This window comes from Typopeltis vanoorti, chromosome 22 (genome assembly GCF_054136105.1).
Source record: "Typopeltis vanoorti isolate ZY-2024b chromosome 22, IOZ_Tvanoo_1.0, whole genome shotgun sequence".
NCBI lineage: Eukaryota > Metazoa > Arthropoda > Arachnida > Uropygi > Thelyphonidae > Typopeltis > Typopeltis vanoorti.
Window position 1 is genome coordinate 81810862 of NC_143570.1, and position 72089 is coordinate 81882950.

The following is a 72089-nucleotide window of genomic DNA, read 5'->3' on the forward strand; positions in this document are numbered from 1 at the left end:
CTTGTAACTCGGTGTGTCTTTTAAGCATAATGCCTCCCCACACCATGATCCCAGCACCGCCGTATCTCTCGCTTTCAATAACCTTCTCGCGATGGTGAGCAGTATCACTTGCACTCCAGATCAAGTGTTGCGTATAATCGGAGGAAAGACTAAATGACTCTCATCTGTAAAGAATGCATTGGTGGCTTTTCCTGTTTTTATGTATACAAGAAAATATGCTCCGTGATGAGCTGTGAAACGCATACTACAGGCCTTCAGGCGTATATAAGCCTACTTGTCGCAGTCGTCTTGTTGTGCTACAGTTTGTCGAGACATCCGCGTACCTGTGCTTGAATGGAGCTGACTGGCAAGCTGACCTGCCATGATGCGTCGATTACGTTCTGCTGTTATAACCAAAAATCTGGCGTCCTGTTCCGTGGACGACCTGTTAGCAAACGTCTGGGCACATCCCATTGGTTTGAACCGTTGCCCAGAGCCTGGATACAACGCTATGAGAGATTCCAAATTCTCTGCCAGTATTAATTCTGCAGCCTTTCTTCAAGCTTTGCAATAATTTTTCTCCGCGTGAAATCATCCAGATAACTTCTTTGAGAGATTACATGACCTCCAAGTTCGTAACTTAATTGTTACAGGAAAAGAGCTTCCTTCAAACGCAATTAGCTTGGCTCAGCTTTTTGCCTTTTATCCTGTTAAGTGCTACCACATGACTCCTCTGGGTGCGATTGGAAATTTTAAACGTATATCCGCTTTCTATTCAAATCGTTAGTTATACAAATTGCTACAAGCTGATTACTCCAGTGTACAAGCTACATTTACTTCACCATAACTCCTATCTGTATACAATTATCCTGGTTGAGCTCACTAATCGAATTGTATGCAACATTCCTTCGTGAATGTTGCTTGCAATGGCTGTTGTTAACGAAGAATGTGCTGCAACAAGCATTGAAAATGTGGAGAGAAGTGGCAGAAAGCAACAGTCCAAATTCCCTTTTACGGTTGAAAAGACGATGAAAAGGTAGAAACAATGTCACTGGACAGGTAATATTAAATATCGGACACCATGTCTTCAGAAAATGGTCCCTGTTGTTTAAAATTACGAAGGTAATTTGTAATAGACATATTTCCCTTTTGAATATGACGCATTGTCGACGCATGATTCAAAGGTAAATTCAATAAAACAATTGGTTTTACAGATGGAAGTGGTGGACGATTTCTGGTTCTCTTGCATTTTAATACAGGAGAAAGAGAAATATCAGTGGGGATGAGGAAGCGTATAGGATTACATTTCTGTTTCGATTAACTCGAGGAGAACCGATTAAGCTTGTAAGGACATATCATAACAAGAGTAACGAACTATCTAATCCTTAAAATGGGAACAATTTGGGAAAGAAGGGAGAAGAAATGTAGTCGCAGTGAACAAAAACACACGATAGTGTAAAGGAAAGAACCTTTTGATTTGAGTACGATGATTTCGTTTGTTTGACAACACAGTCGCAGAAACTAAAGCTGTAAGGCGATTGTATAATGTCTCTTAATTGTTGTGTGTTCTTCGGCCGGTTTGTCCGTTCTGTGGGATGAACAACCCGAATTTCAAAGAGGGAAAAGTTTCTGTTTCGGTATGAGACACTCGGTTGCTCATGATGATGTCCTTTGAATGGACAGAGCTGCGTTCGAACTTCATTTATTACACAGCACTTTTATACGGTCATGACATCTCGCACACCAGGAAAGTAAAGCAGACAAACATGCAGTTGAAGAGACATAATAGTCTGGCTTTAGTATCTTTAGCCGCTTCAGCCAATCCAGCTTCCCTGCCTACTAGACAAAATTTGAAATCCAGATCTTTAAAGGGCAAATGTCGTGATGTCCTTGCGACTAAGCTGAGGTATGAGAGAATATCGACCTTAGTTAATTAAAAGGTGAAGACGTAAAACCTGCAGGTATTAAGCTTAATTCTTCATCGTGTACCTTTTTTTTAAATTTTTTTTACGAATGCAACAATCGATGACAGCGACACCTATTGCGATAGCTTTAGAATAATAAAACCAAAATGTTCCAAAGGGTACTGTCGTTAAGCAATTTGTGGACAGCCATTTAAAATCTTTAACAGGAGCATTTCGGTATGAAAATAAGCAGGGATTGGACAGGATTAAAACGACAAGCAGGTAGTTAAATTCGTTTGGAATATGATCCCTCCCTCTAAAACAACCATACAGCATGGGAAACGATGTTCAAATCAATTTTTTTTTGTGCCTCGGAGAGTCTGTTGATGTCTACAGAGTCGGAGGTGAATGCTGTGAGAGTCGTGAGGAAGTTTTGAAGAGTGGACCAATGGTATTAATAGCGGTTCTGGACTTTTTAAAGATATTGTAACCAAATGTAAAATGAATCTACCGACAGTAATACCCTAGAACTTTTCTGAGGTCGTTTAAACGGAAAAGTGATGAAAAATGGGTGTTACAAGTAAAATAATAGAACAAAAAGCTCAGAAGGAAACCACTGTCTTGATGATGATAGGAAAATTGGTAATGAAATCTTTTAATTCGGGCCTTTCATCACGTCTCTCATACGAAATACTTAGGAACTGATAACCAAGAAATGAAAATAAAGCTTTTTCTTTTCTTTGTTTTATTTTTTGAAAGAAAACGATGCATTATATGCATCATACAGCAGCAAGCATTTCGAGATGCGGACAATATGTGCGTGACAAGCAAGCATCATTCCATATGTCTTAACACAATCCCGAAACTCGGCACTGTAACGAAACACTCGATTTGTATGGATGAAGAGAAAAGATCCATCCATAAAAGTAAATTTAGAATTCAGTTAATTAGCGCTTCTAATTAGTTGAGAACTCCCCATTCAGGGCTGGAGCTAATTAGTTTTTACAACAAGAAGACCATCGAAGGTGTTTTTGACTCGCTTGACGTTGATCTTCCTGTAACGAAGATTGTTTTTTAAGTTAATATTATCAAATGCAACTCGGAGATGCAAGGCTTGATTCTTCAGCTCAGATAAATGCGTAGTGGCATTTTCGAAGTCGATCTGCTTTTAATCTGAGCATTATTTTACAATATAAGTTGATTTAGCATTCAGTTTCTGGTTTGTTTTTGCTTTTACTCAGTTTTATTGTTGATATTAAATTAATCTTTTTCAAGAAAGAAACACATCATCATGCGTATCAAGGATTTAGGCCTAGCGTGGCCTGGTCCGACCTTAGAAGTCATCGTTGAATCGTTCAAGAGGACGTCCTGGTTTTCTTTTCCCTAATGGCTTGTAATTTAAGGCTTGTTTTGGTAATCTTTCTGTTTTCATTCTTTGAACGTGTTCCATCCATTTATGTTTATAGTTTTTAATTTTTTCTATTACTGGTTCTTGGTTTAATTCATTCATAATATCTTCGTTTCTTTTGTGATCAAAAATAGGGTATACTTTGCAGTTTTTCTCATAAACTTCATTTCTTTTTGTTTTATTGTCCAGATTTCGCTTCCATACAGTAAGACCGGTAGGGCTAATGTATTGTATACTTTTAGTTTGGTTTAAATATAGAGTTAATTACACCTGTTATTTTTAAATGTCTTGCAATTTTTACGTTTATATCTTTTTCATTTTCATACGTAATCATACATCCTAGGTAGTTAAATGAATTCACCTGTTCTAAGATCTTGTTATCTATTACTATCTTAGTTCTTGCTGGATCTCGTCCTTTAACCACGCTACCGGCCAAACGTCTATAGACGTTCAAGTTATCATGGATGCGAAGTGCATATTAAAATTGTAATACCATTGATATTACATTGAAATATATGAAGCGTATGAGGATGCGTATTTAATCCATGCCATAGTTTTTGATTTTTCTGTTGATATTATCATACCATAATCTCTGGTTATCTCATTTAGATCTAAAATAGCTTTCTGTAAGTTATCTTCAGAATTTGTAATTATTATTTGGTCATCGGCAAATAGAAACACATACATTCTCTAAAACGATGCGTTGTTTTTAAGTTGGCGGACAATTTGAGAAGTTAACAATTTTCTCTTGGTCCTTATATAAAAATATGGCATAGGAACATCGCAATGTATGTACCCAAAAGTTCTATTTAAATGCAGCATTAAAGCCTATCTTTTTGCTAGTCAACGAAATATATACTCATCACAGTGTGTAACAGTGGATCTTTTCAGTAGTCGCAAACATATTGTTGATTTGAGGCTTTCTTTTTCAGTTGTTCCAGTGAAAGAATGCATGATTTGGTATGTCAAACTTCACGAACCTTCTCGTAGGGATGTTCAGTGTCTGGATCACCTTCTTTCCAGTAACAGGTGCAGCATTGTCAGGGTTTAGAATACCTCATTGTATGTGTGCCTTTGCACACCCTGTAATTAGAGGGTGCACGCAATGAGGTTGAGGTCCGTTATTAAAATAATTGGGATGGCAGGTGGTCTTGGGAAGTTGTCCCGGTCATATGTTCATTTCAGTTCTCACCAAAAAATTATTTCTTACCTCATACGTGAGATTTTGTGTTTGCTTCGAAACGTGTTGCTCAAGATCGTGTAAGTCTCAAAAGTACTGGAAATAATAATAAAAAAAAAACAATGAAATTAATGAAAAACGATGCGTGCGTGCGTGCTTTGTACCATGTGTCAGGACTGCATCTTCTTTTGATGAGAGCAAAAGTGTAGGGAAAAATTGCGATGTAAATTGCCATTTTGATGTTAAATATTTTGGAGTTTTCAAGCTTGAATTCTTCTATGATTTGATAAAAAGAAAAAACGAAATCATCCCATAAATAGAACATGCTGATCGAATGAAAAAGTATCTTCAGTCCTCTTGATAATGGCCCACCCAAAACACAACAATTTCTTCGTTCGATGAAACTAAACAATTTCTTTAGTCATATTTGAATGCATTTTGGTTTCGAGGCACTCAGGCATCAACTTTCGTTACATTGAGTAGGACACTTGCCCGATGAACATTGTTAGGTGGAAATTCTGTTGAAAATATTTCAGGCATTTTTAAGAGCAGAACTTGAAGCAAAAGATAAGCAGAATGATATTTTTTTCTGCAGTGTATGTAAGTGCACCATGCCAAGCAGAACAAATACATCTAGAATGCTCAGACAGTACAGAGACAGTATACATGTAAAGTGTGCTGATCAAGCAATATGAAAAACGTCGCTTCAAAATCTAAGATTTCCAGTAGCACCAGCAAATGCGTGATATGCGGATGCAGTGTCGTAGATATAGGCAACTGATGATAAAAGCTGCTTAGATGTTCATTTTTTTAGTTTATAATTTAAGATGCTTATTATGATTATAATAATTGGATCAGTACGAATTTGTAGTAAATTCTATCATGTCGTGAATTTAAATGATGTACACATATTATAATTGTGGGTGAGAGGGAAGGGCTAATTGAATTAGTTCCAATAGTCCCCAAAAGCATAAAGCCAGCTCGGTCAAGAGGATTCACTTTTAATGCCGGACAGTATAGGGTTCTTCTTGAGTCACTAACAGTTTCCAGGCTTCTTTCCAGATCAAAAATGCGCGCATCGTACACCTCCCTTGAAAGAATTAAAACCATTAACTTGCTTTCTGCACAAGTTAAATGCCCATTTGGGTCTCTTCTATGACTGTAAATACTTCTGTTCCCTTCTTCATCTTCAACGAAGAAGAAGATGAAGATCTTCCTCGTTATAATAAATTAACTGCCAGTTAAAAAAAAAAATACTATTTGGAAGACCTACATTATTTGTTCTGGAGAGAATAGAGAAGGGGTGTCTTTTAATTATACAACTGTGGTATTCTTACGATATGCTCCCTGCTGAGGGAAATATAAAATTCCCCACTCCACAATCATCCTCTCTTCCCCACAAGATTTATTGTTTTATAAGTGGAATTTAACCAAAAGGTTTCTAACGTATTGCAAACAAATAAGACAGAATTTTTTTTTCATCTCCAAGAATTTGTAATTACAAATTGCTCGCACACCACGCGAATGATCCATAATCTCAATCCTTCAGCTGTGACCGGTGTAGCGTACAGCGTTCTAGATGAATGAGCCGGATGTAATCGGCCACCCACATTTTTCCAGAAAGTTGTGACAGATGAATCTCTTATCTATCATGCCAGGAATTTATTACCCCTATGACTTCGCCTGCAGTTTTGGCGTATAAAGAATATGAAACCCGTGGAAAATAAGCCATACTTGAAGGATTTGCAATTTATTTATATACCGGCTGCTTGGAGACGTTTGCGATATATCATACCATAACGCAGAATTTAAATAATTTGCAAACACTGATTAGAAGCATTTAAAAGTTGTCTCTTGTATGCTTCATATTTAGAAATATAAAAGGTGTCTCAGTTAGTAAACATAAATATTTGAAGTTATTGTAAATTGGAAAAGAAAAGTTTCTCTTTTCATCTTTATTTTTTTATTTCTGTTTGTACCGTTTTATGTGACATTTTTTTTTTTTTTTCAAAATGTGTTCTGGTACGCGAAAATCTTCTTGTGTTAGAGAAGAAGTTTTCCGATAGATGGCGCCGAAAGGCACTCTTATTTAATGAAAATGGTAACTTAGACATGCACGAAAAATTATTACTAAAGGCTTAGCAACAATAATCTGTGGCATTATTTTGCTATAAATCATTGTATTTCAATAGATTAGCCAACGTCTGCTATGAAAGTACAACATTTGTAATTATGGCGAGAATTAGCAGAAGGCTAAGAAGCTAAATTAATGGAAGCAAAAATTCTTTTGCGCCAGAGGCGGATCATCCAGAATGACTTATTTTCTTTTGTCCATTTTCATTGCGTATAGGGTTCATTTCGTTTTTTATTTATGCTGTTAAGGTTAAGCGTAATATTCACTACTCGCAGTCCAATTTTGTGGGGAACCCGCATATCTTTAGTCTTACAGCTACTGATGGTTTCGATGGTTTCCTGCAGTTGACGTAAGTTGGAAATCAGCATGAGATACGTAAGTAACCTTCTCAATAATAATGCCAAATTGACGTCAATCCCCCCCCACCCCACCTCCAAGTAATAATGTAAGCCATTTTTATAACTGCTTCTTATTTTGTTTTTATTATTTGGAGCCTTTCCCGAACTGTACATTACCTCATGGAGAGATGTCAGCTTTCGTTTCATGCTCCAGTTACCAGACACGTATTCTGGCTAATCCTTAATGATGTCGCGCCTTATCGAGACCTTTTGGATCCTTCTCCTCCCGTTAAGTGTTAGATCTTCAAAGTCCGCATAACGAACAAAACAATGCGAAAATACGAAGATATATTTTGCCGCTTGAAATTTCATCGTAAATTTATTTCCGATTTAAAAACTTTGGGAAATGTCTTTATTGAAATGGATAAAGTTGTTCGTGTTCAGCAATTTTATTTCATTTAAATGTTTTAAGTTTTTCAAGTTGGACAAAAAACGGTTTGATTTGTGACATGACATTCCAGATATGTCCTCTTGTTTCATGTCCGTGCAACTACTGTGTAATATGCACCTACCATGCGCATATGTAAGGAATAAGACTTTACCGTGTGTTCCGTGTAGATTTTTTTTTTTTTTTTAGGTAAGTCTAGAGACACAACCAGTGCTGCCACAAAATCCTCGATATTTGCATCCAAAAACAGTTCAAGAGCTCCTCTTTTCGAACGCCGATTTGGGATAAGTCCGTCCACATTCTCCGTGAAATCTGTATTTGGATTGGGGGCGTCAAAATAGTTACGAAGAGACAGTCCACCCTACAGATAACCTCCATTTTTAAGGAGCTTGCTATCCATTTAGACTTTGAGAACAGCGACGGCATGCGTTTCTACCCCATACCGGAGAACACGGTGATGATTGGGTTTTCAAGGCTCCTCCCATGGCCTTGACTATCACCAGACCTGAACCCGACAGAACGTGGCGTATCCTTGATCGTGTCTTCAAATTTCTCGAAGGAGCTATTTCTTCTAAATTTCGCTGTATACATGCGCCGAGATTGCGGTCTTGTTTTCATGGCTGCTTAATATTCGGAATGTCTTATGCACGTAGGCTAATTATAGGTTACAATTTTTTTTTTTACTTGATAATTTCACAAATATTGCAACAGAATACTGTTAGGTGGTCTAGTATTGTGACGTCATTAAAGATAAACTCTGAAAGCTCAATGCATGGACTATCTATTACGTTTAGTACTCGGTGTGGTGACAATTAACTCAGGGCACTTGGGTTTGTTGCCTGTTATCAGCTGCCTATAGCAGTTTCTGTTGTTGCCAACAATTAGACTGTAAATTCGAGACAGACGAGGAAAAAAGTGACCGTCTCATTACACAAATTGCTATTTATGTTACGCATGGTTTGAGAAATTGGGCATTTTTCAATAATGAGGAGTTATTTGGACACATAAAGCTGGTCTCTTGTTTTTATGTATTAGAAAAGTCGTTTGTTGAAACGGATGCTGAATACAATGAGTGATGTACCTGACAGGTACGGAGTTTCTGAATTAGAACCGACGAATCCATCGTTCCTCCCCCCTCTGTTCCATTCCCGCTTGTCGTCAGCGGAACTGTTAAAACTTCTAATGAAACTGACAAAGCCATAAACAGTAGACAAAGGGCTGGCGAACTCTTCCATCTCCTCCATTCTGCCGGAGACTGTTTAGCCATAACGATCCCCCTAAGCGGAAAAGCAAAACTATAAATCCAGCCATCAATTTTCTCATTCAGGGCTTCACTGACAGTTTGATTCTCTCATTATCTCGCTTTATATTGTTCATCAAGACTACAAACTAGGCTCGAAGTTTGGAGGCAAAAGAAGGGGGAAAAAAATCCGCATTTTCCTACCTCTGTGAAGTCATAACGCGAGAGAAGATAGTGCAGAGAGGCAACGAAACTATTTAATTAAAGCCAAGCTATCTAATTAAACATTTTATCAGGTTTAAAGCCGATTATTACTATGCTGTCAGATTGAGGTGGACTGTTTATTGTTAGGGGACACTGCAGCGCGCGCGCACGCACACACCGAGCCGAGAGTGACATTTTCTTTGGCGACTGACTGCTAACAATACGAGGAATCGAAGAGAACGCAGATAAAGGGAAGAGAAAAAATAAAAAAATAAAAAATACTCGAAAAATGGGAAATTCACTTTATTCGGTGCTGGGAATTCTTTAATAATGTTGGTTGTGGCTTGCAAATTATTTCTTCTTTCTGTTTTGCATTATATTTGACGGAATATTTCCTCCATCTTGCAAGGGCTAGATTAAATATAATCTACTTAATCCAATGGTTTCTGGATTATAAACTCCATTATGGCGTTAAATATATAATCGAAACAATAACGGACTTCAGAGGCATTTTAAAAAGGATAAAAAAACACATTTTAATATTAAATTGCCAGGCTATGAGGCCACTGTATTATAGAAACTATATTCTGCAGCGGACACTACGAAAACTAGTGTAGTTCATAGCCCCCCCCCCCCCCTCGAATTACGTGTTTACATTATCCGTAAGCATACCATGTTGGTAACAAGCCCTCCTGTCTACATCATTCATGTTTCTTCACACACCATGCAGATCGCGAAATGCAAGACACGGAGGCTGGGCTACTATTAAAATTGCCCGACATGCGACGAACATCATCGTTCTCAGAATACCACTACGAAGTGTCGTAGCTAAAACGACCCAGCAAGTATAGTTGATCGTAAAATTATTATTAGCATATGGAGCAGTTAACGTCGCGTATATGTTAACTGATGACGTCATCGTTACTAACTGTTACTAATCCCTAATTTCCATAGTCATCGCTTAAAAGTAGACACCATGTTATCAGACTACAAGAACTGTATTTGGTCATATATTAGCCAACTGGAATATATTGGTTTTATTTTCTTTTGTTTTTCCTATTTTTTATTAGTCCCAGATCCATGATTAATTAAACAAACGATCCAATCAGATTTGATTTTCCGTATGGGGATGAACGCATGCTCTGTATGCTAATTGTAGTGAATCCATAGCAACTTCATTGTTGAGACAATAACACAATAGATCAGGACGCTGAGATCGTCGTTTGGCTGTAATACTTTAGCACGTGAAGAACTATTTGTATTTTTCGTGTATTGTTATTTGCGTCACTTTACACTCTATTTTTTTATAGAGTGTAAAGAGCATCACTGTGGGCCCCTCGAGTCAACGCCTACTAATCAGTAAAAGTTAGGCCTAACCTCCATTGCCTCTGTATTATGACTCACTTTTTTTTTTCCGCTAAAATTCCCCTGATCATTTTTTAGTATCTAACTAAATAGCACTTTTACGAAAATGGAGAATAATTGAACAGTCATAGAATGGCATAAAATACCCGTAAACGCATTGAACGAGGGCCCGCATTGTTCTTGCGTAACATCTTTGCGATCATTAGTTTTTAACGCAAATCAACTCCGTCCCCTCGACCGTCACTAGATGCCCATTTTCATGTAGTTATTATCACCGGAGGTGACTACTTGAGTGTTCGCAACCCTTTTAATCGGAAAAAAACTTTAACGAGTCATTAAAAAAGTAATTCCTACCTGCCGTACCACTTCTAATTAATTAAATGTTACTGGAAAGATTTTTAGACGAGGTCAAGAGTTCCTTGCATTGACACAACTCGGTTTTCTCTCGGGAACACTTAAGTGTTGAGCAGCCAGAGGCCTTAATTGAATAAAAACTTGAAGCCTTCAAGGAACAAACAAGATAATCTAATCTTATACCATGTCTTTGTTTGTACGGGGAAGAGAATTTTTTTTTTTTTTTTTTTTTTTTTTGTATAGCGAGTTAACGTGTAAAATTATGTTCACGTTAGCACTGTATTCAGAACGGCAAAGACACGTATAAGAGCAATTAAATAGGTGTCCCTAATTTTTTTTATTCATTTTTAACTAATCCGTGCCGTTTCCTGCCATTTGAATCATTTTAGCGCCACTTTTCGTCGGGCGCGAAAAGCACCGCACGAGGCTTCGCTCTATTAAAAAATTCATATGAATAATAACAAAAGGTGTCTGTTTTTAAACTTTTATTTTTTTAAACTTTTAATATTATCAAAAAGCTTCCGTATACACTAACCTAACAAAACGTATGGAACACGTGGATATATATACAAATAATGTGTTTATTACTATTCTTTCGGGATCTAAGATGCCGAAACGCTATAGGCCTGTTTCGGCATCCAAAGGACTATACTTTCATTCTCTTATTCTTTAGGTTTATATTTAATTACCAATTCTTTTGGTGTTCTATTATTTTAGAGTTAACTACTCTTGTTGTAACTAACAAAAATCTCCAAGTTCCGTATTTCATTATTACAAAAATTATAATAAAAATAATTAATAAATAACAAGTTATTAACTGATTTGTTTTGGTGTATATACATTATTAGTGAAACTACGATCTTTCCTATGTCCAGCTTGTTCCCAATAACACAGTATCTGCAACATTGGCAAGCAGGGCGGACTCGTGCATAGGCACTGCGGAACTGCAGCACCCCCCAGTTTTTCTCGATATGTAAATATATTTATTAATTTGTTTATGTTTGCTTGTAATATTTCATTTTATCATCAACAATCCCTCTTATAAAAAATAATAAAAATCCATCTTGTAGCACTTAGGAGGGCGAAGGATGCTAGCAGCACAACTGTGCTTTTCCACAGTGTCGTATTGCTACGCGCGCAAGCATGTGCACGTCATAGTGAAATGCGAGCTATTAGCGTAATGCGGCACTGTCCGTCGCGCAGTTCCACTGTTGTTTGTGTGCAGTTTGCGCCCGTAGTAGAGTGTTCGTAGTGCTTATCGTGTTTACTCCGTCTCTTTAAATATTTGGACATTACAATTAAAGACATAACATTTGTTGTAGTTTTTATTTTAGAACATTACTGGGGTTATGATAATGGATTTTATTTTTAAGTAATTTTAAATTATATTAAACTGTACAATTTTATCGATAATAATCAATAATTTTTCATGTTTAATTTTTACCATAATTTTGATATTTTATCCAAACGCGTATGCACTGTACTTACAGTGTGTATGTATATTTCGAAAGTTGCAGCACCCCCACGATTTCAAGCCACGAGCCACCACTGTTGGCAAGTCTTATTTACAATCGTACTTTATATGTTGTATTTAATAAACTAACGCCATAATAATTTTCACATAAACTTCTATCGCCCTTCTTATAAACAGACATTATTTCATAAAATCAAGTCGATATTAGATCCGGTATTATTTCAAAGCCGAATGTAGAAACTATGAAAGTTTCCTAAAAATAAGTTGACCAGAGAGATTACTGGAATACACTCACCGGCATTTACGGGTCGCCCTAGCGCGGACCACTTTAGAAAACATGCACGCTGCCCAGGTGTCCACATATTCGCCTCCTATTGGTCCCTTTTTTTTTTAAGGTTTCACTAGCCTCACAGGGCGACTCGTTAATGCCGGTGAGTGAAATCCCTAAGCTCTCTGGTCAACTTATTTTTACGAAACTTTCACAGTTTCTACATCTAATATCCACTTGATTTTTAGCCAGCAAAGGTTGGTCGATTGGTGGAGCCTCTGCTACTAATGCCTCACGCAAAAAGTTAAGCAAGTTTCATCGCGGTTAGTAGTTGGAAGGGATACAATCGTTTGATGCTGTTGTCACACTCTCCCTCGATGAGTCTTTGGACTCCCTGGAGGTGTCACATAATAATAATAGTTTAGGATATTATTTTAGCTTCTCTTTCCCCCCATTCTTCGGGTACATTTGCAACATAATCTACCACAGTTTAACATTTCAGGAATCTTGCTTTAAAAGGGGATGTCGTTATATTTAATTAACTCGGAGTCATTCCATCTGTTCCTGATGGTTTAAAGCGTCTTTCAGTTTTTGTAGGACACAGAAAAGCGTTCTGAACTTCAACGCAGGACTCAGCAGTTTGGATTCTTTGTATTGCATCTAGTAAACGTACTTCCCTCCCATCAGAAGCAAACCCACCCCATTACACTGTGGTCTCCAAACTCCTTCCCTGAGCATCCTCTCTCGAGGAACATTCTCCAAAGAAGCCGGCCACATTCCATGTTTGCTCCCTCATAACATGGAAGCCAATCATATGTTCGCTTGCTTTGTCGTAATCTAAATAACCAATCGAGTGGTACAGCGCGAAGCATCGCTGTTCAGACCTCAAATGATGTTTGCCAACTTTAATTTGGTTGTTTCTTTGCAAACATACGTAAGGAATTCTGTGGGTTTGTTTACAAACGTTTGCTAGAAACATCGCGATGTCTCGAGAACCCCTCCTAATTTGCTTTAAAGAATTTAGTGTGTCTGTGCACTTGCATCCCTGTGGTGTACAAAAATAAACTAAAACAAGTAATTCATGCTTTACTGAATCATTCGTTCTCTCACCACAAAGCGAACACCCTCAGACGCTCTTGTGTGCAATGCCACCATATCTCATATCGCGCCTTAGTGTACGTATATTAATAGGGAGGGGGGGGTGACAACGATAACATATGAATGGGAGAGGTCTCAACCACCCTCGACGGATCGTTGAACCTTCGTAGTTGAATTCACCCGTCAGGCTAAGATATTTGACTTTGTTTGATTTGGAATTCAATCCGAACTTTCACATCCGTCAAGCCGGTTTTTAAAAGTCCGAATTTGTTTTTAAACCACTCCTTTTGCAGTGTCGAGGTGTGGTCTGCAGATACGGCGGTAAAAGAGTGGATGTTTTTCTTTTTTTTTACTCTGCAATGTGACATTCCGTAGTTATCCACAAAGTATTTATTAATCTCGGAGGATGCAGTTATGAAAACGCGTTTTATTTCGTTCTTGTGAGCAGTCAATCAATGGTTCAAGCTCCTCGCCAACCAATACAGTCTCGTACGTGTTACACTTCAGATAATTTCACGCCCACTTTTAGCTCTTCCAAGTGATATTTAAGAAACCTTCTCGTCGGCAGTTTCTTTTCAAGATTTTAATGTAATTGTATTTATGGATTACTGTGATTGGTTTTAGCAAGTTAAGCGACTTAAACATATACATTCATCCACCTCAGTACGTTATTCTGATGATTTCCTTGGTGTGCACAAACTGTGTCATATTTCGTCTGTCAACAGGTTTTCCCTGATGAATATGAACATCATCTTTTAATCATCATCATCACTTCAATTGCGTCTAGCTTTCCAAACAGAGGTCATATGGTCACAGTTACCAACTTCGTGATAGGATGGATGCAACTGTTGTACTCGTTGCAAGTGACCTCCCCAAGATAAAGCATTCTTATGTACGAGGGTGGTCTGAAAAGTTCTCGGCCTCGACCACAGATGGCAACACTATCGGCAAGATTTTTTTTTCTAAGTTGGTACATCTGTCATAAGCATCCATGTGAAATTGCAAGTAGTTTGTTTTCTACAGCTGTCTGAAGCAAAAGTGTTGTCTGTATCCCTTGAAATGGATACAATTGAGATTATAAATCTCAATTTTATAAAATATAAAGATTATGGTCACTCTTCTTCTTCGTTTTCGACAATTAAGAAATGGGCTGCGAGTATAAACGTGGCCGTATCAGCCTTGAAGATGATCCCTTGAAGATGAAGTACGTCCAAAAAGTGTAACAACACCAGAAATCATTGATCCAGTGCACGATATGGTATTGGATGACGTCAAAGTGTGTGAAATTGCTGAGACTATAGGCATTTCAAAAGAACGTGCAGGATATATTTTGCGTTCATTCATTCATTTCGTATGCTGATTCAAAGGCTGTTCGCCCCTTTTACGGGGAGGTACGGCACTACCTCTATCTCCCCTATTTTTATCCGGGCTTGGGACAGGAATAGCTGACAATTCAGATCCAGGGCTGGAGGGAATGTCTTAAGGATTTCTGACTGTATCCGTGTGTGTGTTCACGGGACCGGTTTGCCTGCTTGAGGATGAAAAACCCAGTTTAACTGGGGGGGGGGGGGACCCTTCTGTCCACGCCCAAGACCGGCTAACTTGGCTATGACTGAGGAGGATCCTTAAGCTCCTTACATCGTCGACGAGAATCGAACCTAGGATACTCCTTCCCAAGGCATATGGTTGCGAAGTGCAAAGCAACTAGGCTAACCGCGCGGACATATTTTGCATGAAGAATTGCAAATGAAAAAGCTTTCCTCGAGATGGGTGCCACACTTGCTCACAGCAGATCAAAAACGCACTCGCATGAAAATCTGTGAACAGTGCTCGGAGCGTTTTAACAAAAATAAAAGTGATTTTGTGCATAGATTTATTACTATGGATGAGACTTGGATTCCCCATTACACACCAGAATCCAAACAGCAGTCAAAACAGTGGACAGAAGACGGTTGTTCAGCGCCAATGAAGACAAAGTCATGGCACCGGTGTTTGGGATACTAAAGGCATTTTGTTTATTAATTACCTTGAAAGGGTAAAATAATAACCGGGAAATATTATGCCGATCTTTTAACCAGACTAGACGAAAAAATTCGCGAGTAAAGACCCAGTTTGCAGAAGAAAAAATCATCTTTCATCAGGACAATGCACCTGCTCACAAAAGTGTTTTGGCAATGGGAAAATTAAGGGATTTGCACTGTGAATTGTTGGAACATCCACCCTATTCCCCAGATTTGCCTCCCTCTGACTTCTATCTCTTTCCAACACTAAAAATCTTCCTCGCTGGTCAGCGGTTTTCTTCGAATCAAGAGGTGATTGCAGCTGTAGAAGGGTATTCTGCAGATCTTACCGAGAACCACTACAGGGACGGGATAATGGCAGGGGAGCATTGCTGGAATAAATGTATTAGTCTTAAGGGAGATTATGCTGAAAAATAAAAATAATTTTGAAAATATAAATTCGTTTTTTCATTCTTAGGCCGAGAACCTTTCAGACCACCTTCACATGATGTCTCATTACTACCATTTCTTATTATAATAATTTGACAAAGAAGCATATATCTCAATAATTTGGGTTCTTCAATATGAGATGATTCAAACTGAATTGCGATCAGTATAAATGGGAAGGCTTCCCCATATGGAGAAGTGTTAGTCCGCGTGCAAATATGATCACAAAAGCATAAACGAAACGAAACTGTTTATAAGTTGAATTTAAACAATGATGGAAGCATTTGATTCCTTCTAATAATGGAATGTAACGTGACAAGTCGGTCAACAATTAAAATGCTAAAATCAGTAGTTAACAATTACTGCTTATCACAACAATAGACAACAGTTATCAGATACAAATTTCGTTTTTATAAATGCTTGGAAATGATTTTCCTTGAAGAAGTAGTTGAAATAGCAACGAAACGTCGCATCGCTGTTTCACGGCATTCCAAAATTTCATGTTCACTTTTGTAAAACCGACTTAGTCAATATTATTTTTCGACTTATCCTGTTTTTCTGCTGTTGCTTCCCCTTTTAATATAAAAACATTTTTATAATCAACAAACAAATCCTGGTTAGAACTTGTACACGCGATACCATCAATTCTACTCCTGTTTCCAGTCATTTCAATTTAAAAACGAGAGTTCTTTACTTACCTAAGTATTTGTAAGGGATCGTGTTTTTTAGCAGTAAAAGTTTGATTAGTTTCAGCTACCAAAATTGCACACCTGTGTTGCAGTTAGTTCAACATTGCTCGGCTCTGTTGTAATGATAACTACAGTCATACGAACGTGTCACCTTGCTTGTTCGGTAAGTAGATTCGCGCACGCACACACACACACTGTCCATTATAAAGCAATAATGGGAGATTTAGATGAATTTTTCTTGAAGCCCAGGACAATGGGGAATTTTTCTTACACTTCTCAGTGATTGCAACCAATCCCTCGTCAGCATTAGATATATTTATTATAATCAAGTGGATGTCCATGGAAAACCGGTATGTTTTGATTACCATAGCGAGGAGAAACTTCTCCATCTTGAAGCAAAGTTTTATGTAAACTCCTCTGGTCTGAAGTGTCATTGATCCACCTACGTGCCCAGAGAGACGACATGCTTGATGAGACTGTTTTCTACGCGGGAGGTCTATTCTTTGAGATGGCAGCCTTCCCTCCAGGGATAAGACTATTTGGACTCCGTGTTATGGTCTGATTTTTTTTTCTCCCCCTTTTGCTGGCCAACACATAAATGCTCGAAAAAAAAAAGTTCCAAATGGGAAGACAAGACGTTTAGAACCAGTGGCCCAAGGAGATAAGGAAACGTTGTACACTTGAAATATTTCGTATCCAACTTACAAGGAGCAGTTGTAAAATTGTAATACGGAGGTAAAAATATTGCATTTTTCTGTACAGTCTCTCTCTCTCTCTCTTTTACTCTTCCACCGTAACAGCACATTACGGTGGAAGAGCAAAAGACGTAAACAGCAAGAGCAAAACTAATGTTCTCATGACCATTTTGTAATTAAATACTTGGTTATCTTTAATGACCAGGTTTAAAAGATTTCAGGATTTTTGGTTGAGTTTGGCACGTCTCAAGAATGTGTGAAGTTCTTTCCTGATGTCTGAAGCTATTCTAATGAGATACGAATTATTATTTAATTTTAGTGGCATACTGTATTTGAAATTGAATGAAACACAACGCACAAATGGCTTTTACTTCCCACGAGTGAATATTGGATTCCACTGTTGGTTCTTGCTCGTCATTTTCTTTGAGGACAGGGAAAAGTTCAGATAGGCGTTCTCTTGTGTATTACAACAGTAAAAATGGCCAGCAGAAAACCTCACTCATTTTCTTTGATTACAAGCAAATTTCCTGTAATTGACTTTTCTTCGCCACCCCTGTCTTGTAGATTCGAGAAATAAAAAAAAAAATTCGTCAGACTTGCATTTCTTTCTATAGCAGCAAACTCCCATCTCCACCCTTTTCTTGAATTTCCTTCAAGGAGCGTCATTTGCGTGCGATATTGTTTTCAGAATTTTCGGAATTTTACGACGCCTGCAGCTTCTTAAATGTCTCCGCTGTCGAAATAAGACTCCGCCAGCTTATGATGTTTGTTAAGAAGGGAAAATGACGTTTTTCTTGTTTGATGGGAATTAGACTTCATTTCTTTTGGGTTTTTATTAAGTTAAAAGAAGTGCGAAGTTCTTTTCTTTAAATGAAGAGAGGTTGAAAGTGTTGCACGTGGTCGCCTCGTTGTAAGAAATTCGCTGCGCTAAACGACAAGATTCTCGTGTGTGGCTTTCTGATGTTACGCGGTGGGTTAGGTAGGGAAGGGAACAACCCAGGTCCTTCGCTTGAAAAGACCCTGGGTTCGAATCCATCTTTCTTATGTAACTTCCACCTATAAAAAAAGTTGCGCACCTAATTACGTTGTACGTCAGTTTCGTGAATGGACGAAGGAGTTTGTTTTAAAATTTTTATTAATATTTATTTTATTTTTTGTATTTTTTATTCGTTTTCATCTGATCAGGAAACTACTCTAGAAACCAAACATAAACATTTTTCAAGCCACTTCAGGCCTCCAGTAAGAGAGTTGTTGTTGGTGGTGGTTTCACAAGAGGGAATGAAATTCATCTACGAACGAAGATCTTTATGAGAACTTTTTTTAGTTGAGGATGGCAAGAGTTTTAATCTTGCAAACTAGTATACTAGGAGAATTGTTTGCCATACTATTTTTGCTTTTTTTTTTGCTTTTTTAGCAATATTTTCAACAAAAGGTAATGATAGCTATGACGGTAATGATAATAACAAAGGATATCCTAACTACACAATGACAAAGGCTGTGATAACTAAAGGATAAACAAAGGATAACGATGACCAAAGGATAAACGAAGAATAATGATGACTAAAGGACATGATAACTAAAGGATAACGATGCCTAAAGGATCTGAAGATAAACAAAGGATGAAGGATAAGCAAATGATAATGATGAGTAAAAGGACACGATAACCAAAGGATAATGATGAGTAAAAGGACACGATAACCAAAGGATAACGATGCCTAAAGGATATAACTGAAGAATAAACAAAGGATAATGACGAATAAAGGATAATGACGAATAAAGGATAATGACGAATAAAGGATAACGATGCCTAAAGGATATAACTGAAGGATAAACAAAGGATATAACTGAAGGATAAACAAAGGATATAACTGAAGGATAAACAAAGGATAATGATGACTAAATGACATATAACTGAAGGATAAACAAAGGATAACGATGAGTAAAGGATAATAATGACTAAAGGAGATAACTAAAAGGATAACGATGGCTAAAGGATATAACTGAAGAATAAACAAAGGATAATGATGAATAAAGGACTTGATAACTATGTTGATGACTAAAGGTTATAACGGAAGGATAACAAGGCATGATTACTAAAGGATAACGAAAAACTCTTGTTGCTTGGTAATATATTATGGCCTTTCAATGTTATTCTAACAAAGGTACTAAGTAGCGCTTTGTTTTTTCTTAATACGTATCCTTAGAAGAAAGAGACATGAGTTAAGAAATTAATACCTCTTTTTACATCGATTTTTGACGAAAATGTAATGAATTGATTGAGTTTAATTTTTATCCGCTGTAACGGCGATTTTTCGATTAGAAGTACACACAAAAAAATTTTAATTATTTTCATACGTTCCCAGTTTCATAAATAAATACCACTTCGAAAATTCAATTATTGTCGACGAATAAATAATTTGTTTGGAAAGTAGAATGATTTAATCTGTCGGTGGTATTTTGGAGAATTTAGAATCTAAAAGCTCAAACTGCACAGAACACGTACATTTTAATTTCAGCTGTCCTTATGAACGAGTGGCCTTCCTATCAAAAAATAAAAGACTCAAAGCATGAATGTAATTACGTTGTACATCACAATGGCGTATATTTTACGGAAATGACGAGCTTTCAAGAAGAGTATAATACGCACTTTAATCTTAAAGCAGAAATTGCTTTTTCAAGACTTCGATTCGTATAATTTCTGTATGGCATCCCGCTAAGGATCATTTCTTTGGGTGTAACAGCCCTCCACTAATCTCGAGTTATTACAGAGGCCGTTGCAAAGCGTACATGCCGAACGACAGTCGGTTGAGTTCATGAACCCAGGGGGAAAACCCTTAATGCACTGCTATAACAATATGGGCGTAAGTCAGTGTGGGAATCCGCCATATAACGCTAACGAGCATGCGCAGAATGCCAGCGGAAAATCACGACTTTTTCTACGGTATCTTACGGCAATCTTTTAGGCCTAGCAGCAATCGTGTTTCTCTAAGGTGATATACTATCTGACGACGTATCAAAAATGCCGGATACGGTTAAGAAGCCCAAGAAAGAGCGAATAAGAAATCTATGCATTCTTATGCATAAGTAAACCTTAGACTACCAGCGGCCTCTGAGATCAATTAAGTTGTATTCAACCAGCTTTTTCTTTAACTAACAAGAGAAAATGATTCTTGGATGGCAAATATAGATTTCACATCTCCCCAATTATGGTAATTGCTTTATTATCATCAAAATCACAGTAAACAAAATTAACTGCCTGTCATTAAAGAACGAAGTATGTGAAACTGCAAAAATTAACCTTTTTTTTAAGTGGTTAAAAATTCAGGAAAAAAATTAAAGTTTGATAAATTGTCGTCTATGTTTTCGGAAGGGTTACTTTTTTTGGCTTGCTCAGGTTTTGATCTCTTGTTTACTTTTTTTTTAGCCAACAAAGTTTAAGTGAAGGTTACTGATTATCTTGCATCTGCGCATATTATGATGATGATGTAAAACTGGTTTGAAAAACTGTCTTAGTATTTTGGTAGTTGCTTTTTAATAAACTAGAAAACCGGGCAATTGGGCCAATATATTGGGTGTAACATTGCAGTAATTCGAATTCCTAGTTCGAGTTTCTGTTTTAGTTGTTCCCCACTTAATGAGTATTAGCCACGGACCATCTTTGGGGCTTTTGGTAGGTCCATCGCACCTTCAAAGAAAATAATCTTCAACATTTTCATAAAAACGGTTTTCTGTCGAATTGCTTCGAGTTTTGTGCACTTTTTCCTTTTAAAAATTTAACTACCAGATTCGAGAAAACTTGCATGCCTCCCCCTTTTCAGCTATTTAAATTGTGGACTGTAACTTAAAAATAATAATAAAAAAAGCACAGTTATGATCAAATACAAATTCTGTTCATGTAGCGATTAGTTTGAAAAAAAAATCAACTTTTTGTAGTACGAAGTCATTATGAAATAAACATTCAATATTTTTTTCACATTAAGCCATAAATACCAAACAACCCGGTTTTGCGTATAAATTATATTCCAAGTAGTTTTATTAATTACCTGGTAGAATATGCCCAGTTTTATTGCACAGTATAATACGTCTAAGAAGAGAACTTTTATTTTTTTAAGCGTGATTTTAGGTTATAGTTAGTGGCAAGGACTGGCACAGATAACTCATTTTACAAGAGAAGTTGATTTGTTTTAAAAGAGATGGGAGAAACAAAATTACCCTTAGAGTATCCTTGCACGCAAAATTACTGAATCCAATAAGAAAGAAAATTCACAGCCTTTCTCGTATAGAAACTGGACTACTGTGGAATCTTCAACTATGAAAATATCCCGAATATCAATACGATTGCTGTTATCGGAGCTAATTTTGAAGATATGCATTTCACTAACTAATAGAAGCCTTATTTTTTTTTAAATCTCAACAACTTTTATTCCCAATTATAAATTAATTATAATATTTAACATATGCATTGCATATGCAAGATGATTGCCTCATAAGGGGCAATCATCTTGATTGTAAGGGAAGTGGCACTCCCATTGACCCCTAGCTGGATCTATCCTCTCCTTCTTCTACTTTGAGGAAGATCCACTTACTTTAATCTTTCCTATAAGCCCTTCTTATTTCTTCCAACTCTTCTTATTTTATGACCCTTATGCTTTCGAGTACTCGAGGGCCATGGGGTCTTTTCATTTCTGGCCTTACAACTATGCCCTCTCTATAAACCTTACTATAATTCTTCTATAATCTACTCTTTCCCCTTCAATATACCCTATTCCTCCTATGGGTTTAAATTCGGAAGAAGGCGAGTTCAGAAGCCTTAAGGTAGCAGCCCTGCCACTGAACTATTCCATCGTCAGGCTAGTCCTCTGACATGGAGAACATAATCCTACTTGTAAGCTGACAGAAAAAGATAATCGGATTGAATCTATGGGAAACGACCCTGGAATGGAAAAGGGAAAACGAAAATGGAAACGACAAAATATAATACACATAGCAAACTGGAATGTAAGAGGAATAGCATATAAAGAAATAGAATTAGACCAGTTATTAATTGAAAGAAATTTTCAAATAGCAGTAATCACTGAAATAAAAGAAATTAAAAGGAACCAGGAGAACCGGAAATTTTAATGTGATATACAGTGGAGTTGACAGAGACCAAAGAGCACAAGCGGGAATCATGATTTGGATTCATAACTCCCTTTCAAAACAGTTAAAACATTATAAATTATGGAATGAAAGAATAATAGAAGCTAGAATAAAAAATAGATAGAGGCTATTTAACAATAATTGGTTTTTATGCCCCAGAAGAAGGAAGAGAACAGGATAATATTGATTTTTATAATCAGCTACAAAACATATATAATAAAATAAATAAAAATGATTACGTAATTTTAGCAGGAGACTTAAATGCAAGAATTGGAAACACGAAAATTAATAATAATATAGGAATACATGGAGAACACACTCTAAACAGAAATGGTAAAAAATTGATTGACTTTGTAGTTTATAATAACCTAAAAATAATGAATTCTTTCTATAAATATAAAGCCATACATAAATATACTTGGGCAGCAAGAGGATGGAAATCAATATTAAATTACTTCATATTAAATGAAAAGACATCAAAATTTTCACTAGATTTTAGAGTTCACAGAGGATATGAAATAAGCAGTGACCACTTCTTTATTAAAATAAAATTAAGATTACCACCTAAATGGCTACAAGTAACAAGAACAGAAAGAAAAATCGAAACATTTGTTTATAAAACTAGACTATTGAATGACACAAATGTACAATGGCTATATGAACAAAGAATTAACCAATATCTAGATAAAACAAAATGAAGAAATGGAAATAGAATGGCTTAATATAAAAACGATACTAAATGCAGCAGCAAATGAAAGCTTAGGAAAGACCAAAAAATTCAATAAAAGAAAAAAACTGAAGATCTGGGATGATACAATCAAAGAAATAATCAAAAAGGAAAAAGGAGCCTATCAGAAATGGTTAAGAAGTAAAAGATTAGAAGATGAAATAGAATATAAAAGAATAAGAGCCATAGCTAAAAGAGAAGTCAGAAAAAGACATAGAGAATCATGGAATAAATTAGTTTCTAATTTAGAACATGATTTATATAAAATAAGACCCAATGTATATAAGATTTTGAAACACTTAAATGTGCAGATGCCAAAGAAAACATAAAATTAAACACTGAATTGAAATTAGAAGAATTTCAAAATTACTACACAGAACTGTGGACAGACAAATATTTTAAAAAAGACAACTGGCAAACAATTAACGAAAATGAAAAGGAAATAACTGAAGAAGAATTAGAAATCATCCTGAAAGAAACAAGAAACGAAAAATCACCTGGAGAAGATAAGCTAGGTCCAGAACTATATAAATACGCAGGAACATGATTCGAAGAAAAACTCTTATTATTTTTAAATAAAATTTACTCAACTGGTATCACCCCAAATGAATGGAAAAAAGCAATTGTGATTCCTATCTTTTAAAAAAGGTAATAGAGATGACACTAAAAACTATAGAGGTATCAGTATACTAAATTCCTGTTACAAAATATATAGCAGAATCTTAAATAACAAACTAATGAAATATTCCGAAAACTTTATTCTAGAGGTACAAAATGGATTTAGAAAATGACAATCATGTATAGACCAGGCCTTTTGCCTAAAAATAATAATAGAGAAAAGAAGAGAATACAATTTAGAAACACATAATGCATTTATTGACTTTGAAAAAGCATTTGACAAAGTTAAAAGAAACATATTAAAAGAAAAACAAATACCAAATAATATCCTAAAAGCTATCACAAGTATATAGGAAAATAATCAAATACAAATAAGATTAAATCACGAGCTATCATATACGAGAGAGATAAACCAAGAGGTCCGACAGGGATGTCCCCTCTCAGAAACTCTTTTTTAATATCTACTTAAATGAAATAATAATAAAATGGAATAAAAATTTCCATCAAGGTATTAAACTTTCTCCTACAGTAAACTTAAACACTCTCCTCTTTGCCGACAACCAAATAATAATTACAAATTCTGAAGATAACTTACAGAAAGCTATTTTAGATCTAAATGAGATAGCCAAAGATTATGGTATGATAATATCAATAGAAAAATCAAAAACTATGGCCTTTAAAGGACAAGATCCAGCAAGAACTAAAATAGTAATAGATAACAAGATCTTAGAACAGGTGAATTCATTTAACTACCTAAGATGTATGATCACATATGAAAATGAAAAAGATATAAACGTAAAAATTGCAAAATATTTAAAAATAACAGGTGTAATTAACTCTATATTTAAACCAACCTAGTTCAAAAACAAACCAGGCTAAAAGTATACAATACATTAGCCCTACCAGTCCTAATGTATGGAAGCGAAATCTGGACAATAAAACAAAAAGACAAACAAAGATTAACAACAGCAGAAATGAAGTTTATGAGAAAAACTGCAAAGTATACCCTATTTGATCACAAAAGAAACGAAGATATTATGAAAGAATTAAACCAAGAATCAGTAATAGAAAAAATTAAAAAATATAAACATAAATGGATGGAACACGTTCAAAGAATGAAAACAGAAAGATTACCAAAACAAGCCTTAAAGTACAAGCCATTAGGAAAAAGAAAAGCAGGACGTCCTCTTTAAAGATTCAACGATGACTTCTAAGGCCGGAACAGGCCATGCTAGGCCTAAATCCTTGATATGCATGATGATGATGATGATAATATTTAATCCCTTTCTCCAGTTTTTTTTTTTTTCTAGAAAACAAAAATCTTCAACATTAATTACCGACTATCGTTTTTTTTTTTTTTACAATATTTATGAACAAATTCTTAAAATTACAGTCGACGTAGCGCAAACTGAGTTCAAACGCAGGATATTCTGAAATAGCGGTGAGCAGCTTACCGCTAACTTACTAACAATCGCCTATTTCGTTCTTGACGACGTAAATGATCACCCGCCATGACAGGTGGTGTGTGATTATTAAGGATACATGGAAAGAAACTACAACGATCTTAGGAAAATGAACAAACAAAGACAGAAAGCTATCTTATTATTCAGAGATGTATGTAGTTATAATATAACGTATATTGTTTCATCATTTTCTGTTCTGCAGTACCCGTTATCGCGGTGGTTTCGAATGAAGTATAAATTTTTATTTGTCATCGTGTGTAGTACTAAAAAAAGAAGACAAAATTTGCGCATTAGAGTACAGCACGAAATTAACGTGACTTCAGAAGCCGATGCATCCTTTTCATTACAGAAATGCGCGCACACGGATTTCATTACTTATATTTTAAGCAAAATGAAAAACCACGCGAGGGGGGGAGGGAGAGGTTTGGCTTCTTTGTTTGATTGCAGAACTCTTTTACGATAGTTTGTGCATCTCGAGTCAAGATATCGTGATGAAATGAAATTTTGGAAGTGAATAATTGCATTATTTTTCCCAAAGCGACTCGGTTATTGGATTAACAAAAAAGGTCATTTTCACATAAACGCGAACGGCTGCATGCCGATAATTTGTATTGCGATCATGTTTAATCATACATATGAGAAGGCGATCGGTCTTCTCCGAATAACCTCCACTGGAGAACGATTAATTGGATAACGATCTTCGACCATAAATAGAATACAAGCAATAATGTTGGACTCCTAAGTCGAGATGAAAGAATTGCATTCTCCTGCTCCCCCCCCCCCCCCTCTCCTCTCGTTTGGACAAAGAGCATCGCTATTTCCTTATCATCAGGAAAATATAAAAGACTTCAGAGATAAGATGCGAGAGATGACAAAAGATCTTATTAGTTTTTTTTTTTTTTTTTCGATGTCGCCGCCTCGCTTTGCGGGAAGATAATGCCTTCTGTCCCTTCGGGATGCTGCAATGATTGATTCACGGCTTTCTCTGATACTCTATTTTATATTGTAAAGGTTTATAGAGATGTTTCGTTTTTTATGTTTTGTAGGTGGATCTGATGAATTTCACCCCCCCTTTTCCATCTCTTCCCAACTGTCATGTTGTTTATCAATAAAATACGGAGATTTATGAGAAATATTCTGTTGCCGTTTCTACCTTATGACTGTGTTCGCTCTTCCGTAACTTGGGGTTCTTTGGGAGTACAAAAGGCAAAGATACCTAAACAATAGCTTCCGTGTTCGTTTTGTGTTTAGAAGAATTTAAGAATTTACATTTTTGCCGTATTCGGATCCGAGGAGTAGTGATCTTTGTTTTTTAATCTCCCGTACTACATCTTTCTTTCTTTTTTTGCGTTGTCTTTAACTTTGATCTCGTGCTAAAACCAGACTATAGTCTCTGACGCTTCAATTAAAGAAATGCGATGTGAATAATGTGGTCAATGAAATGCAAGACTTTCACTTATTCGTTTCAAATGGACTATTCAACATGAACGCATCTTTTACAAAATAGAATTTATTTTACATTTGTTACCGTGTAAAGATTACAAAGGAATAAAACCAAGAAAACTGTCAAAAGGTGTCACTTGTCATTAGCGAAACGTGCAGCTTGACATCGACGCCCAAAGGGTGGTATGGAGACCTTGTAATTGGACACCCCGAATTCGCATATCGCTTTAGTTAAAACGATCTCTTCGGGCTACAGTCGAAAACCACCGGATTCGATTTCGTCTGGTTAATAACGTTTTGTTCCAGAAAAATAATATGATTAATTTTATTTCCCCTCAGTGTAGACCTGAGAAGCCCCGTTGAATTTGATTAAAACGAAGAGGGGGGGGGGGGCTCGTGTTTCCAATGCGATCTCGGTAACGGTGACCTCAGAATGTTCGAGAGAAAATAGTGACATTAACAAACAGGCAATTGCCATTTTCAATTAGTTGGATCTTGAAGTAATTTAGCTGCGGATTTAAGGAATCTTGTTTCTAATTAGAACCAGAGCTAAATAAATGTCACTTCGGGATTAGAAGAACACCAAGTAACTGTGTAATGCAGAAATTTCTGCCTATCAGTAACAGCACTGGGGAGAAATTAAATATCTTATAACTCAGCAATGAGTTAAGGATCGCGTTGAATTAGTTTGGGACGCCTCTGGAAGGCTTAAGCTGCAAATAAAAAAAAATTGTAAATTCGAACAATTCCTGGCACTCGCCATATATTTTTGTTCGTCTGATTACTCTAAGATGAAGACCAGATTTTTTTGCTTCAATATTTTTTTTTCCTGCGGAAGAAGAACTAGGATTTCTCTTAGGAGACTAGGATTAGTTTCTACTGATAAAAAAGGAGCACAAATATTAATGCACACCGGTGTAATTAATTAAAAGGCTAATTTTCATAACTGATTAAGTTAATTAGATTTCATTTGAACTTTTTTTTTTTTCTTCCATCGGGCATTATTCAAGTGAGCGAGAAGGACAATTTGTATTGGGTTTAATACATTGAAAGATACCTATTGTTTGTGCCTTGCAGACAGCACTGAACGAAATAATACAGATGGTTGTGTGTTTGTGTGTGCGCGCACCTTTTTTTTTTTGTTTAGGCATGGAAGAGATTCCATTCCCTTCTCTCTCTCTCACACAAGCCTCGCGCTTCCCATCTAATTAAACCCCACCACCCCATTTACCATTAATATATCATTTAACTCATTAATACGCCATTTATTGCGTGGACCAAATCTCCGCTCTCCCCCCAAATGATGTATTAATTCTACGTGCGAATCGCAAGCCGTAATGGTACCTATTATCACGGGGACGACAGTTAATGGGGTTGAGGTTCCCCAGGCCACTAATACACATTTCTTTCCACCTACTCATCTTTTGCAACGTAGTCATTTTGGCGATTTTTTTTTTTTTTCTCGGTCAAATTACAGTGCGAAGTATTTTAAAGTTTGTTGATGGTTCGGTTGATAAATTATTTACTTAAGGCAAAGGCAATGAACAACATATTTTATCTATTGATGAATCGGAAATCTTTTTTTGTTTTCTTTTTAGATGATATCAATCTGCTTGTCCATTTGCTAACAGGAAAGTGAATATTACGTTCAAAATTCGGCATTAAACTGAAGAGAAACACGTGGAATAAACTCTACCCTTTGTTTCCGAGTGTTCACTCTATTAATCAAAGAGGCGAAGAATAAATTAACAATTGGGTTGCTGTTTTGACTGCGCTTTTTTTTTTTTTTTTTTTGCTTCGAACTTATTAAATTGAAGTGGGATGAGTCGAGAGAAACCGGAACAGTTTAGGCATGCATTTCGCTGGATTGCAACTAAAGGATAAACGTCCGCATGTGATGGTATTAATTAAATAGTAATTTGTGCTACTAAAATTCGTTTCCCCCCACTCTAACCAGCGAAACTTATTTATTTTTTTTCCTGATTTTATTTTCTTTTTAATTGTGCTAATAATAATAACTCTCTTGCTGTGAACCAGATTCTAAGGGGATTAAACAAAAATACTAAACCATATTTTCCGAATTTTATACCCCCACCCCCACCCCATCCGTGTTTATTCGGAAACTAGCACGCGCATTACAGTAACTCCTTCCTAAAAAAAAAAAAAAAAAAAACTAAACAAACAAATCATTCCATGAATCCCAAATTTCCTGAACTAAACATTATTTAAATATATTGGTTTTGTAGTTCAATAACAGCAGCACCAAAATATTAACAATTTATTTTTAATTACATCTTATTGATCTCTCCATCGAATGCTTGTATGGTCGTCCAGTGAACTACTGGAAAGATAATTCGCTGCATAGCCTATCAAAGCTGTCTTTTTATGTTATCTTGATAAGGTTATTCAAGATCCTCGTGAACATCAGTTGTCGTTGTTGTTTTTTTGTTTCTTTTTGAAGTAATTCACATGGATGTTGCTGGAAAGATTGATTTTACGAACACTACATATGAGAAGGATCTAGAGGTGTCTTACGTACTCCTAACGTTTACTGAATTTCAAGGATTGTTGGTAAATGATTTTTATTGCACGGTGCAAGACTCCACCCTGCTTAATGGAGTTCCGAAGTGGCTTAAAAGTTCTATCGTGTTGTTTATTTCAAATTTATATTTTAATTTTTTATTGAAAGTTTAATTTAGCGTTTGATGTACATAGTTTGGGTTAAAGAAGATCAATTTAGTGTGTGTGTGTGTGGGGGGGGGGTGCGTGCGTGCGCTTTTAGGACATCGCTGGTTTTAGATGCGATGATCCACTGATTTTTGTAAGTTTTATGTTCGTGATTTTATTAGAACGAATGTGAGATTTTTTTTTTTTTTAATTTTGAGACAAAAGAACTTTTCTCTGTTAGGTAAAACAATTAACCCCTCCCTCAAACTAGTCTCTCCTACCCCGTTAAATAATTTATGGACGAGCCCTTCTCAACCACTTCAAAGTAAATTCGTCTTTCTTTGCGATAATTAAATCTTTAATGTATGCAAGCATTTAAAAAAAAAAAAAACGTGCATGCAGATCGGTTTACAAGACACGCGGATATCCGTCATTCACCTCCCACGACAATCTCCCTCCACCCCCAAATTCCCGTTCGCTGTTGCCAATTTTGTAGCTCCCCCCCCCACCCAATAACAAATGTTAATCGTAGGTTTGGATGCTCGCGCTGTCCTCCATATTCATCTCAGCCTATAAGCAAATGTAAGCAATACCTGTTAGGCACCGTGCACTTTCTCGTGTTCGCGAGATATCTTGATGCGGGCGGACAAGCGGAATGCCGGCGACAGCAACACCTGCCAACTCGAGTCGACAGTAGGGAGAGAGAGGGGGTAGGGAGGGAGAGAATTGGGTCACTGACCGCTCGAATTCCAGCTACGCCCTTCTTTGTGATGTAGCTGTTATTGTCTGATCTGGAGGGATCTGAAATGATTGCACGTTGTTGCTCGTGCATTTTTTACCCTTTCATCAGCCCACAAAACATATATACCGTTGTGATTCATACAATTCCAGACAAAGGTTTTTTTTTCCCTCTTTCTCTCTTTGTTATCCTCTTCATATAGACTGAAACACAAGAAAACAATTCAAACTATAAAAGAGAGAGAGAGAAAAGGATTGAATGAAAGAAAAAAAAAGCCAGACGAAAACACAATAAAGGCTACAAATATTAAGAGAATAAAGCTAACGTGTAAACAGTGCAAAGAAGAAAAGAAGATAGATGTAAGAAGGAGATAGAGAAGCAGAATCTTCATCTTTTGTTTTGTTCGTTAAGTGATTTTAATTGCGATACCAATCACAAAGTTACTTTATCTCAACCCCTAAATAAGTCGGATTTAAATCTTAATTTCTACAAGTTCCCGGATATTGGTGAGCATATCTATTAGATCCACAACGAGGACGTGTAAGGAGAAATATGTTAATAAAACTCCTGCTCGAAATAAAACGATCCAACACGGCAAATACACGTTTGTTAAAATATGAGATGGATCTTTTATTTCGTAAATTGCTTACGATACTTTGAGACATGCAACCTAGCATTTCGCAGCATCAGCGACTGGGTCAAATAAAAACAGATAACTATTCCTCGTGGACACGAGTCAAATCTAAGAATAGTAATACTTAGCTCTTGACCACGTTCAGAAACCCATCTATCCCTAGTGAGGATCCGCGCTAAAAATATCCCGACTTTACTTGGCAGGCGTTACGTAAAAAGGCTTATTTTGGGAGTGACGCAAATTAGGTCAGTGGATGAGGGTCAATCGAAAAGGTCTTCTTTGCCAGCACTTTTTTTTTTTATTTTCTGAAAGTGTTATCTGTGAGAGTAATGTGGTACCTTATTAACGATTCATCGTTCAGTAACAGTACATATTTAATAATAATAATAAATGTTGGCTTTTCAAGTTTTTCTTGCATCTTTAGTCTACATTATCTTAACTAATGTGGTTAACTCTCGTTGTGTAATGGCAAAGACAAATTGTAATTAGTTTTTGCGCCAAGTACCACAGTAGGTGATTCTTAGCGCATGCGTACTACCAACTGGAATAAAGTGCACGCCATTGTTATTATGATGAATTTATTTTTTTAAGAATCTGAAATTTGACCCCATCTTTTTTTTACGATCATATTAATTGTTTGAGAACCTCCGTAGCTGAGTCTGTATAGACGCCCTTTGGTCTGAACCTGGGTTCGATTCCCGCCCAAGACGTGATCTTTATCTGATCGTTTTCGACGAAAGGTGAGTTAGACGGTCTCATAAGGAGGTTTTTTTCACCCGGAAACTCGGGTTTTTCGTCCCCTAGAACAGGCACTTGAACACACGCATTCTACAGACATAGGATACACCGGGAGGCATAAGGCTAACCACCTTATCTTCGATACGGTAGCGGTTAAGTGAATAGAAATCTTCGACACTGCAAGGCAAAAGAGGAAAAATAATAAGAATTAATTGTTTGAACAAGTTTTGCCTCGTTTCAGATACGAAATGTGTTTTTAATTGACCGGTCATTTATTCTTCAAGTCATAAATATTCTCTTCTACCAAACCTAATTTCGCATGGACTTTCAAGTCATTCCCGATAACTCAGTCGAAATATTAAAACGCTTCAACGAAGAATAATAGTAAAACAATACTAATGGAATTTTATCGATAACAGAAACTAGAAAGAAAACCCAACAAAATATATTCGATTGTCATTTTAATCTACGAATGTTTTTTTCATTTGAAAACTCTAATTTTTTTAGTCTGCATTTGGTTTGCTGTTATGTTGATGGTCATTCTCCTCTGGTCAAGAATAAGTGCATGTTTTTCAATGCGCTAATCACACCTTGATGCGGATCCACGCTCGGACTGTTTTTCTGTGTTCGACCAGGTCTTGAATCCATTCTTGGCTGTACATAAACACGTGTCTACCTCTTCATAATTTGCGGAGGCGGAAACTACATGGTGAAGATTCAATGAATTGATACTTCACTTTCGATCCACAAACCCTGAATCGCCGCACGCTGTTCTTCTTTGGCACAAGAGTAGTCATTGTTCATGTGGATAATTCAGCAGGACAACAAATCAGTCGAAGTAAGACATCTCACTTAAATAACAGTGAAGTTTAGTGTTTACGTGGATGGTCTGAAGAGGTCCCGACCTAACAATGGAAAAACGAATTTATAATTTCAAAATAATTTTTATTTTTCAACATAATCTTCCTTAAGACTAATACATTTATTCCAGCGATGCTCCATCGCCATTATCCCGTCCCTGTATTGGTTCTCAGTAAGATCTGTAAAATACCCCTCTACAGCTGCAATCACCTCTTGATTCGAAGAAAAAACGCTGATCAGCGAAGAAAAGTTTTAGTTTTGGGAAAAGATAGAAGTCAGAGGGAGGCAAAGCTGGGGAATAAGGTGGATGTTCCAACAATTCATAGTGCAGATCCCTTAATTTTCCCATTGCCAAAACACCTTTGTGGGCAGGTGCATTGTCCTGATGAAAGATGATTTTTTTCTTCTGTAAACCGGGTCTTTTCTCACGAATTTTTTCGTCTAGTCTGGTTAAAAGATCGAAATAATATTTCCCGGTTATTTTTATTTTATTTTATTTTATTATTTTTTTTTTACCATTTCAGGATAATTAATAAACGAAATGCCTTTAGCACCCAAAACACCGATGCCATGACCTTTCTTGCTGATGGAACCGACTTTGTCTTCTTTGACGCTGAACAACCGGCTTCTGTCCACTGTTTTGATTGCTGTTTGGATTCGGTGTGCAATGATGAATCCAAGTCTCATCTATAGTAATAAATCGACGCACAAAATCAGATTTATTTCTGTTAAAACGCTCCAAGCACTGTTCAGAGATTTTCATGCTGGTGCGTTTTTGATCAGCTGTGAGCAAGCGCGGCACCCATCTTGCGCAAAGCTTTTTCATATGCAATTCTTCATGCAAAATATATCCTACACGTTCTTTTGAAATATCTATAGTCTCAGGAATTTCATGCACTTTGACTCGTCGGTCACCGATACTATATCGTGCACTTGATCAATGATTTCTGGTGTTGTTATTACACTTTTTGGACGTCCTTCACGTGGATCATCTTCAAAGCTGGTACGTCCACGTTTAAACTCAGCAGCCGATTTCTTAATTGTCAAAAACGAAGGAGAAGAGTGCCCATAAACTTTTATGAACTTCGAATGAATTTCTTTTGGCGTTAAACCTTCTTTTACAAAGAATTTTATAACCGCACGATACTGAATTTTATCGATTTCAAGGGATACAGACACAACACGTTTGCTTCAGACAGCTGTAGAAAACAAACTACTTGATAGAATGACTTGCAATTTCACATGGATGCTTATGACAGTTGTACCAAATTAAAAAAAAATCTTGCCATTTATGGTCGAGGCCGTGAACTTTTCCGACCACCCACGTACATTGGAGAGCATTGGACAAGAGTCAAATTCTTTTGGTGGGGAAAGGGTGCTATCCGACTTACTCATTACTTCCGCTGGCCTGTTTTTGTTGCCTTTTTGTTTGACACGTTTACTGTTTATCTCTAAAACTTAGCAGGAGAAGTATATCAGCAAGAGATGAATAGCTTATTCGAAATACAAACAATTTTTAACTTTTCCATCACGCGATGGAACTACTAGCTCATACGAATCTCGGAATCACTTTTCTTGTATCTTCTCATATCACGCGGTTGCCACCCCCGACAAATTATTCATCCTGGCGCCATCTCGCCTACTCTCCTCTCCCCCCCCCCCCCTGCCAAGATATGCAGCCGATGTGTAACACTTCTTACATTCTGTCGTAAGGTGAATTGCCTTTTCCTGGTTATAAAGAAAAACCGAGCCATTTGTTCCTGGCTCAAAATACCATTCCTGTACCACTTTGTATCTTTCAGTCAGGGAAAGTTCTCGGCAACCCCACTTGACTTCATAACACGCAGAAAAAGGCTAATAGAATATCCTGTGCCTTAGAAACTAGCTGAGAAACACTGAAGCAACTCAAGCGGAAAATAATAAAGCAGAAGCTATCGGCGGCCAACGGGGAAAAAATTCATCTGTTCATTTTGTTGTATATTGTGAAGAATGAAAGAAGAAAAAAAAAACGCGTTTTCGTCACTGAAATCGTTTTTTTTTTTTTTTCCCATGGCTCAGGACCGCCTGAACAATATCACTTTTATAGAAGTCAGTTCAAGCGTTTTGATTGTTTGAACATGTTAATGTCGATATCACGAAGTGACTTTTATTTTATTCCATTTATTCGTTATTTTTATAGCGAACTCCGCTATTAAACGAAGGTCATTGATCTTGCGGTAAATTTAATACTGTAGAAGAATTGAAGAAAGAAAAATAATTTGTTAATTTCGGCTTGGATGTCTTTTTTTAAATATCCACTGTGAGATGATCCAAAGGAAACAGTAAATGAGATGATGAATAAAACAAATGTTAAACATAATGCTAATTATCAGGACAAAATACGAGACAGAATAATCAAATTATAATTAATATGTTCAACTCTTTTGTTTCTTTTTCCTCTTTTTTTTTTTGAACTTTGGTTTTGCATTCTTTTTTCTTATTCTTATCCCGTTGATTTGTAATTAATATCTGCTTATACGTGTAACATACACGATGTTCGCCTTTTCATTTCTAAATTTTAATACATTTCAACAATTTTTGTGAATATTTAAAAGAAGCCTTTGTAAGAAAGTATACGCTGATGTGGGAAAAGTCACTCATTAACTAAATTGTCGTCTTCGGAACAGCCGAGGAAGATCGCGTCAGATGCCACCTGGATAGCTCAGTGGATAGAATTTCACTTGGGAATGGATGTTTGGGAAAAATCCTTAAGGTAACAGGTGATTTTCATTATGATAATATGAAGCCATCAACTTATTAACTGAAGGCCTAAAATGACTTGGAAAAATAGTTTGGTTTATAAGGCAAACCTTCTGGATTAAGCCACAACTTACCACAGTGCTAAAGGTGTATGATTATAACGTTTCGTGGAAAGTTTTCTAAAGAATACAGTAACAGCACATCTCAAGTGAAGATGCATCATCCGAGTGGAGATGTTGAGTATTTTTTCCCTCCTGTTTTTCATACAAACTACGGTAACGCAGATGCATAAACATTGGCAACTATATGGAGAGGTCATGTATACCAAAGTTAACTCGTATAGAATTAAAACAATAGCAGAAATGACACATGATTTCTCTCACCCAGATACTGTCTCACACTATATGGTGTTATTTCAGTCGACCCTGGTCTAGTATTAGGACATTATAAACGTAAGGTTGCTGATCTTACACCATCCCGCCCCCCCCCCCCCCACAATCTCGTTTTTTCTTCCTCCTGACATACAAAAGTGTCCAGCGAACACACGCATTTAATAGACATAACCCACTGGTATCATAGCCTCAGATGCTACGGCGTGATTTGAATGAGGTATTAAGTATTGTGCCTCTCTTCGTTTTTTGCTTGTCCACCTCTCTTGAAAAAAAAAAGTCACTCGTTGAACACTGTTATTATTTATTGATAATATTCATGCAGGTTTAGCAAATTTTGAGTCTGTAGATTCTACGCTGAGTAAGGTCCAGTGTCAAAAGTAAAATGCTGTGCACGGAAATTTCTCCTTGACTTAGAAATACATTTTCCCTGCTACCCCAAGAAAAAAATATGACCCAATTTTCATAAAAACATACTTATTTTATTCATAGGTTTATGACGAGCCAGCGAACAATCTTCAGTATACAATTTGTCTGGACACTTTTTTTTGAAAACCCCACTTGGGTTAAACTATTTACAATCCTATCGATTAGTTGTCAGAAGAGATTGGTATTCTTGGAAAAGAAAATTTTAGCACTCTATGAATATTATAGTGAAGAAAATTCTAACTCGAGACTTTTATTTAAAAGATGCATAATGTGAAAACTGATGTTGGTCAGTTCAGCGTATTTGCACCTGCCGGATTGATTTTCAATTTTCTCGGCATCTCTGATGGACAGAGGTGTACCTCGAGTTAGTGTTAAGTTGTATCTACTTAAAGGTTTTCAATATGGAAAACGTTTGTCACGTGGACAACATGAGAGTAGTATTCAACTTCATTTCATGTATGATTTGTCCATTCCCAGGAGTCACTCTTCAACACAAGTCTATAATCACTGGATAAATTTATTTGATTGCCCAGTAGAAGACCATCCTCTTGTCGAAAGATCTTATTAAAGTAATAACCGAACATCCAAATGTGTGTGAGAGAGAGAGAAATGAGGGAAGTGAATCATCATCTCCATCTTAGTAGCCATTTTGCAAGCATACGCTGCATCAGCGCCTTTACCGGACATTACGGCAACTATAGCTGCTAACTTTCCAAACTTGTACAATGCCATAGTAATAATTAATCGACAAAAACGAGTAACCTTTATTTGAAGTAACACTGCGTTTATACGTATCAGATAAAAAAAAAAAACGATTGCTGCAACAGTGGAATGTAAATGCAATAAAAAACAGTTGGGTAGAATCAGCTGTTCAAACTTTAAGAGTCAACGGACGTTATTAAACCCCCTCATGTCCCGCAGGACTAACAACACGCGTAGGGCGTGATTGGAAAGATGTCTGGAGTTAACAATACCTTCCATGTGTTTACTCATGCGTTTACGGGGGATGGTATGTATGTGTGTGTGTGTGTACGAGGGAGAGAGAGGGGTGTAGGGGGAAGAAGGCACACAGGATCGCTCCCCAAATCTTTCTTTTCTTATCGCTCTAAGATCTAGACAGGCTGGTTGCACTTATGTTTTTGTTTCTCATATTCTTTACATTCTTCTGTTTGAACCGCGGTAAGATGTGTTTGTTGCTGTCGCAGAATATTCGGCGTATACTGTTTATTCAAGTGGCCCTTTATTCGGCTGCGTAGACCGGATGAGAGAAGGGATCTTACGATAGGATGTAAAAGTGGTTTGGGACAGTATCGAAATCATCCGTGGGCCACACAGGCCAAAAGGCTATTGGGCCAAATTATGTAACGTTTTTTTAAAAAATTACTTGTTAAAATTAATAATAGTACAATTAAAAAAATGATAATTGTAATAATTATAAATTATAACAATTAGAAATACGTGATGTTCAACAGACTAAAATAATAGTCTGTTGAACAGCATAAAGGTAGGGAAAAGTGATAAATATAATTGTAGTTGTAGTCTCCAGAAACCTCTTATATTTGAAAGACAGGTCGATTTACAGTTACATAATCTACTTTATGTGGGTGTTTTTACATACTCATTTTAACAGAATGGTGCGGCGAGAGGCTTTGATTTTGCTGTGCATTCGCTCAGTGGAAGTTAATTTTCTTGCTCTTGTACTCGAGTATTTTGAATCTTCCCAGTTTCTGTGGTTAGCAGTGGTGAGAAAGATCATTTTGTGGGTCGCTTGAGGAAAAGGTGTTCCATATACTTTTAGTTAAATAAAACATCTCGAAATTATCGTTTGTAGAATTTTTTATTAACTGAAAGTGTTCGGAGACGATGCCACGTGGGTAACGGAAGTCTGTGATATGAAGCCATATTTATACCTCTCTCTCTCTCTCTCTCTCTCGAGAGAGAGAGAGAGAGAGAGAGAGAGAGAGGATGTAGAAACTATAACGTATTAGTACAGTGGGTGGATAGGTAGAGATTAAAATGTTTTTATGGCGAGGCATATGGATGTAATGTGATCATGCAAAGAAAAAAAAATAAAAGAAAGAAAGTATAAATAATCCCAAGAAGCGAAATCTTATACTTTCTGCTCATTTGCTATTATTCAGAGAAGTGAAGGAAGGTTGATTATGATCCTTATTGCTAGAAAGAAGGCATGACAGAATTTTGGCGACATTGAATATAAGTAGTTGTCTTCGTTCTGTTGAAGAATGGTACGGAGATTAGTGTTTAAGGCATTGGCGTAGAATATTTTGGAGGTTAGCAATTCCTGTTCATTGCAAGATTTGGCAGAGAGGAGGAGTGGAGTAGTGTATTGTAAAATGAACTAGAAGAAGATATTGACAGTGTAACGTAGAATGTTCAGTAAATGGGACCTGTTTGGAAGTTTTAAATGATTTTATTTAATATTTAGATGTGCGAACTATTAGAGCGAAGAATTAATGAGATCCAAGCAGAGTTGCGTCTTTATGACACCTTCTGATCATTTATTATGTGCATTTTATGAACATATATAATATATGGAGTTTGGATCCCCCACCCCTCCATTAAGAAGGAAGTCAACCTGTATGTTAAAGACCGAGTACACCAAAGTGACAGATGGTGCACCAATTTGCAAGTCATTTTGGCAGATTTCGTTCTGGATCGATTTTTTTACTTTGGTGGCAGCATACTGGTGGATAATAGCATAAAAAGGCTAGACCCTCCAATTAAAAATCATATTCTATGGACCCCTTTGCCCCTCGAAAAATTTTCATGTACCTTTACTACGCACGCAGGTTTCTCTCCTCCTAGCAACTCCTAGACTCACCTCTTTCCTCTCCTTTGACAGCTGAATACTTGGAAAAGTTAGTATTATCAACGCTTACGATTGTGTTCTTAAATCTGAAAATTTCAAACCTAATTTTGATAGGATAATAAGATAACAAGTGTTGTGCCTGCACTGTCTTATCTCTGCTACATTTCATTGATCTGCTTTGCTCGTGTATGAACCTAAATGGGCAAGAGTGGAGGGTAAACGAGCAACTGACGATTTAAAAGAAAGTGCTTGTCCTGTTAATCATTTTCACATCGTGTTCGTTATAAATACTCATTCCGAATGCCAGTTTGTTACTGCAACACAAACAAGTATGGAAAAGCAAACGCTATTAGAGATTTCCAGTGAGAGGAAGGATTTCTTTGTGACCCCACACACCCAGAGAATGTCATAGGTGGCAACAGTAGGCGTGTGGGTTGCGGAAATCACCGGGGAAAACCTGAAACAACAGGAATAATTTTGACCGAACATGGAAAGGCAACACCCACAGTGGATGAACTCTTTTAGTATGGAAACGACACAATCCATCAAGAATAAAAAAAAGGATTCGAGAAAGATCTCAGAGCATCCGATGAATTAGAATTCGGTGGCTTTTATGCGTTACATGATAAACCCAATAGCGCGATATTTTATGAAATAAATGCACAGAAAAGGAACTATTACGTATAAGGCTGTTCTGACTGTAAAGATGTAAATGATGAATATATACACACACCACTGTGGTGTGTGTGTATATTCATCAATTTAAAAATCATCATGTTATGGCTTTTAATAAAACGTAAGACGGATATTGTACCATATTTTATCCTCTTAATTTTTTTATGAACGAAATTACCGCTTAAAGATTTCGAAGAATCACGAGTCCATCTAGTGATTCACACGCCCACTGTTTCTGTCATCTCTTCCACTTCAATGCCTTACTTAAGAAGGAAGCGATAAAATCTTCATCCAGAAATGAATGCACCAGCGTATTGCCTCGTGACAAAGATAAGGATTTTTTTTTTTTATCACGAGCGGAAGACGGCAAAAGGTGAAAATAATTCCTCGCGTGAAGCTAAGGGAAAGCAAATCCCCACTAGCTAAAGGGAGTAAAGAAATGTGTTTCTTCTTCACTACCGTTTTTCTCTGTGAGCGAAGGAGACAGTCGGACGGGGCTGAATGGAACGGGCCCAAGATGCTCTGAGGATATCTGTCTTTGGCTAAAGAATGTTGAAAGAGAAGACTTTGGCTCTTTAGAGAACCCAGAGAGGGCTTATGGTACCCTGGAGGCAACTACTGCCAATGTCCGCTGCTTTTTTTTTTCTTCTTTCTATCCTCTGCTACTACTTTCTTTATCTTGTCCACGTTATTTCACGATGTGCTAAGAAAGGCGTCCGCTTTCCGCGATTCTTTTCTGATGTGCGATTAGTCGAATGGCTTCGGGAAGTAGCTAAGGACGGACACATTGTGACGAAGCCCACGGAGAAGAAGAAGAACGCTGTACGACTGCGGGTTTCTTAATAGAGAAGATGAAACCGTCAGCGACATATTCGCTCATTCTTGTACTCGGCATTTTGTCGCAGCTAAGCTATTGGAAAGGAGGGAACGAACGAAAGGGTCAGAAGAACGATTCTTGCTATCCACGTGAAGTCGATAAGTAGCGCTAAATCTGTCTTTTGAGATGCTGAACCACCTCTTAAAGGTGCGACTTCCCCCCGCCCCTATCCGAAAATATTTCTTATTTCATTACGTTCTTCCATGTGGTAGAATAAGGAAAAGACGATGAAAGAAACAGGACTAGAGTAAATAATGAACGAGAGAGAGAGAGAGAGAGAGAAGGGAAACATTGTATGAGATGTTGAGTACGTTGTTACCGAAACAAAATCCATGCCCGTTGTAGCGCTGGTCCTGCCGTCTGTTTGCATTGAAGTTCGGGCTTAGCTGAGGATCTTCGAAGTGACTTCTGTGCGAAACCCACGTGGTGGTCCGTCCGTCCGCAATTCTTTGATTGAGACATCGTTCTGTTGTTGCCCGCCTGATATTTAGTTCATCTTCTCGCTTACGATAAGGGTGGAGACCTTCGTCGTCATGACAACGGGTCTAGAATCAACGATATAATTACATCGTCTGCTAGATTGTGTCCCGGAGTTAGGGTGGGATGGCGGCGCGAGAGAAGGACGTAATGATATGCAGTCCACACGCTCATTATTTGGATGTTGTGTAGGAAATGAGAAAGAGATGGAAGCAGGGCATAATATTATGCTTACCAGTAATTAGGGAGGCAATCTATATACAACCGCACTAATGTTAGATTAGGTTTTGTGCTGGGATAAACTTGCAGTGCATTACAATATATATCATTATCGAATAATGTCGTAGGAAACTTGGAATGAGATCAGAACAATGTTAGGAGACGTTTACTTCGTGTTTCGTATCGAGAAAAAGGAGTTCTTTGGATCATTACGCCAAATTACATCGTATCGGAAGCAGATGATTCAATTTCTTGTCCTGAAACGTATGATTAAAGCGGATTGGAAGATTTAAAAAGCGAAAAACTAATTAACCTCTAATTTAAACCAGAGATTATTTGCAAAGCAAGTTACACGCGTTTGTTGTGCTCAACTAACACCTATTCATCCTCTAAATCGTTAATTTTTACATAATCCGAAACATCATCCTCTAATATCATAATTTTTAACGAATCAAGGAAGGGAAAAAGCATCTTCGTCTTCTCATAAATCCTTCGCTGATAAATAATAAAGTTAAGACACCCTTCGACTGCGTCATCTTGTTCGAGTTATTAAAACAATGAAGTTCGTGTGCGCTGGTGAGCATCGAGTATTCTTTGATCAGTTTTTCCACCCGATTCTAAAGTCCAGAAAGCGTGTTCAATGAAATATATCCACATAAAGCCGATTTTTTGAGTCGACCCGGATACGTCCTACGCTTCAGAAATTGCTGTTAGAACAAGCCCACCTCAGTAAGATGAGATGCTAAACCAACCATGTTTAAATTTCTCTGCTTTTCGAAAGTCTAATTTAGGGAATGAAAGAGAATGGACTCCAGCTTGAAACAGGTTTTAGTGATCGCTTAAGAATATTAACTTTCTTTTCTTTTTTATATCTTTAATATTCTATTTTTGCTTACTGTTCTTTATGAAGGTCTGTTTTTTATTCGTTTTCTCTGTTTCACTGTTTTGTTTTTTTCCCAATCTTAGAGGAAAGATAGATTTTTATACGCTGTGTCCAGAATCATCCCTACTTGGTGCATTAAAAATATTAATTCACATACCCATCTTTGAATCACTTCTGCCTTTTCCCTTCTTTAAAAAAATTGGAAATCTAGCTGCTTTTTATTTCTAAAAATTGGAATAATCTTTATGTAGTTCTTTCCAAACAAAAATCAGAGCAACCTCACTTAGGCCTTCTTCCAAATAGTGAACTCAACTCTGCACACCTGGTTCTTCCAAGTAAATCAGAATCACCCCTGTTTGGCTCTTCATCCAAAAAATAAAAAAATAAATAAATAGGATCATCCCTTCCTAGTTCCTATTCCAAAAATTGGGAACCATTCCTACATGAAGTGGATCTTGCGCAGCCATAGCCAAGTTGGCCTGTCTTGGGCATGGACCGCAGGGTTTTTCTCCCCAGTTTTTCTGGGGTTTTTCCTTCATCCAAGCAAGCAAACCGGCCCGTGAACACACGCAGCTACAGCCATAGAATATACCGGGAGACATAGGGCTAGTCACCTTATTCTCGGGTACGACTTAGAAGGGCTTAATATAGCTCTGTAACAGGCCAGTAGGCCTAATACGTAGAATGGATAAGGTAAAGATATATATACATATGTAGAAAGTGTTTTTTTTTTACCTTGGGTATAATAAATGTTAAAGATACCAAGCAATTTTATAAACTTGGTTTTAATCCTTTCTCCCAAGTAAGCAAACAGACAGGTAAGTCAAGTTGCGTCTGAAGTATTTTCAGGTCTGAGGCAACTCGTAGTAAAGGTGGAGTAAGCTGTGATCACTTAATGCAAAGCACATCCCCTTTCAGAGATGTATGATGCTATGCATTAAGGGATGGGCCACTACGCAGACCGGTTTCGGCTTTTATTGAGGTCTCATCAGTGGGAACCAGACCCTGATATGCCAAGGTTGAAGTAATGCAGAACTTATAAATTTTACCTGTACAAGTTGCCACAAGATGCTTTGACCTTATTAAATAAAAATCTCAGGATGGGAGAAAGATGTAGAAAGTTTGTTTTTTTTTTTACCTTGGGTATACTATATGTTAAAGATACCAAGCAATTCAGCAAGGAGATGTGCTTTGCATTAGGGAAGATACCAAGGCAAGTGATCAGAGCTTACTCCACCTTTACCAAGAGTTGCCTCAGACCTGAAAATACTTCAGGCGCAAACTCGACTTACCTGTCTGTTTGCATACTTGGGAGAAAGGATTAAAACGAAGTTTATAAAATTGCTTGGTATCTTTAACATATATCTTTAATATATATACAACCTACCTATTTTGATTTTCTTTCCTAAACTTATAATTATACCTACATGGTTCTTCTTTCAAAAAAATTGACGCTGCTCTACTTGACCCTTCTTCCAAACAGGACTCAACCCTGCATATCTGCTTGGCTCTTCTTTTAAAAGAAAAAAAAAAGAATAATTCCTTTCTGGATCCTATTCCAAAAATTATAATAATGGTTGCCTGGTTCTTCCAAAAAAAAAAGGAATCAACTCTGAATTCCTGGTTCTTCCAAGTAAATCAAAATCAACCTTTCTTGATTCTTCTGCTACTCTTCCTGGTCCTTCCAAAAATTGGAATCGTCTTAGCAAACCTGGTTCTTCCAAGCAAATTAGTATCTTATCTGCCTGGTTCTTCTTCCCCAAAAGGTATCTTCTGAGTAAGTGACACTTGTCATCTCCAGCTAATGAGGTTGTATGTCTCAGATATCCTATCAATAACAAAGAGAAAAAGAAAAGTCTGAAGTCTTAATTATTGATGGTATCAAGTAAAGCGACAGAGAAGCTTCACCAGTCAATGAGTACGGAAACCTAATTATTGATATTATCACCCGCAAATAGTACTGAAGCCGATAATTGACACATTAATCACAACCATTATTGACCCAGCAAAGGAGAAGGCATGGTATCCTTGTCGATGATATTAACGAAGCGGTGATAACACTAATGGTTATAGTTCATCGTTATCTCTATTTGTTTAACGTCATTCAGCCAGTTGGGTTTAAAAATTGAACACCTATTTCATCAAGAAAAAAAAGTGAGAATTTGGAAAATACGAGCGGCACTACACAACAACTGTTTTCAAAGTCTAACTGGTGCAACGCAGATCGAAACCGTCGCCACAACTTGTAAGTGGAAACTAATTAAAATACGCAACAAAATAAACAGAGCTATCCTCTTATCAGATATGACTGCTGCAGTTGAAACACGTGAATTAATGTGTTGCTAGGATACCCACGAGGTTCATTCTTGCGAATAGATAAGTTAATTATTCTCTAAGTTATAGGAATGCTGTTGTTGGTTGCATTAATTCTCAGTAGCATTTGTGACGAGAATTTCATCATCTAAACTAAGTGGAGCCATTAGCGTTCTGAAGGAGGGTGTAATCCCTAATTGTAATTGTCACATGACCAATCTGAGTTTCCAGATAATGAACTTTTGGTATCACAGTTATTCATTATCGGCTTGTCGGTTTCGGTGATGTTGAACGGGGGGGAGAGAGAAAGTAAGTAGTCATTTTGAAAGGGAAGGCAAGTCCATAATGAAGTATACACTCTGCTCCCAAAGTTCAGGTATACATGCGGCTAATCATTAGACAGACCTCGATCACTCATAACAGTTTGGTGGTTCTTTGACCTCTTTCAATTTGCAGTGCTATCAATCATACGGAGATTAAACGCAAGACTAATATTTACGTAATGATCATTCACCATCTGGGTTTAAAATTATTTGATCATCCTGATATTGGTTTAATTTGGTTTCGAATACCTGCACGGTGACGTGTAGGTATACGCGTGATGTCAAGCATTCCAGGACCTTACAGAGTTTGAAGGATTTGTCATTTGAGCTGCAATACGGACAGCAAATGAATTCAATAAATTAGGCGAAGGACACATTGAACCAATGGAGATCGTGGAAAGTGCATTCGGATGGGGAAATATTTGAGAGGCTTTATATGTAGATAGTTTTCTTCCAGTGCATTCGTATTGTCTGGAGTAGAGGTTAAAAGGTACATTGTTGTTACTGGAGGACCGAAGTGTCTTGGTAGAGTTCCATGTCTGGGTTTAAGTACATGAAAATTAACTAAGGGTTACATGAACTAAGAACATCCTACTAACAAAAGAAAGGTTTTGGGCTACAATGTTTCTTATGTTTATGGAATTATCATTTTTTAAAAGACGTTTCATGTACTTTCTAGTGGCTTCCAGTGATCATGCAATATTCTTATCATCATGTCACTTCATACTCAGTTTTTCGCACAATCGTGCAGGAAGTTTTGTTTCGATTCCGGACAATAAAACTGTTCTTATCATTCTTAACTAATCAAGCGATATTTTGAAAAGAAACATCGTACTTTTCTTGCTTAAAAATCTGATTGTTCACATGCATAAAGAACGTGATGCAGTACGCAAAATAACAGAGGCCAGCATCACACCCGCACATATATTCCAGTGCGCTTTGTTTCTCACACACCTTCAGAAATAACCACCAGGCATTTGCACATGTTGATCACCGCTTCTCGGAGATAAATGGTCGTTAAACCCTTCTGCGCTGAGCTCACAGCAGACTTTTATCTTTAAAGGATGCAATGCTGTCTCCATAAATTCTTCTTGTGTTTAAATTGTTCTTCTATTTAGACTAACGTGGCACTCATTACTTACTATTTTCTTCCATATTCATTTCAAGAAGCTTTGGCGACAAATGCATTTTTGACGTTGCTTCCTCCGGTATCCCGAGAGTTCATCGAAAAACAGTTAATCGAAAGACAATTAATCGAAAGGCAATTAAAAATTAAAAAAATTATTGAAACAATTCAAATCTAAAGCTGCTTATTGCAACTGGGTTTTTTGTTGGCTTCACATAAAAATTATTTTAACGTAAGGAGTGATCCTACTTAAATTATTTCTGTATCAGTTGACTTAGTAATAAATATTCTCCGATTATCACAGTGGTGTACAAAGCATCCTCTCCTAATCCACTCGCGGATCAAGCCACTGTGAAATTCAAGTCAATCCACGCGTCCATTTTTACCTGTTGTACAATCAGCAATATTTTTTTGCTTTTCGTGTTCCGAATTCCTTCGTGCAAGGTCGATACGCAAAACGAAATGGAGCATAACTTTACAATTCGCTCGAACAAAAAAAAAAAAAAAAAAAAAGAAAGAAAAAAGTACTTTCTTGTGGAATTGAGAGCCAGTGTGGAAACATTTACTCAGTTCTTTCTGCAGCAACACTGACCTCCGCTAGAGATGTTTTTATTCACCCATTTGCTCGCTTGAGGTATTTCATAGCATTTCAAGACCCTCTAATATCGAAACTCAAGCCCATCATTAGTAGGCTTAAGACATGGATGGTTGGATTCAATTCTCGCAATTGTCACAGTTCAATTTTTTTTTTTTCTTTCGCGATCAGACTCTGTTTTTACTTGGACTACATACTGAATGATTTCAAGTACTTTATTTCATAAGAATTACTAGACATCGTGAAACGAACGTGGTATTCTTTTATTTTCCTGCTCTACGGATTCACTTTTTACTTGTTACGATCCCAAGTAGTTTTACATTGGTGAATCAATCAACATTATCGTTGGACTCTAACCAAGTCTACAGTTTTCGAAGGGCCCTAAAAATAATCCGAAATGAAAATAAATCTAAAGGGTTAATTAATTAAAACAATTAGGGCTGATAATTGTTTATCTTTGAGCAAAACACAAACGTGTTAAATTATTACGATAAAGAGCCAAGACGCAGTGTTGTACTACCAGGTGTTGACTCACGCTCGGACTCGCCGATAGTTCTTCGGCATGAAACTCTTAGATTTCGATCTCCGAGTTTCGTATCCGGTTTTAAAATAATGAGGGATTTATTATCCCCTGAACTTAGTGTTAAATTATTATTCTCAATAGTCTCTTTACTAATTTCAGTGCTCCATTGATTTGTTTCATTCATTTCTAAAGTCGAATAACATTATTAAGAAGATGTTTGACGGGATTGAGGAGTGTGTGTGTGTGGGGGGGGGATTTGACCTTTTTCTGGTGGCAAGTGACCATTAAAGACCATCAGCCACGTGTCAAGTAAGCTAATATTTGCAGATAAGTTGACCACTCGCTCAAAAAATACGCACTTACCAGCTAAAAGGAATACCGGGTTCACAACCTTTGAGACCAGCTATTTCAGTTATGATTTAGAACTATTTTATTCTATCTTTCAATCGCTATAAAATTCTAATAAAGACGCAGAACCTGTGCGTATTATAGAACGACAAACACTCCATATTCATTAGCCGAGTCTCATAGTCAAATATAATTCTACTGGATCGTCAACGATCCTCTCGTAATCCCCGTTCGCCGAACGCTGCCTTCTCTGATCATCTTCTTTACTCCGTTCTATTCCTACCTTCGTCCCTTCTAACAATATTAACGAAACATTACACCCCAGGCGGGCCTCAGGTCGAAAACTCCTGTTCCGTGCAGCTGTAAGTGTCCACTGCTTGCTTAATTAAAACGTAAGCAGGGAGCTTTGACGAAGGTTGCCACCTCGGGGTTCGCACACACTCCTGCGATAATTCTTGCTTCTCGTCTCTGCAGGAGACCTGAATCTCTTTATGAACAGGGACGTGACCGTAAGGCAGTGTTGCCAAAAAGACCGATGTCGGACTCCGTCAGAAGGAGAAAGGCACCGCAGACACCACCGCAAATGACTGAATTATGTTCTTCTCTCTCTCTGTGCAATTACACATGTGAGCTTCATTAGCGTACCGGCACCAGCAGGGATTAATATTCAATCTCTTCTCTGCCTTTGCTCGCTCTGTTATAGATTCCGATCCGCTAGAAGCGACAAATACTTTCACAATCCTCTCCCATGAGCTACCCTCAACTCGCTTCTGAATATCAGTGATAACACCTCGTCGTATATGATCTGAGTGCTCTTTTTAACAACAAACTTGTAAAAGTTTGTTATCAGGGGCGAATGCTGGTCTTGAAATTCACGCTTGCTCTTGTTATCATGCATGGAGTGAGAGGTGTGATTGAAGTCTGATTAGCGGAATAATGAATTACTGATCGTTTAAAACTATATATTTAAATATTTATGTACATTTAATCATACAAATACAACATTTATTTTACAAATGATATTCTATCTTTTTCAATTTAGCTACTTGAATACAAATTCTACCCTACTGGTCTTCTTTATGAACTGGTCAATAACATCGTCATAAAAAGTTGGTTGTAATTTAAGTTTCCCAAGCAACACGCACACTTGTAAGGCTGGCTGAAGCTCACTGGCTAGAGCTACGTTGACTGCGTATAGCCTGTGTTTTAAGACGTGTTCATGAAATCACAGTGCTGCAGCGAGGACGTGGAAGCTCCTACAAGCGAGCAAGCCAAGGTAGTTTTAACTAGACGAGCAAGCCTCGACCTTCGATACACAACGCAAAGTTCAATTATTGCCGTGCAAGCTTAAGACGTCTTCTGTCTACAAAAATAAAGGCCTAAATGGAATGCTTATAAATGCATGCATTTATTAAATAAATATTACCTCTTTCTGAATTAATGAGCTTGCGCAGCAAGCATGGAGAATTCGCCCCTGTTTGTTATTAAAAATATCTGCTATATGTTATTAATAAGATATTAATAATATTAATAATTAATATTAATAAGAATCTCTAAAGAAGTATTACACTGTTTTTTCTTGATTAACCAAAAGTAAAGATCCCTTAACGACATTAGAACTAATAATAAAACTTTTACGGCACCCCTTCTTGGTTCAGCCCATCGTGATTAAGAAATCCATAGAATTTTAGAAGTTCTGTCTGTCTGGAACTACTTGTAAATCATTCATTCATCACTCATTCTTTTATGGCCCCCATCCAATATGATGAAAGAAGAAGAAAACGAAAGAGAAGTTGAACTAAGAAAAAAAAAGGACGAGACAAAATAAGTGCAGAAAGAGCTAAAGGAACTGGAAGGGTGCGATTGATAAGATATCCCTTAATCTCAGACATGGGTGTGGCTATAGAGAAGCAGTGTGGATCAAAATAGAAGGTAATTTGTTAGGCTTAATATAGCTCTAATCCGTGACGTAATGAATTACAATATCTGCTCCATCGCGTTGAATAATTGCTCACAACATCCCTCTTTATTACATTAGATCTATTAAGTAATCTCTAAATGGAACGAGTAAGGTGTAAAAACAAAGTTGTTTGTCTTAAGATAATGTGGAAGTGGCGGTCAGAGATGGGCCTTTGCTCAAGTCAAAGGTGCGAGGGCTGGCTTTACCTGTAAATCACCCGCTTTGCCAAGAACATTCGAAGAAAAAGATGTTATCTTAATGTCGCAACGATAATGACAGTAAGTTTGTGTAGCAACACCTTCCAGATTGCCTCGGAGGGAGGAGCAGTTGAGACGGGATTTGGGACGACGTACGCGAGGCGTCGCGAAAACTGTAAGCCTTCTTCTTCAATCCAGATTGTATCGGGATGGCTTATCAGCCTTTCTATTGTTATTCATCTGCGTTTCACGCCGCGCGGTGTTTTTTAATCGGCGCGCGCTTCCGGTCCCTGTGATTCGGTGGAAATTTTTATGTTCTGTCGAAACACGAAGCTCACAATACGCACCGAATACTTAAGCTGATAACTTACGTCGACACACTTAAGGGAACGGGGTTTCGATCTCCAGACACGCGTTTTATAACTTGCTTTATTAGGAATGCAGATCGCCGGCCGTCTCTTCAGCATTCTTGCGTTATCTCCCTCCCTGGAGTGAGCAGTTGTTCAACTCCCTTCCCAACACATTGGAAGCACGATATCGCACTAATTACATAGCCCCTCGCGTCCTTTCTTAAATATTAAGTTCATCCCTCGCTTACCAACAAAGTTTCTGCGTACAATGAGAGAGCCACTCACTTATCCAAGTCGGCCCCCATCCCCAAGAACCCTCTCATTAAGTCCATCCCAAAAGGTGTAGTAGTCTTTACGCAGAAATCTCGGATAGAGGCAACAAGTTTTTTTTTTTTTTAGAGAGATGATGCCAAACTTTCAGGTGGCGCTCTCATTTTTACCCCTCTCTCAATGAAGGAATTTTATTAAAATTTTTTTTTTTTAGAGAGATGATGCCAAACTTTCAGGTGGCGCTCACTCTCATTTTTACCCCTCTCTCAATGAAGGAATTTTATTAAAATTTTTTTTTTTTAGAGAGATGATGCCAAACTTTCAGGTGGCGCTCACTCTCATTTTTACCCCTCTCTCAATGAAGGAATTTTATTAAAATTTATTAAATTTTAGTTATATTTTTACCCTTCTCTGGACTTCTTTGGCTATATGAGGCGCAATGATCGAGCCTCATATACACATCTTTTCTACTTCTTAACAAGTAAAAAGTTATAAATAACTAAAAGGTGTGCTAATAAAACAATACATGCTACTTAAAAATTTGAAATATTTTCAGAATATTTATAAATAATAGATTTATTATATTACTTACGTTATTATTCAATATATGATCTATAATTCTAAGGTTTTGATCGTGCAGTTCTTCATATTTATATATATATATATAGAATGGGTATGAAAGAAAACAAAAGAACCTTGCATAATGGCAAAGAGTGCCCCCCCCCTTACTCTACCTTTCTTGCCTCTATTTCGGAGCCAGCTCCACCCATGCAAGCATCATAAATCACGCTCTATTTTTACGGATATCATACTGCCAGCCATCTAAACAGAACCCGGGCGATGAACGCCCACTTATATCAGGCGTGACATTAATTTTTAAACCACGGACGACACAGTCTGAACGCACTATCGGAGGTGAACTTGCATTTCCGTTGTCTCAGGCCGCATAATAGGGACAGCAGCTGTTTAAATAATGGCGCAAACTACGCAATCTATCTTCCTGTTTCGCTGTCTTTCTTTTTCGTTCACTCTTTCGCTCACTTCACCGAAAATAGCCGCTGGGCTTACCCTATCGAAAATTCACTTCCACGCTTTGTCATTAGTACATGACGAGGCATCGTCAGAATTCTTCTGCTGAGTGTTCTTTATTATTCGTTACACCAAATGAAGCAATCTGCAAGCGGTCTTGTTCGCCTTACAAATCTCTTTGTTTCCGTAAGCGAAGAACGGCTATTTTTTTCTTTCCCTTGCACGTGACAAAATTCATTGCTGTTTCGATAGCACAAGACAATGTTTTCTTTTATGTCTTAGTTCGTGCGTTATTTCGTACCTACAAAAGGCTGTAAACCTATTATACCTTGTGGGGTAAGAGATCTGTAATCCATGAATCCTACTGTACAGAGAGAGACTGAACATGGCACTTTTTCAATCCATTTCGGGTCTCCAATAAGCAGGTTATTAGTCTCACATCGACTGAACCTGGAGTAATGGGCCTCCTTTGTCACCAGTCTTGGCGTTGACTCCACTAGACCATGGAAGGCGTCCTGAGGTATTCTGGACCGACTAGACAGGTTAACAATATGGAAGTCAGCGACTGAGATGTACTGTTGTCGACTGGCGGATACTGCGTTCCACATGATCCCACAAACGTTCGATTTCATTCATGGCAAGAGATATGCTCTTTGACCCATGCTCGCACAATGCCAGCCTTGTGAGACGGTCGTCGTCTGGCTGGAGTTATCCAGGTCCATCTGGATCTGGACTACTCCACATTGTTTTCACCATGTAGGGCAATACCTGGTGACAAGATTAGCAGTGAAGATGTGATCACTAGGGATGAAAGGACTCGGCGATGTCAATGAGAAACAAGCCCCATACCAAGACACCGCCATTATTGGTCTATTTGCGGACCAACCGTGCGATCTTACTGGCTGCAGGGGGGGGGGGAGGGTCATCATGTTTGGGCTCATAAGTGTATGTACTGTTGACATGGCTTTGTTTTGCGTAAATTTTGTTATTATTTATTAGCAGATGACACAAGGGCCAAAATTCCCATACTGGCATTGGGCACCACCATCTTATGAAACCAACATTTTAGTATTGGTTGTAATATGAGCTTCCGTAGCTCAGTCAGTATAGACGAAGCCCTTTGGTCGGAAAGACCTAGGTTCGATTCCTGTCCATGACGTGAGGAAACTTCATCTGGTCTATTTCGACTAAAGGTGAGTTAGCGGGTCTCGTGTGGAGGTAAAGGGTTTTTTCATCCAGAAATTTTATCCCCCAGAACAGGCAAACCGGCCGGTGAACACACACGGATCTACAGTCATAAATACATAGTTAATCCCTCACTAGGACTCAACCAGTCCTAAGGGACGGTCGAGGACCGAGGAGAACCCCATACGAATAAATAAATAAAATAAATTGGTTGTAATGTACTTTGTAAATTGCCTGCGTTCTGCTGGTTGGTTTGCGTCAGTACTAAAAACCCTTCCACTCCCTTATAAAAATGACTAATTCACTTTCTGTTGATAAACGGTTATTCGCTTCTACCATTATGTAGTGCGTGCGGTTGTCATACCCTCACTTTAGTGATAGAATCAATGTGCCACCATATACTCTAGGATTACGCATGGAGGCTCGTGAGTACTCCTTGTCTACGTTTTGTTCACAAAGGTTCAGATGTTTTATTTAGCGTAATCGAATTGCACATCCCAGTATACACGCTCACATAATTGCCGATAATGTAAGAATCTTTTTATTGGGTTTCAATACTGAATTTTAACCCCCCCCCCCCAAGTCTTACTTTACATAATGGTATATTTCATCCACACACACAGCAACAATGCCCCAAATCCACGCACGTCACACTCGAGGCAGTTCTAGCGGGGAGAGAAGATGATTTTGACATTTGAAATTTCTCCGTTCGCTTCGGCTGCGAATCTTCTGGGAGATCCGAAGACACCCCGGTGGAGAAATATAACAAGCTTCTTTCGGCGTGGTATGGAAAGATGAAAAACATGGGGGGTTATTCCCTTCTGATTTGGTTTTATACCTGCCGTGGGAAGTCTTTATCTGTTCCTTTTGTTGTTGTGTGAAGCACGTCTTCAAGTAATTGTCCCTTTGAGGCTGTAAAAGGTGAGCATAAACTCAGAGTAGACGAACACCCCGTAAATTTACGGTGGTGTAAAATGATGATGAAAACGCTTGTTACCTGATGCTCCTCATCGCCAGACGAGAAGGGGGGGGAGCTGGTAAAAAGTCGATTCTCGCGAAATACAGATAACAAGAAAGCCAAAGGTAATTAGAGGCGTGTATGTCATTTTTGTAGTTGAGGCTACAGGCTTTCGTTTTTTATTTTCTTTCTTCGAGCGTTTGATGTATGATCCCCCGAGTATCTTATTTCTCTCATCCGTACAAAAAGCTTTCTTTTGGGCTAACTATCGCTTCTAGAAGAAACGTAATTTTAGGTAATAGAGGAGACATGTTTGTGAGAAATAAACCAGTAGAGATTATATTTTTAACGGAAAAACCTGAGATTTATAGGCCCAAAACCGCTAATAAGTGGTATTTTTTTATTACTTTATGAGCACGAACAACTGTTATTAATTTCCCGAGTTTCTTTTTTACACTTTTTTATCCTTATAAAAGTTTGGCGTGTTTGTTTGGGAAAAAAAAACTGCAACTATTTTATATTTTTCTCTTTCGTTTTACTGGCAGAACTTTTTTCTTCTTGATTCTTGCTGCAAATTCGGTAGATTCATCTTCTAAACCGTGTTCTATCTTGTGCGTACACGAATACGAAGATTGACAACATAAACAAGTATGGAAGTTATCAGAGACGGTTCTAAATGATGCTGTTCCAAAAAGTTATTCTATAAAAGACTCGTTTAATTAATCTAGAACTCCGTTGAACGTATGAGAGAGTTCATTAGTTGGCAATATATATAATTACACATTTAAATAACTTTTTTTTTGTTCAAACTAAAATAGTCCAACTTAAACCAAAATTGAGACTCGAGAGATTTTAAGTCATCACAAATATAGGCTTCTTAAAAATCTGCACGTGCAGAAATTTTATTGTGATAAGTCTTTGCAGCTCAGTTAGTACACGATGTTGTTTTCTTGGATAGATGTAGTTTCAAATTCTGTCACCGAAGCCAGAATTCTTTATAAGGGCTGGCCATCAGTAGGTGAAATAATCCGCCTCATAAGGCAGGGTTTTTCACCTCTTAAGAGATTAACAAAATCATCACAAAATATTCACACGCTTTCGCTCACATAACCGATTATGTTGATAGGATTAACAGTCCTCACCATCTAAAAACTGTACATTTAGCCTTGAGTGAACTCATTTTGATATAATCTCTATCAACCAGATATCTACCTATATTCAACAATGGGCGACGAAAGTGATCTACCATTTAATGGCATTTGTAAATATCCCCTGACCATACGGAAGGGATTCTAACTCCTAGCGTCTTGGTTAGAATAAAGGGATGCTACACACTCGGTCAACAAATTTAAAATTCTATAAAAAATAGATTGTGGCTAGTTGGCAGTTTTGTTTAGTCAGTTTTTAAGAATTACAAAAGATACCAATTCAGATCAGTGTTGGGCCTCTTGCGACCGAGATAATCACCTGCATCTCTCTTGACATTGACTCCATTAGAGCAGTGAAGGCATCCTAAGGGATTCTGGACCAACTAGACAGAATGTCATGAGATCAGCGACTGAGCGAGGCACTAGTGTCGACCATCGGATTGCCGCGTTCCACGATCCCACAAGTGTTTGCTGGGATTCGAATCAGGAGAATTAGGGAAGCTACAAGAAAGTATACGGAATACTTAAAATATGCCCTTCGACCCATGCTTACACAATGCGAGCTTTGTGACAATGGACGTTGTCTTGCTCGAAGAGTCCAGATCCATTGGATCTTGTAATCTACGGGTAAGGATAAGCGATCATGTTCAGTAGGAATGACGGGACCGATAGTGTCCACGAGAACAATCCCCCTACCAGGATACCACCACCACGTGTCGGTTTCGATGGTCATAACTTTTTGGCAGACGAGCGTGTTGTTTGTATAGAAACGAAAAGAAGCCGCAAGTTAGTATCTGTGATAAGGAATGGAGAGACACGCTGGGATCGATCTTTCACTGCTTTCTTCTGAACTAAGTTTTCGTGTGTTGGAACAGCGCGTGTAATAAATGTATTCTGAAATGGGAGTATTTGGTTATTTCCAGAGAATAATTAGTTTTCGAAGAAAAAATGACATCCCTTCGGAAAGAGTTTTGAATAGTGTGATGATATATTAATGCCAGAAGCAGACAAGAACAGTTTCTTAACTTGAGGAGCCAGAAGTACAGGTTATCGTAGTCAAGAAGAGACTATTTTTGTGAGAAAGAGAGAATTGAACGTACTTCAGTGACATTTATTACGTTAACTGCCTCCGTTATTTTTCCACTGACAAATCGTAGGGAGTTCGATGTTCGTGGAAATATTTTGAGATATTTCTGATTGTCTGCTTGTTGGTGAACTGTAAAGTTCGTGACTTAGGAGACCTGGACGGCATACCATTGTTAGAATGACTGCGGATGAACGTGATATGAACAAATGCGAATCATTTGCTATCGAAAGAGTTCGTCAATGAACGCAGCGTTTTGTGATACTCGCAGTTTATTTCTTTCTGTTCACATTTCTTCGAAACGTTGATGACCAGGCTCTCATTTTAACACTTTCAGTTCCTTAACTATTACAAACGAAGACTCATTCTATTTTCATCCTGTAACGATCGTTGTTATTCCTTGTTTCTGCTGTCATTTTTATGCCGTTCACTCAATTCTTCACTCTGATTTTTTCAAGAAATATTTTTCAGGGTTTTTTTAATTTTTTTTTTCCGTGGCTCGGGTTTTTAACCTTTCTACTCAACAAAATCGACTGTAAAACTCACACTGTTTCAGACAATAATATACGGCGTTAGGATTTGGGGCGACGAGATGCCAGCAGTTGTGTGCAGTATTCCCCTCCCTGGATTCCAATTAAAATCACCGAGAGTCTTAAGTGAGCTATCTGCGATTGGCTAAGGCTGTAGTTTAGCTGTTCCTCCAGTTTACAAAAAAAAGTGCTCTTAGAGATGTATCAAGGGTTTCTTAGGCTCAGAAAGGAACATTTGCTTCCTTATTAGTAGAACAGCTTAAATTAATACTATGGCTTATTAAAAATCATGTTTCAGCAAGCCTTCAGGTTTAATACGGATCCATTTTGTAAGCGGTGATTTATTTTTATACTAAATTAATTATAAAAGCATATAAAGGTGCTAGATAATTTTAGGCAGTGCGATACCTTCCCCGTGATTCTTAGAAGCTCGTAATGGTTGGTAAATTACCACGTCTAGTTTCAAGAACAAGGTTTCCGGTTTTGACTGACCCCTTTTCCCACCGGATATTAATGTATCCGGTTCAACCTTCCAGGAATAGGATGACGGCGAAGGAAAAATAGCAGAATAACTTTTAATTCACTTCGCTGTCGCAATGTAATGACAAATAATTTCTAACGTCCAATACTGTCTTAGGCGATACGCAGATTGAAACATCGTCCCGTAAATGATTTGTGGTAAAATCGTCCGACATTCATCTTCCTTGCGCTGCAGCATCCGTGTAAGGGAGATTGCGGAATCACTTCTTTTGCCATTTAGACGCATTCATCGGACTGGGTGATGTAAAGGTACTATTACAAGAAAATGTTGAGCATTGGCCTAATTACCGAGTACACTCCAACAAGAATAAGAAACTTATCTTGAAAGGAATTACTCTTTACTTGCGTCCCTCCCCCCGCTTCTCTTTCCCCGACCATAATCTCCGAGTAAGTTACTTGGATCTGTGTGGTTGTTTTTATCTCACGCCGACTGTGAACCACACTTCCTTCTTCTTCTCATCCCCAATAATCACTGGCAGAGGGAGGAGAGGCTCTTGCTTGAGACCGCGTGACAGGAGAGGTTAATGGATTTATAATGAGCGATCAGTACGCGTCCCTGAGCAGACAGCATAATAGACTTTCTAGAATTATTGGTGCAACTCTCGTTACCAGTGTCTTTATAAATGGGGTGAAGGAAGAAGCTGCACTTTTATCCTGTATACCACACTCCCGTTACAACGGTGTTATTAGAGGTACAAAAGTACCTTCCTGTCCAAATTGAGTTTTATTTTTTAGTTTTCTGTCTGTCTACAAAAAAAAAACATTATTAAAACTTAGTTTTAATAATGAAACAAAAATTGATGCGAAGTGAACAGATAGAAACAAGAGCAATACAACAGAGCATAAAAGGAAAAATGAATTTAAAAGCAAAGGCAGAACTTAAAAAAAATATGGAAAAAAATCAATGCAAAATAGAAGACCGATCATTCACTACTTTAATATTTTTTTTTAGTCCGTTTCTGCTCTGTTTGATTTCATTCGTCACGTTTCTATCGTTTGCCCTTTCTTTCTATCTTCATTTTGCTTTAGACGCAACACTCTTACATGCGAAAATAAAAAAAAATTCAAGAAAACAATGAAACTTACAATTGGAATAGAAGGCAGCATCCTTAGTCGTTTTAGTACGTTGACATTCTCCTTCCCAATCAGACGCATCCCTTACAAAGAAAATTAACCCTGATCATTCTAATTCATATCATTCACCCATTTAGCATCCAAACGATCCTGTTTCTCTCCCTCCCACTCAAAGATAATCGCAACCGATAGTGCATCTGAGAGGTCTGACCTTTCTCCACGATCTCCAAGTGTGGGAAGGTTTCGAAAAGAGATTTATCCTTGCTTTCTGAAAGGATATCAAAATAAGCTCCGATATCAGCCATGTTTATTTGAGCCTACATTTTGCAGATTTCGCTCGCGAGGATAACAATGAGTTTATCTTCCTCGTTCCTCAACTGGCTGTCAGCGTGCGTGCAGCTCGCAGAGATCAAGGAACGCACGAGAACGTGACGCAACAATGGTGCGTGGGAGATATTGACACGTAGGCGGATTCTTTGAGAAGAGAGAGAGAGAGTGAGTGAGTAAGGAGTCTTTTGGTGTCATCATTTCTTCACCCTGCCAACGTTCTTTGTAACTGTGGAAACTGCGCCTTGGGCTAGATGTCTGTGTGTCTGTCTGTAACTCCCATATCGTATTATAGTTGACGACATGACGATACAATCTAGGGCCGAAAGAGCGAGGGATGCGAAGGCAGAAGAGAGAGAGAGAGTGCGAAGAAGGTCCCTTAGCACGCAAAGGAACACACCCAGTCGAGACGTTAAATTACAGCGAAATAACTGCGAGAGAGGAGCACGAGGGAAAGTCGCAGATGAAACAGTAGAAAAGGTGGCGTCTGTAATACGGAATGTTAATGGATAAAAATCTCATTATTACTTTTTTCTTTCTTTCCGCTGGTTCGTACGCCGTGAACAAGAAAAAAGGTTCAAATCTAATCTTTTCTCAATCACGACGCTGCAAAAGACGTGCGAGACAACAGACATCAAAGACCGGCATTACCGCTTCAATTTTCACTTGAGGCCACATTTGGTCGAGTCTCTCTCTCTCTCTCTCTCTCTCTCTCTCTCTCTCTCACTCACTGTTTAACGGAGTGCAATCATAATAGGAAATGTGCTTATTTACTTTCGTTGTTATTGGCTTGTTTCTTTGCGCATTTTATTGTGGACCGGATTTTTGTCGCTGTTATTACGACAGTCCTTTTTGGAGACTGCGCATCCAATTGGTTTTTCCGCGCTCGGTGAATAAAAGTCTCTTAGCGAACACGGAGAAATGCTTGAAATTACTGCAAATAACAACAGAAACGAAGAAGAAAAGTCGGTAAAGCAGTTGCTGATTAAAAACGCAAAAAGCTAAGATAATAGAGAGAAGAAGAAAATACGACGATAATGTTTTGTTGAATTTACAGGGCGCGATGGAGGGAAAAAAATCTTATCTTTACTCTAAAACAGCGAGCGAAAAAAAAACGTCAAAAACGTCCGAACTCCACGAATTTGAGTGCCAATAAAATTCCACAATGCCTTTTCCCAACCGTAAAGTGTTGATTTTGAAGTCCTGAATGGCAGCTTGCTGGACTACGGCAGTTTTCGCGGGGATTGGCGACTCTTTTCTTGCTGTTCGTTTTCCGTCGATAGACTACACTGATGGAATACGGAGGCAGTTCTCTGTACTCTATCTCATCTTTCATCCTAGAAGTTCGCTTCGATTTAGCGCCGACAGTCGCCATGTGAAATGTCCACGAGCAAGAGGGACATTTGCGTTGCTATGGAAACGGCCCGATAACAAGACTGGCTTTCAACAAGTTGTCCGTAGAAGGGAGAGAACCTCGCCATTATAATAGGCAAATAACATTACAGTTTGAGGTTTAAACTTTTTATGTGTTGAAGGAGAGAAGACGGTTTTTTTTTTTTTTGCAAATATTTTTATTTGAGGTCTTTTTAAAAAAAGAAATCATTTCATGATAATCTTAAGTATACATCGTGCATTCTCTCTCTCTCTCATACACACACAGAGAGAGAGAGAGAGAGAGAGAGAGTACAACCGCTGCCAATTCCACTATAAGATAGCGTTTTTTATATTCGTATTTCACAAAGGAAGCAGAGAAATACAAACCCCTTAATCCTTGTTGTACTCGAAGTCTGTTTGTCATTTCTGACATGTAAATACTCCTACACTGTTAGGTAAGTTTTCCGATTGCCGTGTTTTTGGACGCCCTTATGGTGTCTTGGTATTGAAGTCTCTACCAGAAGACGTGGTAGGATCGCAACTCCCTTTTCACACAGGATTAGTAAGACAATTACAAACCTTCATATCGGGATTCGAACCCGCAGATTATATCTGGTTGGAGAGCTACTACCCGGCTAACCACGTTGGTGCATTGTTAGATAATAACTTTGTGATGGTTTTTCATTATTGATTGTTGTTCATCCTCTCAGTTTGTGTGCATTCCCATCAGTGCCAGGATGATGACAGTTGAACCAAGAGCTGGATGTGATTTTAGTATACAAGCTTTTAGTTCAGGGATTCGTATTTAACGAGAGTTTATCAGACTAAGCACCTTATGGTGAATGTATCACTCTAAGTCCAAGGATCTCCAAGAACTTCTTTGAATTCAAATTTCTCGAATGGGGTTGGTAGAAAAGGAACCAAGTTTTTGGCCATCTTATAGTCCCGGACTTTGCTTTCTTAATTTTCTTTTTAAGGGATTACATAACAGATGAACTGCATACATTAAAAGTAAATTTCACTGCAAGATTTTAAAGATAGAATTAGAAGCAGCGTACGTATAGCTCACATTGAACCATCATTCACAATATTTGTTATTGCTGTATTTTAATTTTTCGAAATAAATATTTGTGCTCAAAATATGGATTTCTTGTGGAAGCCCTGCATACTTAAAGTGAGACATTTCTTGCTATTAAACCCCTTGATGAAATTAGAAAAATAAATACATTTACCTACTTGGATATGCGTCCGGTGGTCCATAAACATAATCGGAAAGAACGCGTCCAAATTCCCAACATCACATGATCTTCTATATGATCACAAGAAACCTTATTAAGCCGTACCTGCAACAATATTTCATTTTCTATCTTCATCAGCAATGGTTGCTTACTGTATAAGGTCCCGTCTGGCTTCCAGACATCAGGCTCGACTAGCAGGCGCCTCCATCCCTAAGACGGTTTTATTGATCGCCACCTCAAAGACGTTTGTGTGTATGTGCGTGTCCAATCTGTATGTTAAGACGGACAGAACATTGGCAATAGGTAGATATTCTTTGAAATCCTAACTTGGAATCTCGGACAAATTTGTTGCTATGATATTAGATAGACTTATAAAACTGTGCTAATTGTTATTTTACATGCTTTAAGAAACAAACACACATCTCAAAAGTATCTTTCACGTAAAATACAAAGTTTCTTAGGTATCATTAATGGTACTGCAACTGGAGACTTGTATATATGTTATTAATTTTAGTACAAATAAGTAAACCCCCAATAGTTATCTGCTAATCACAATGTTGTGTTTCGCGCGGTTATCAACTCCTGTTGCTTCTTGTTGAAGTTATTGCAGATAAATGGTCAGCTAAAACTACAATGATTTCGTCGCGAGTATAATATAATTGCCTGTATTATCAATAAGTTCTGTGATGACCTTAGAATTTGTATTATTAGTAAGTTCTGTGACGCTTAGAATTTGTATTATCAGTAATCTCTGTGACGCTTAGAATTTGTATTATCAGTAATCTCTGTGATAACTTAGAATTTGTATCATCAGTAAGTTCTGTGACGCTTAGAATTTGTATCATCAGTAAGTTCTGTGACGCTTAGAATTTGTATCATCAGTAATCTCTGTGATAACTTAGAATTTGTATCATCAGTAAGTTCTGTGACGCTTAGAATTTGTATCATTAGTAAGTTCTGTGATGACTTAGAATTTGTACCATCAGTAAGTTCTGTGATGACTTAGAATTTGTACCATCAGTAAGTTCTGTGATGACTTTGTATCATCAGTAAGCTCTGTGACGCTTAAAATTTGTATCATCAGTAAGTTCTGTGATGGCTTAGACTTTGTATTATCAATAAGTTCTGTGATGACTTAGAATTTTGTCCTAGACGTGCTATTTCTTTTATCAAGTTCCTTTTACTCAGGGTTACATAATTAATGTGGGTGTTACTGCCTACCATTAATTATACTCTCGCCTTTTGTTCACGACTTTTTAAAGGTTGGCAGTTATAATAGGTCGGCCTAAAGAGGTCTTGCTGAAGCATCGAGTGACAACTTAACGCTATCAGTTAATTATTTTCCACACATTTTTCCAAATATGCACCGAAAATCCTATCGTGATGAGATTATAAGTTCCACCAGCTTCACTCTCTCCCGACTTGTCGCCTGTGACTTGAGTTTTTATTAAAATTATTATCCTCATTAACAGGCATCTGCACACACACACGCACGCACACCGAGTCACCCAAAATTACAGCCGTGATGTTAAAGTAATGAATACAGAGGACGGAGATGGAATTGTAGGATGGTGAGATGACACAGATTTAATAAAGATTAAATAATGATCCGTATCAGAAACATTTATCTTCATTAGTCGGAGTGTAATGAGTGGTTGTTGCAAGTATGTCTCATCCGTTGCCTATTTGTAACTGTCACTCCCCACCTAGCTCTTACAAATAACCCAGCCATGTAGGTTAGAAAGGCCTTCGAGTCCCCCAAGAGATTGCCCTCTTCAAAAGGAATCTGCAGTTCAAAGTCGTTAGGAAGACTCCTGACGAGGGAAGATGACAGAAGCGGTAAAGCAAATGAAAAGTTTGCAGAGATTTGATGGAGAAAGAACGAAAGTTGTGACAGTGTGAAGAAATAAATAAACCTGACGAAAGAGATAGAACTGCAAACAGAGCAACGAAGAAATAAAGAATAATTTAATTATGATTTAAAAGGCAAAATGAGAGAGAGAAAGACAGAGTTTGCTAGTTCATGGAAATAACTCCTTTGAGGTTGTAAGTGAACATTTCAAAATCTACTTCCAAGTGCGGAGTTATTCTGATTCTAAACGTTTTGATATTTCTTTAAAAATAGTTTCCCAGACTTCCCAGTTGGTGATGTCCCGCTACCAGAAACTTTATCTTATTTTCTCTTAGTCCTCTCTCCCTGATGAGTCGCAATACGAGCGAAACAGTGGGTGGTTGTTGCTCGTTCCTGGATCGAAGTGATAAATGGAATGGCTGACAAAGACCACTCATCGCAGGATGTATTCACAATACCAATCCACGTGATTAATACCGAAAGACCGCTAGTGATTAAACGCCTTACTTATTATGTGTTGATTCCTATTCATCATTTCTGGGGATAACTTTGGTAATCGAAGTGTCCTCGAAGCCTAACTGGAAACAGAGGAGTTTATCCGAAAGCTGTCTTCTCCCTTTTTATATTGATTTCCAATGTTCAGGATCATAATTACTCAGCAGAATAGTCCCTAACCGACAAGCAGCAGCTGTGTGTGTGTGTGTGGTATAAAGTGTTTGTCGAGCAGTTATTGCCAGTGAACCGTTGCCCTTCACCTCCCATCCCCTCGCCTTTGTCCGTCGCTTCGTTTCACCACGCCCGCTATTAATCATTAGGAAATCAATGGTGCTCAGTATCGTTTCCTTGGAGTAGTGGGGTCATGCTGACTCTTACTTGATGATCGCTTTTCACGCTCCCGTGTTGTCCCTCCCACCCTCAAATTGTATGTTATTTGTTTGCGGGTGGAGAAACACATCTTCGGAGCAATACATTTTGTAGAAAGGCAAGGCGTTTTATTTTTATGTTCGGAATGGCTTGAATGTGAAAAAAGAAAGATCGTTCTTCTGCCTGTTCTTAGGAGAAGTTTATTCCAACTAACGGTAAAAAAATTAAACAGTGCCATCTGGTTGAGAAATGCGATTCATTAATTTAAATAAAGATGTGCCGCGTTGGCAAAGAACCATCCGATGGCATTCATTAATCTTTTAGCGATCTCGTAGGGACACAAAGTTGCATAAAGACACCGACATCCAGATTACCAAAAGCGACGTAGGCTATTCAAAGAGCATGAAAGAATAGCCACGGAGAAGGAAGAAATCGAATTGTGGATGACATTTCACATGGGGGGGATGCATACGGACCACATGAAGGAAAAAAAAAGTAAATATTTTGCTGTCGCTCATAGAGTTTGCATATCACTAGACTTGACAGTGAAAGACAGAACGGAGGGATGTCCAATCTTACATCAGCAATGAAATTATGATGACTGACGATGAATAGAAAATGCAGGCTAAGCAGTCGCTAAATGATTGTAGCAACATGGAGGGAAAAAAGGATTCCTTCTACCATCACCTTGTTCCTGCTTTAGTAATTTAATTCTTCCACTTTCACAAATCCCATATCCTCTTCTTTCAAGAATGGACTGCATTTTTGGCAATTTCGCTGCCTGTTCTTCTGGTTTTCATCGAAAAGGCAATTCATCGAACGATAATTCGTCGAAAATGCAATTCATCGAAAAAAACAATTCACCGAAAATTTTAAATTTTCGATAATGTTATGATAAAAGTGATCCATTTAGAACAAAAACTGAACCATGCAGATGGCTTCTTGTACTGACAACTTCTGCTAATTCCGCTAAGTCAGAGAGTTATTGTAATACATAATTTGGACACGTGATTTCTTTGTTGCCCCCAATATAGCTGAACTAAAAACTGAACTGGAACGGTTCGACATTTTCTTGTAAAAGTTTCAAATAGCGAATCTGAATCAGATTCGCTATTTTAAACTTTTACTCATCCCATAATAATTCAAATAGAATTATTATGGGATGAATAAAATTCATCCCATAATAACTGCTGTCTTGAAGTCGCATATTACTACTAACAACAATAATAATAACGGAGTCTGCGTAGTTCAGTCCGGTATAAACGAAGCCGTTTAGTTAGAAAGACCTGGGTAGTTGGATCCCATTTACGACGCTCATAATTTTTATCTGTTTTGTTCAGCTAAAGGTAAGTTAGCAGGCATAATACGAAGATGGCTTTTCCTCCTGGAAACAGGCAAATCAGTCCCATGAACAGACATGAAACAGTTATCGGACAAGAAAGAATATAAGAAACCATATTGTTCTAATTTATTCCCTATTAAAGTAGCATTGCTATCTCACTCTGCACGGTTTGGTTTTTTTTCTAAATGGATCAATTTTCTCATAACATTTTCGAAAAGTTAAAATTTTCGGTGAACTTTTTTTTCGATGAATTATTCGTTCGATGAATTGCCTTTTCGATGAAAACTCCTGATACCGCTGTTCTTGCACCTTTTTTCCATGAGATACCCGGTTCTGCTTCACCTTAAGACCAAATTGTAGTCAAAGTATCGAGAGAGAGAATTTTAAAAATGTTATTCTTACCTAATTCTCTGCATTCTAGAAGCGAAAACTGTTATATTTTACTGCTATTCTTGTTGAAAAAACTATTTTTCGTTTGTAATCAAAGTATATATTTAATAAGAAATTATATTGTGAATTTAATATTTTACTTGAGCAGACAAAAGCTTTCACGTCAATATCTTCACGACTAGGCTACTTGTACGTGGAAGCAGATAACTTTCAAATTGCTCTAGTATCCCATAATGCACTTCCTTTTGGATGTATATTGCTATGCATGACGGGAAAAGGTCACTGTCCTGTCTGGGTTCAACCTATATCGAGGTGAAAAATGAAAGTGTGTTCATCATGGGCCGAGAGTAGGTGGTGATGCAGCATTTCCGGTTCCGGTAAGAGATCGGTTTCAGAGCAAGGTCACTTTCATTTGGTGGAATTTTGTGTTTGTGTGTGTGTGGACCTTGAACTGGTTCCACCAAACGAACATGACCTTGCTCTGAAACCGATCTCTTACCGGAACCGGAAATGCTGCATCACGAACAGCTAGGGGGGGTGGTAGGATGTATGCTGTTCTGAACCCACATACAAAAGAGAGATTTTCTCCAGGACAATGTCAGACCTTATAGAGCAGTTCAGAGGCAAGAAAAAAAACGAGGTTTCGAGATGGCGGTTCTGTCCCTCAACTATAGTCCTGATGGTCCACCTCCTGCTAAGAGCTTCGCTACTATTGAGAAACTGGGTGTAGATTTTCGCCTCCGATAACAGCTCTAGCGTAGAGGGAGCGAACAGCATACGGAAAAGTGGATCAAGACCAGAGAGCAGAATGACGTTTTGTTGAATACTGTTCATACAAATGGATTGTCCTTCACTGTGGGAAAATACCGTTTGCTTCAAAATATTCCTCAGTTTGTTTCTATTTCTATTATCAATTTATTTTCTACATTTCTGAGTTAAATTACTCCTGTTTTTTTCTATAATTTTACTTTAGGAAGAAAATATCATTGGTGTATGAGCTTCTTGAAGATTGGCATCTCCTTGTAAGAGTTTGCAGCATGATTTTTGTCCTTACTTACTTGAAATGTTTGTACAGCTAAGATCGCGAAATTGCACATTTTCTCCGCATTCTTAACTAAATCCATCATTTAGGATTGCGGTTCCACATTTCAAAATCAGAATAGTTTAAGTTATCTCCTTAAGCCTATTGCATCAAAGTAATGCACAACTCCGCACCCATAAATCTCACAGAAATAATCTCTTTTTGTGAAGACCCTTTCATTACAATTCTAACAAATGAATGAATTGTATGCCAAAATTTAACGTGTGTGAATATCCAGGTTGGAGATTGCGCTTCATATCCGACGTGCTTTGGTTCTTGTATAGTTGTAGTTCGAGCCCTGTTTACTTGGTATCCTTTTAATGCTTATTCGGTTTGATTCTTTTGAATAAATGTCGCAATTTCCTTCCTTCTCTTTAACTGCCTTGCTTATATGCCTCTCATTCTGCGATAGTTTTTCTCTTCCCTACACCTGTGTTGACACTTTATTTTTAACACATCGTAAATGTTTCTTTGTACAACTTTAATACCGCAATAAGTATAGCGCGGTTCGATAAATACCTTTTTCTGCTAATCCTACTCGAGAAAGGTTGCAAATCTGTAACATATTAGCACCGCGAATGGACTAAGGATCAGATAACCTCAAAACCCCACTCTACAGACCAAACATGGATTTGTTTCGATCCACTTCAGGCCTTCAATGAGTAGGATGATGGTTTTCCACGATAGTCTATTAGTTAAAGAGGCAAAAATGCTTTCCATCTGATCATGAAGTCGGTCTTTTAGTTGAAAAGATCTGGATTCGATTACGGTCATGATATTAGTCGATCTCATTGAGTGGATTGGAGGGTTTTCCTCCCAGAAACGGCTTTTACATCTGCAAAACAGCAACCGGCAATAACAAATGCAAATACTGTAGCCATAAAGCCTTAACTACTTCAACCGTAATTCAAAATAATCATAGCCAATGCTTGTTAGGATTGATTGCGTGTCTTTCACGCCTGACCTCATAGTGCAAAAGGGGCGAGAATAGATCGCACTTTGATACAAGCTATCTACGTTTGTTAGAGGAGTTAAAACCCATAAAACGACACTTTTCATCTCCCCTTAAAATTCATGAGAACCAGCGAGGCATTTCATCAATGTAAAGTTGGAATAAAAAACCGGATACCTCACATTTCTTTCCAGGGCGTCTCCGGTGTAAGTGATCCCCTAAGCCAACTGATATCCCGCCATTATGCTTACTCAGAATACATACTTCTACCGACATTCCTTAACACTTTTCATTACTTTGCTCATTTTTCTCTTTCTTCTTCGCTCTATTATAAGTTGCGTACATTGACCTCGGTAATCCAAGATCAAGCACGAAAAAAAAGTAAAAGTTTCGTTTCTCTTTTAGAACATCCCACTGGCACTTGGATATAGAGGTTAGGACGGGATAACTGGTCGGGTCTGAAAAAAGGGAAAATGCGCTTGAGATTTTCAGAAAATCATTTAATACACGTACTTTAGGGAAATCTAGTGTAGCGTGTTGGCTGGGAATTGAAGTTGTTTTTTTTTTTAAGTTTTTGGTTAAGATTTCCGCTGTAAATATCTTTTTTTGTACAAAAATTAATCGGTAGGAACAAAAACAAGCAACAATCACGAGTCTAATGGTTGTTTTGCTAAAATTGAATTTCGTTCCTATTCTTTTATAAAGCGGGCTACACTGAAATGATGGGAAGAGGATGTTAGGGGGGGAACGACAGTGTAATTTACATTCTTCGTTGTTTGTAATTTACTTATTTTTTAGCCTGTGACGAATTATGTGGTTTAGATAGGAGTCAGCATTTTCGCCAAAGTTTAATGGATGGTGCGTTTCACGTGCTCTGACAGATGATGATCATTATGATCCTTTACTTGTGATGCCTGGCTTTTGTACCATCTCCCAGAGGACACAAGAGACAAACACACGGAACAGTTCGTCAGAAACATTAACTAGCAGCACGCAAATTTGCCATTATTGTTGGATATTATCTGAGTTGAATGGATATTTTGCTTAGTGGCTGGAAACTCCGACCATGGACGAACGTGGACAATGATTAACAGGGATGAGGCGTGCTGAGGAGAATGCTGAGGTAGTTCGTACTCTTGCAGATCTAGTCGTCCTCGTCGTTACAACAGCAGCGCTACAAAGTTAAAAAAAACAAACAAAAGGAAATAAAAGTGACGATTCTTTTGGAAAGACATAAAACATGATTAGTTGATGGCTTGTTCGCATTTATCATGTTGGTAATTACTCTTGTGGACGGGTTCTCGTAGACGATGGACTGCACACAGAAAAACCAATAAAACATTTCAATGACCGCATTTTTTTAAAGAACTAGACGTGCTCGAAACAAACAGTTGAGTATTAACTTGTCTTTAGTAAAAACAAAGCTAATTATTAATGCAAGAAATCCTCCAAAAGCCGGAACTCCACAAATCTTAATTAGGGAGAAAATAGACAGCGAAAGGTTGAGGAACTGAAGTACTGAAGAACTGTGGGTGGCGAGGATTAGGTTCTCAGGAGAAATTTATTTGCATACGTTTATATCATGCTTAATGGAAATAGCGGTGTTGGTAGCTCGTTTCAAGAGATGTCGGCAACAGGGAGGAGAGAAGACAAGCAGTTAGTGTCGAGAATTCAAAACCGCACTGTAAATTGCTGGCAGCATCACAGGCGTTCACAACCTTCCAGAAAAATACTGCAATCTGTGGAGAAGCTCACATGAACACTGCGCTGAATGCATCGATGGAGAGTCCAGAGAAAGGGGTTTAGTGAATCAGCAAAAAAGTAGGGTTGTTAATCATTTCTTTCTGGTTAGCAGCGAGTTCTGAAATGATTTTTTTTATTAGGGTATAGTCTCCAAATATGTAACTATATTGAGGAGTTGACAATTCGTTACAGGCTAAAGAATTGTCAACTCCTTAATGTAACCATAATGCTCGGATTTGGATTCTGATACTGTTATAAAATTTGCAGGTGATATCATCCTGAAAAATACATGAATCCATTGATGGAGAAACCCCCCCGTCCGTCCGTTTTTGTTTCGAGGGAATAGCTTCTTGGAAGAGTTTATGTTCATTTCTGGTAAAAATGTCTTTTTTTTTTTTTTCATTGAGAAATGGAGGTTGTACTCTTCGGGAAATGCTTCATTGAGATAGCTTGTTCTAGGGAACAGATGTAAATAGAATAAAACAATGGAAACACACGTACCTGCCACTGAATTAAAAACCTTTATGCAGATGCACGTCTACGTCACTTATTCAGAGTACATGCGTTAGTCACGTGCGTCACCACGTGTTCCAGACAACTATTTAAGAATGCTGGTGGTTAGTAAGCGTCATTAGTGTCGATCACAATGGAAAAAACAAAGGATCTATTGGATTTCGATAAACGGCTTATTGTGGGTGCCAGTCGAGCTACGATTTGGAAAAGAACAGAGCTTACTGGTTTCTCAAAAGGTGAGATATATCCCGAGTGTTTAATCAGTGGAAAAATAACACGCTTTCCTGGTCTAAGAGGTGTAATTGTGGTCCTTGGACAGTCTTTCAGGAACGAGATCGCCTTCGTCTGAGAAGGCCTGTACGGACAAACAGAACTTCCTGTGTGTAACAATTGACGGAAGCATTTAACGAAGGCTGTTCCTGATCCATATCTTACCGATGCATGCCCAGGGAATTGAAGAGAATCGGTATTGGGAATGCCTATATGGAAACCACGCATTTCTGGAAATGTTTGTAATTCAGGGCCTGCATGTGCAGTAGTAGAATAGGTTAGGTGGATTAGCATTTGAACCGTAAATGGATGTTGAGCAGCTGTTACTCGTGTTATTGGTAGTTTAATAGAAATGGGAGGGGGGGGGGATGAATGCCACATCTGCTAAACAGCGACTGTGGATATATCTAAGAAACAATGCAGAAACCATCTCTGAAAGGAGGAGCGGTTAGTTAGCCGAACAGTCCTTTTTTACGTTGTCTTTTACTTTAAATGGATGCTTGGAAAGGCTACAAGAAATCATCAGTCTGAGAAAAGCGATCTGATCTTGACCGATGAGCTAAGTGTTATCAAAGGAAAGAGAAGCACTAAGGATTTTTACGAGATAATTATGTTTTGGAAGCAGTGAAGGTTGCCATCGCCGTAGAAGATCTTGAAGTTTGATCAGTGCAAGATATGTCAAACAGGAAGGAACTGCCATCATCTGATAAAGGATGGACCGAGTTTTGTCAGCGAGGAAAGGTTATGTACATGAGGAAGAGTGGGTAATATAAGTGGGCCCCTGAGGAATACCTGCATTAGTAGGAAGATCGGAGAGAGAGAGAGAGAGAACACCATCCAACACACAATAAATGGCTCGAGAGTAAATTGCCATAAGATGACAGTTTGCTGAATAGCTGTCGATACCAAGCTCTATCATATGTCTTCTAAATGGCAAGTGCAACAGTCCAGGTCTCTCCACATCCCTCCTTGCACGTGACCAGATGTGGTTGATGTAGATGAGAAGATCTGTGTTTGCGGAATCCGTACTAACTGATTAGTAAGCAATTCTCCGAGTGATGAAGTTGATTTCTGACCTTTCCCATTACTTCAGAGACCACCAAGTCGACAGCAATAGTTTTGATGACAGAAATTTATTTATTTATTTATTTTTATTTTTATTTTATTATTATTATTATTATTATTTATTATTTTTTTTTTTGAATGGACTGAATATGAGCTGACTTCCTTGCTGTTGACAGCCAGCACATCTCGAAAGTGAACTTCAGGTATAACATCTGCACTTTAAAGTCTTTCAGTGTCTGACTTGTTGAAGACACGTCTTTCTAATGTATTTCGTGGAAAGTCGCACGTGGCATAAGATAGGATGTTCTTCCTGGAATAGTAGAGACGATCTGCTTTGGTTGTCCATTCAAGCGTTGAACTAAGGGACCGATAATCCCCTAAAAACCTCTTCCCACAGCAGATCAAACGTGGAGATTTTTTAAGCATTCCAGTCCTCTTGTAAGTAGTACAGTGGTGGTGGTGGTTTCGTAATGGCTGATGAAAGTCATCTGTCACAAAAAATTGTCCACAATATCATGAACGACCCATGATTACGCGCAGTTCCATTAATGAAGCTAATCCACGCCACGAGAAGCACCCTACACCTTTACGCTCCTGTCTCCATACTCCATTGTTGAGATCACCCATCAGGTAAAAAAAAAAACAAAAAAAACTGCATACCCCAATTAGTTTAGCAGACTAGAAGAACTCACAGTGTGACTCTAAGCTGCACAAAGGCTTGGCGACATAATAGCACATAACATTTGCCCCCAAATGACGTCTACGTATAGTTTCCCTTAATAAATTATAGTCTATAATATGTTTCTAAGTCGTTAACTATTTCAATGGGTTAATACCTTTTCAAATCGCCTTTATTATTATTAATACGTTACACCTCCAGGCAGTCCAAAGGCTCATCGAGGGAGGGCATCACTCAATTCACCAACTACACCAACGCCATCTACCGCTCACCACCACCACTAGTATTTTCACAGACAACCACAAACATTCATGCCCATGGCGGGATTCGAACCCGCAGCCTTTTGGCTGGAGAGCGGATACGCTAACCACTGACCCAACCAGACCGGCTGATTTATTATTTTTTTATTTTATTTTAATTTTTTTCGTGGAGTCATCGCTCAACATACAAAAGTGAAATGAAAACCGCTGATTTCCTTAACTGGAGGTCTGTGACTATTGGTAGGAGAGTGAGAATCAAATTTTAATGAAAGAAAATTATTGATGCACGGATGATAACAAAGTAAGCGAAGAGGACCCCGGGGTAAACAAAGTATGCTTGGTTTTGATGCTGTTTTGAATGTAGAGTTTGCACGGTTTCTTTCTTCATTCTTAGGGTATACCACAGCGATTGAAGAGAATTCTCTCAGGCGTGGTATGTACAGTGAATTATGTATTATCAAGTTCATTATTTATTTCTTTTTTATGCAATCCAATAAAAGAAAGAATTAAAATCGGAAATTAAAGTAAAACGAACTGTTCAACACCTAGTTTAAAATTGATAACCATCGAAAACAGACAAGAACCGTCTTGAGCCAAGCCAAACAGATGTTAGTTTTACACTAAACTGCGTCTTATATATTTAGATCAGCGTTGAGATCGATGCTAAACATGTTCTTAAGCACTTGAATCCATTCAAGATATTCCTGACTTTTTACTATAAAACTTTTGTTTACAACGACGATGCTGCAAAAGGATATTTCCCCAAACGTCCAGTGCTGTCGAGTTTCGAAATATTTAAACACATTTACAGTAG